Here is a 72,089-nt window from a genome sequence, read left to right on the forward strand (position 1 = left end):
AATTAGAACAACAAAAGGAAGAAATAGAAGAAATAAGGACGGAGAATAAAAAATTACGATTAAATACTAATGAAGAATGGTTAAAAAAATATAAAAAATATAAAAATAAATATAAAGAAACTAAAAAGGAACTAAAAGATGTAAAAAGAGATTTAAGACAAACAAAAAAGGAATTAAATGAAAAAACAGAAGAAAATAAAAAAGAAATAGAAATATTGAAAAGGCAATTAAATAAGTTAAAAGGAAAAAAAAAGATACAAGTGAAGTTTCTAGTACTGTATCTACAAATAATAATACAAGTACTAGTGAATTGGAACAAGATAATTTAGGAAAAACGGTGAATATAATAGAAGAATATAACAGTAGTTATGAGGAAAATTCTGAAATGGAAATAGAAAATAAAAATATAATAGAAGCTTTAGAAAGAATGAAAAATATAAATGCAGTAATAAAACAAGAATCGAATAGTGACCAAGAAGATACAAATAATTATACTGATATAGAAACTGAAGGAATAAAAAATGAGGAGATGGATAACTACCCAGAAGAAGAAGTAACCGACCATAATATGGAAGTTATAACAAGATATAGGAACACGATACCAAAACACATACCAATTGGACAACATAATGAATTTAAAGAATTTATAGGATCAATGTCACAAGGCGTAAACTTGAATGGATACTTTTTAGACTTAGATAATGTATATGAAGAACAAGAAATTAGCAGGAGAATTACTGATTGGAATTTAGGAATGTATATAGCATTAATGAATTCTACTCATACAGATGAGTTAGAATATACTTATAACTTGATCTCAAAAACGTTAATCGGAAAGGTAGCATATTGGATAGAATCCATAGAATATCAGTTAAAAACTGAAGTACTAAGGTATGCAACGGATTGGAAATCAATGTTACAAATATTTGATATGATATTAAAAAGAGAATTCTTAGGAGAACCTTGGATAGTAGCTAGAGACCAAATTTTAATAGAAAGAAAAATAGAAATAATAATGAATCTAAATAACATGAAATGCTGTAAAATTAACAAGTTACCAGAATATACTATAAGTTTTACTAAATTCTTTTATGAAGCTAGATTCTTACCCGAAGAAGGACATATATATCAACAATTATATTATGATCATTTACCAGAACCTTATAATACTGAGATAACTAAGGAATATAATAAGTTAGAACCTCGTGAGAACACTCTGGGTGAAAGAATAAGAGTACTAAGAGGATATCTAATGAGAAAATGTGAAGAATATAGGGTACAACAGAAGGTTAAAAAGGATAAAAATCTAGGATTAAGAGAAATATGTGGATTCACTGAAAGAAGATTAGTATTTGGATGTGAAGATAAAAAACCCTATAGGAACTATAAGAAGAGGTATAATAAGAAAAAATCATATGATAAGTACAGAAGCAAACAAAATAGAAATAATTATCCTTATAAATACAACAGATATAAGAGAAAAAGATTTAGGAAATTTAGAAATACACCAGAAAATAGGAGAAGATATACAAATAAGAGAAAGTTCAGAAGAAAACCTTTTAAAAAAAAAGATATAAGTGAATGTAAATATTGGAATTGTAATGAAAAAGGACATTATGCTAATAAATGTCCTAAACTGAAAGAAAAGAAAGTAAAATATATAAATACATCACAATTCATAATGGAAATAGAACAAATTAAAGAAGATGACAATAGATGGTATGAATATGAAGAGTTTTATATTAGTGAAACTGATAATGAAATAAACTTTATAAATTATAAATCATCTAGTGAAAGCAATTGGGAGGAATGGTAGCAATATACATAGAAGCAGATGTAGAATATAAAAAATATAAATTCCTAAAACAAAAAATATTTATAAATAGTGGAGCAGATCTATGTCTAGTAAAAAAGGAAGTTTTAGCTTCATATAGATGGGAAAAATCTAATGCACATAGAACTAGGGTATCAGGATTTAATGAACAAAAGAAGGAATTATATGTAATAGCAAAAAACATGAGAATAAAGCTAAATAAAACATTATTCAGTTTACCTATTGTATATCAGAATAAGATGAAGCAATCTATATTATTAGGAAATAACTTTTTAGATTATTTTAAAACACATATAGTAACTTCAAATACCCTATCATTACAAACTCCGTGTAATAAGTGGATAGTATTAAAAAGAATTATGCCAATAAGTACTATAAATACTATAAGAATAAACAATCTAAAAATAGAAAGAAATAATAATCTACAAGAATTAACTGAAAAATATAATAATTTATTAAAATCCAACTTCGGAGAAAATCCTATGAGGTTATGGGATAAGGAAAAGATATATGCTGAAATAAAATTATTAAACCCTAATGATATAATAAGATCTAAACCTATAAGGTATAGCCCTTCAGACCAAAAAGAATTTGATAATCAAATCAATGAATTATTAAAACTAAATTTATACAAGAAAGTAAAAGTCCACATAGTAGCCCGGCTTTCCTTGTAAGAAAACATAATGAACAGAAAAGGGGAAAAGCCCGTATGGTAATAGACTATAGAGAATTAAATAAGAAAACTATATTTGATGGATATTTCTTACCATACAAAAGAAATCTTATAAATAGACTAGGAAATAAGAAATGGTTTAGTAAATTTGATTGTAAAAGTGGATTTTGGCAAATAAAATTAACCAAAGAATCAAGGCCTTTAACAGCCTTTAGTGCTCCGCAAGGACATTATGAATGGATAGTATTACCCTTTGGATTAAAAAATGCGCCACAAATATTTCAACGAAGAATGGACCAAATCTTTAGGAAATTAAAAGATTTCTGTATAGTATATGTAGACGATATATTAATATATAGTGAAACTCTAGAAGAGCATATAAAACATTTAGAGCAATTTATAAAAACAATAGACCAGCATGGAATATTACTGTCTGAAAAGAAATCTGAAATATTTAAGAATAAGATAGAATATTTAGGATACAAAATAGATAAAGAAGGTATACAATTACAAGATCATATAGTAACAAAGATTGTAAATTTTAAGGACAAATTAGAAAATAAAAAAGAGGTACAACAATTTTTAGGAATAATAAATTATGCCTCAGATCATATTAAAGACTTACCTAAATTAAGAAAACCATTACAGGAACTAACAAAAAATAAACCTTTTGGATGGACAAAAGAACATGAAAACTGTATAAAAATTCTTAAGGAAAAGGTGAAAGATTTACCAAAACATAGAATACCCATAGAAACAGATCATTTAGAATTATATACTGATGCTAGTGATATAGGATGGGGAGCAGTCCTAATAGCATATGAGAAGGATGACATAGATAAAGAAAATACACATATATGTGGATATGCAGGAGGAACTTGGAAACCTAATGAATCAAACTACCACATAAATGAAAAAGAACTATTAGCTGTAAAATATGGGATTAAAAAGTTTCATTATCATTTATTACCTGTTAAATTTGTAGTAAGAACAGATAATACTCAAGTAAAAGCCTTTATTACTAATAAAATAGAATTATTACCAGAATTAAATAAAAGAAGAAAATGACAATCTTTTTTCTGTTGTTATGATTTTGTAATAAAAAATATATCAGGAACAAAAAATGTGTTACCTGACTATCTTAGCAGAGAAAATAAACAATGAAAATAGAATATACAAGAAGACAAGCTCAACCATGGAAAATCATATCGGGATCTTTAATAATATGGACTACTACTTCAGAAGCTGTAGAATTTATAAAAAATTTTTCTCTCGAAGGATTAGACGAAAATAATACAGAAAAACTAGAAGAAGCATACAAAGGATTTCTAGAAATAGAAAAACACATTGGTTATTATTTCACTCCTAATAGAAGGTATATTGATGAATTATTAATATCAATTATTAGAAAATTAAATGCCATTGAATGTCATGCATTTTGTTTTTGTAAAGGGAAAATTTAATTGTTTGTTGCTCTTAGCAGGATATGGAAAATTTTGAGAAATATATCACTGATGTCACTTCTCATATCTCAACCAATAATGAGAAAATCACCAAACTCCAAAAGGAGATAGAAACCCTGGTTCAGGAGAACCAACATTTTCTGAAACAAATTATGGAAGCTATAAAAGACAAAACAACTCTACAAGCTTCAGTTGCAATCCCTGCAATAAAACCTATAATATTTTCATCAAAGCTTGTAACCATGCCATCACCTTCAACCAACATATCAACTACTCTGTCAAATTTATCAATGAGTGATAGGCTGAAATACTCACCTGAGATAGTGAAAACATATGAGCAAATGATGAAATATTATGATTATAAATCTAACCCTGATGTTTGCAGACTGACAAAATCTACAAAATATCCCAGATATATTTGTTGTGAAAATGCAAAACCTGACATAGTCTATAACCTGTTTATACATGGTTTTGTTGACAAGATCTTAACAAATGAAACCATGTATTGTATATCAAAGCTACCAAGTATAATTGTCAAATCCGTGGAAGCTATGATACGGGAAATGGGAGCAGGCTCATATGGAATACAAGTTTTTGATGCATCAACCGATCTAGTTGGAAAACCCATAATAATATGTCAACTATTTAAATTGGGAAGGAATATGGCAGATATTGTGGGAGAAACCAAAAGCTTGAAATTGCCAAATCCCTGTGATATTAACAAATTCCAGGAATGGTTATGTGAAAAACGAGCCATTGGACTAGCTACCCTCAGGTCCAAAATACAAGATATACTACGAGCTCGGAAAGCTATAATTATTTCTGAAAGCCATGGTGGAGGTTTCACCGAAAGTATAATAACCTTATATTATGATAATATTATACAAAATTCAGGAACTATGGCATTAGAGATAATGCTTGATAAAATAGAAAACCTGAAATATAATCATGCAAAACATACTACTGAATATTATCAAAGAATAACAGGTCCTCGAAAGAGACCTATTATCAGTCTAAAAGATGATGACAAAGGGATGAATTCTGATCCCTTTGCATAATACAAAAATGGTGTAAAACACCATAACACTGCAAATTGAATGGTGAAAACCAAAAAGTTATATTACCAGGAGATTCCAAAAATATCATGGCAGACAAAGATGGAGAAAGAAGAAAAGAAAAAGCAGATTCCCTGGAAAAAGATGACAGATCCTGTAAGATATCATGGCAGACACAAAAGATAAAGATGAAGAAAATATGAAGAGACGACAAAAGAAGAAATGACAGACAAAGAAAAGAAAAGATTCCTGAATTATTAGTAATTATGTAAAAGAAACCGGTTATCCCGGTAATCTGTAACCATATAGAAAGACTACTATAAATAAGTCCATACATGAAATGGAAAAGATATCTGAAAAATTTCTGAAGTTCAATTCTCTCTCTCTCTGAATATGTCTGGCTAAACTTCTTCACTCTCTATAAACTCTACTAGGAATATATCATAATAATAGAAACAGATTATTTTATTAGTATTATATACAATCAGAATTGGTTCAGAAAAATAATATCTTGAAGAATAGCGATATGGAAGAGACCGTGTGAGGACTCCTGCATCCAGCCAAAGAATATCCAAAGGAGCTTGGAGAGCGTTATGGATAATAGGGCAAGGGTGAGTTGAGACTTCCGGTGACCAGAAAGCTATTGTAAGAGGTAAAAAATTCTGATTTAAATCTGATTGTGTATGATAGCATTATAAAATAATATTTTCTGAGATTATGATGTATAATTAGTATGAGGTTATAGAGATGATTTCATTTAAAATAATGAATTTGATTTTGTCTATTGCTTACTACATGCAAAAAATAACCATATTAATTAATACGAAAATGCATGCACCTTCCCTCGCCTTCCCTCTTTAGGGTTATATAAACGATCCATAATAATAACCCCCAGAAATTGGAACCCCCAGAAATTGGTATCAGAGCTAGTAATAGGCGGGAAATGAACAGGAATCTTACCTCATGGTCTCCTTTGCATGTATTTAGTGCACCTTGTCGATATATATAGATGGACTTTGTTTTAGACTTGTGTGTGAATTTAAAGAGAAGGTGATTTGCTTCGTGTGGTTGTAGGCAGCTAATTAATATGGGAAACTAATAATTGAGTTGTTAAAAAAAACTAGTCGGTAACCCGTGCTAAGCACGGGCCCTAAATTAAAAATAATATGTAGTTAAAAAAATTGAAGTTAAGTGTAAGTTTAAAATTTCTCCTTATAATTCACCTAATTATTTACTTATATAAATCTGACATGTTAACTTACTAATATGATTATTTTAAAATAAACCGACACTTGAATGTTCAGCAACAAATAAAAATTGAAGGAAAATAAAATTTACAGAGAGTAGAAGTTAATTTTTGTCGGTTGAGATTTTATTACATAAAATTTTAAAAATAGTTGTATAATTTATTAGTGAGCACCAAGATTTAGGACCTAAACATGTTTCCTTATTAGTATAGATAGTTGATAACCCGTGCGACACACATGCCCGAGTCTAAAAATATCGAATTAATATTTGTAGAAAATTATTTATAATCCGTGCGAAACACGAATTAAAATTAATATATTAATATCAATATTAAATTGGTACTTGTAAGAAATAGTTATGTGGTTAAAAAGAATCGAATCAATTATGAAATTTACCACTGTAATTCTAGTTTTGCATTGTTTTACTTGATATAGAAATCTAATATATTAGTTTTATTATTGTGAAACGAATTGTATCTCTATCTTATGAACCAAATATCTGTTCTTTAGATAATTTAATATTAATTAATATAATTTGATAATTATCCTATAATTATCCTTTTCAATATAGTTTATTTAATATTACTTAAATATCGATAAAAATTAATTTACAAATTAAAAGTAAATAGATGTTATTAAACTTAATTTAATATTACTTAATATAATCTAATTTACAAAGAATATAAGTTGATTTGTGTTAAAAATAAAGTTTATTGAGAATAGAAGTCAACTTAAGTAAGGTAAGTACCAAAATTTGGTACTTTGCTACTTTTGGCACCAAATTATTCATGGTTTCGATTATTAATAAAGAGTATAAATACGTAGTAGTTTGTAGTTTTTCTAAAATTAAAAATAAATATAAGTTATTTTACTTAAATTAACGTAACTTAATAACTTTTTAATATAATTTACAAATCGTTTAATTTTTTTTATAAAGTAAATAGTCAGGTTAATACCAAAATTTGATACTTTGGTACTTTTAGCACCAAATTATATATTGTTTCGCTTATTAATAAAGAGTATAGATTAGAATTCACAAATATCCACCGACGGAGGTAGACCTGGCAATTCATGTCGTGTCGTGTCGTGTACTTTCGTGTGATGTACTTTCATTTTTCGTCTATGAACGAAACGAAAATATTTCGTGTACCCAAGTTATGAAACGAAACACGAAATGAACATTTTATGTTAAAACGAAATGAAACGAAAAGTACACGAAATATTTCGTGTACTACACGAAAACGAAAACGTAATGATACATGAATAGTACACGAAAATAAAAAAAATAGTTTGCCAAATAATTAAAGCTAAAGTTTACATCAGAATGAACCTTAAAAATGGATTAAATATCTAGAAATCCAGAGGAACTATAATAGCTATTAATCTCAGCATACATAACATATTAAAATACTTAGAAAGTTATCAAAGTCTAAACTATGTAGACTCCCAAATGGCAGAATATACATCACAAAACACATTTGATATTTTTCAAAGGTTAAAGCCAGGAACTTCATTCAGGACCAGGAGTGAGGTTGCTCTGCCATTCTGCAATGCCCTCCGGATATTTTTAAAGCTTGTCCTCTCAACCACGTCAATACTATGGATGACATTCCTGCATAATTTTATAGAATTTATGAAACTGTTGGTCTAGGATATGCTGGCATACATGTAAATAAAATAAAGAATACTAGTAAACATTGTTTACTAAACACAGTGAAGAATACCTTATGTGGCAGGGCCTAAATCATCCTTAATCGACAAGTTTATAATATCTTGAGTAAGTTCTTCCAAAGAATAATGGGGAAAAACTGAAAAAGAAAAGAGCAACATAAGTATTTAAATAAAAATTCTATTAGAAATATGTACAATTATAGTACCACAGCTCCCTGAGAATCATTATAAGTTATAAATTATAATAACAATCAAGCACCAACAACTAAGAATGAAACATAAATTTCAACCAGAGCAAAAAAAACAAATATTAGAATATTTTGGAAAAAGTCCACAAGTCAGACTTTCTTAATGAAACCTGGATCAGTAAAACTCGAAACCTGGATTCTCTACTTACCTTCAAGTTCAAAACAGAAAATTAGTAATCTATTTTTGTTATCTACAAAGACACCATGAATAGCAGTCCCTATCAGAATAATCTATGCCACACTTTCTGTTTTCGTAGTCTGCTTTTGTTAATAGTAAAACATGACATATTCTGTATAGCTAAAACAACCAATTGTGAAACAGAAACTCAGTGTACAGTTGCAGAAAGGATACATAACAGATACTTAAAAGGAGTAACAAAATTGCTAGGTACAACAGAACAGAAAAACAAACCATATAAAAATAATATACCACATGTTTTATTACCTTCTTTTTCATTAAATCTCCAATCTCATGTGCAAATCAAGCTCTCAACAACAACATGTGCTAAACAACTTTGATATTGGTCCAATATTCTTCCACCGGTACTAAACGCTGATTCAGAGGCAACAGTTGAAATGGGAATCGATAAGATATCTCGAGCCATAAGAGCGAGATTAGGAAATCTGAATTGGTTTGAGTTCCAATATTCCTGAATATCAATATCAAGGCTCCTGTTTAATCTTTTTTCTTCCAAATACTTCTCCAACTCTATTTTTTCCACTAGATTCAGATCTCTGTCCAGGGCATCAAATTCCTGAAATAAATTACAAACCAAGGCAGGTTATAAAATAGGCAGATTAGCAATAAAAAGATATGATTGAACATATAATTCAGGTATAAAAATTACCTTCATTACATCTGATCCAGCCATCTGGAGTGAAGTGCCAGCATCAGGTTCACACACAACAGTGTACGTGGGAATTCTATCTTTGTAAAGATCAAATAATTGCTTTAAAGTGTCATGAAGCAATGATATTTGTTCACAGTTTTCTCCATACAACATTTTGTAGGAAAACTCCACAAATGAGTCTTATATCGTGGATCAAAGACAACGGCAATCGCAAGAATGGTATTATAATATGCCCAATACTTATCGAATTTGGGTTTCATTTTTGTAGCCAAAGACCTTGCTACATAATTCCTATCCTCAATCGCCTTAATCAATGTAAGTTGGACCAAAAAAAACATTTGGAAAGTACAAATTTGCTATGGGATATTTCGATCCGGAAAACCGTTGGGAGGAGTGCTTATTTTACCTTTTGCGTACATCAGTGATGCGGATAATTCTTATACAATGTGAATCCTCGAGCAGGTGAAACATAAAGACAAATATAAATAATCTCCCACATTATGTACTATCCCGTAATTTATTGAACTAGATTAATAATATAATAATAAAATAAAAAAATTAAAATTAGATAAGGACTAGAATTTAAAAAATTTGGATTAGACTTTAATATGGATAACTTGTAGGTTAAGAAATAGGGTTTTATGACATTATAAATAAATAATATTCGTTTTCCTTACTTTTTATATTAAAATTTGCAGGGTAAAAAGCCACAAAAATCAACAGTCGTGTAAAATTTGTAAAAATTCTTCATAACTCGGAATTCGATGATTTTGGACTTTTTGGAAAGATCTTTTCTATTTCTACAACTTTCGTGTTTTCTAAAAAAGTGTTGTTTAGAGGGTCAAAAAGGCTTAATTCAGATCTGGTCAGAATTGGAGGTAAGTTTTTGATCGATATTACTAGTGTTCTTAAAATTGTAAGTTATGCGTTTATATTTGATTATTAAAACATGTGCTAAGTGATGACATATTTGAAAGTATAGAATAAAGAATCTGAGGTAGACCTTATGAATTTTTTCCCGAGGTAGTGATAAATTTGTGTGTAGTACATTCAGCAGATAATTTTGTACTTTTCTAATTTTAAAATTAAAAATAAAGATGGTAAGTAAATATTTTCTAATAAATATTCATATTTATAATTTTACTTATGTTTCTCATGATCTCTGGAAAATTATCCTAAAATTAATCTTAGCATCCTTATTCTCTTGAAAGTATTATGCGTTATAGTATACGTATTGTTGTATTGTTGTATTGTTGTATCTCTGTGGTGTGTAGACGATAATTTGGGATCTCTGATTTATGTCATGGTTTGTGAAAATATCGAATAAGAACTTAGGACCGCAGTCACCTAATTGTAGTGACAGTTTTTAGAACATTTAGGACGTGGCATGGATTATGGGTTTTGAATTTTTTTTATTTATATGTTATGTGTATTGTGTGTATCGAATAAGAATATGTATAGAAAGTGTTTATTTCGTATATCACATCGTATAGATTATCGTATTTATTATATGTGCACATGTTACTTGGCCTACTATTTGGATCGATTATTTTCTCATTACTTACAATTTCAGGTTTCGTCTACGATTCGAGTTGGATAACAATGGAGATCAAGAACTTAGAATTTGAGTAAATTGACTTTTGGACTTCCGTTAACTACAGTTTTGTAATGGATACCTTTATAATAAAATTTTGAATTAATAAATTATATTTTGTACTAGTTTCAATTTAGATTTAATAGTCCAAAAAATTAGGCTGTTACACACTAGAATATCTGATAATTTCAACGTATAAAATAATCTGAAACCTTAAGCAGGTGAAAAACACAAAAAGCAAATATGAATACTTTCCCATACTATAATGTATGATACTTGCAATGTATAGAGGTGTTGTTCTCAAGGTGGCTCTGATAGGGTAACAATATCAACACACGCGAATATAAATTGATGTAAAAAGGCCACACAAGAAGATAATGCGTATTCAGAAATTCACAATATCATAATGCATATACAGGTTCACTAGACGCAATATAGTAATGCAGATTTAGATGAATTAACTATAAATAAAAAATCCAATGAATGCGCATATGTTCAATGCGTATACTCTCTACGCATGTTGATAATGTATGTTGAGTGGGTAGTTTGGACCGTGTCTCGTGATTATGGATATTTTGATATCTATTTTTAAAAATTAAGGTAAAAAGGATATTTAGTGTCTTTTCTCTTCATAACTGATATAGTTTAGAAATCGAGGTGTCTTTTCTCTTCTATATATAATAGAAGAACATGGTGATGTCTTTTTTCTTCATAACTGATATAGTTTAGAAATCGAGGTGTCTTTTGAGGGAATCGAACTCGAGATATTTCATTTACCTACACAAACTCATACCACTACACCATATTGTCACATGTGTTTTTCATCATACACATAATATGAAAGTGTGTTAAGTGAATATTTTACTTAACTTTAAAGATAGTTACTTGAATTTCGTAAAAAGAAAGATAGTTACTTGATTATTTGTACAGTTAATTTTAAAGAATTGACTTGATATAAAGTTATGCATAGTCCATAAATGGATTATTATCTTATTAATTAATCATTTTTTAGTTTGAAAATATATCTCATATATTTTAAGATATTTTTTATAATAAAAAGTAATTAAAATGTACATATATAATTTTTAAAGAAAATATTGAAAATGAAATCACATATATATAAATAATCTATATTGGTACTACATATTTAGATAAGTTTGAATTATATAGAGTTAATGCATTTAAGATTGCGTTTGTAAACGTGAATTTCATTGCAAATAGTAAAATTCAATTCTAGGAATTGAATTCAGGCATTTCAAATTCAAATATCTTGTTTGGTAAGTATAATAATTTCAAATTCTAAATTTCAAATTCCAACAATGTTTGGTAACAACTAGAATTTCATTTGAAAATTAAATTTAACAATTCAACAAAATCACTTGAAATACATTTTGAATTCATAATCTTTAGAGATGTATGATTTTTGTTAACCACTCATCCAAGACATAATGCTATCTATCACTACAAGAAACAGGACAAAAGACATCACACTTTTAACAACGGTTCGAAAAGCCGCAGATGTTAAAAGTATTTTGAACATCAGTCGAGTTCTAAACGATGTTAAAGCCTTTTTAGACATTGATTTATACTGTAACCATTGTTTAATCTTTATTAAAAAAATAAAAAATTGGGCACATCAGTTTACTGAGTAACCGTTGTCTTATCTCTATTTATTAAAAAAAACAAAAAAATGGCTTATTACACACATACTATTGTCCGCTTTTATTACAACCTTCAGTTTCAGTTTACCCCTACCCCAAAATTCTAATTAGTATGGATGCCCGCTTCGCGTGGCGTTAGTTTTTTAATAAATTGAGAGGACAATCAAGTGATTACACGGAACTACTTTTCCAAAATTAGGAGCTTGGATGCGTATTATTATTTTTTTTATGAGGGTGCCCAGAAAATGGAAGAAGGTAAAATGAATGGGATTACATATTTGAAAAACCGTTTAGAAAGGATTGGGTGGGACGAATTTTTTTTTTCCGAATTACTTCCTCTTCTTTGTTATTTTCAGTCCGTAGTAGAAGCTGATATCGAAATAAGTTGAAGATTTTAACATTACGTTGACGGTTTTTTCAGCTATAGAAACTGTACGTTTAACAGTTATAGAGTAGTAGTGGTAAACATAATACGGTAATGTCATAATGTGTTCCTTAGTACATGAATAATGCAAAATGTAATTTAAGAGTCAAAGATCCGTACTTGAGAGGGTGCGTTCTTTACTCGGAACTATCAACTCATTCCTGTACAACAGGTAGTTTCTGCAAATAATAAATACATTTTCAAATTCAACTAAATGAAATATAAGTGTATATATTGAAAGTGTTGAATAAATTTATTTCAATTTTAGTAATACGTAAAATGAATTGTTCCATAAGTCTATATATTGAAAGTGTTGAATAATTTTATTTCAATTTTAGTAATACGTAAAATGAATTGTTCCATAACTTCAACTTTTGCTTTAATAATATTGGACATATCATTTGCGGGAGATATAATCTATAATTAAACTTTTTTGCAAAAAAAAAATAGTTCAAAATTAATTTACTTTGTATAGTTTAAGTTTATTTATTCAAAACAATTGACTCAGTTAATTGTAAACTATGTACGTAGCTTGAAAAAATTTATTAAGTCATCGATATGTTTTTCACCTCCAAATTCCTAAAATTACATAACAATATCGTGTACTCATCATGTTAAGCAAATTGTAATTTACAAATTTACTATGTTTAACTTGTCTAACTTTCTTAAGAGCAAAATACCAATTTTAATATTCGAATGTCATTACCAATTGTAGTATTTGTTGTTACAATATTTTTTAGGCTAGTGCTTAATATAAATTAATTTGAATAATAAAGTTTGAAAAACCTTTTGTAAGGAGTTAATATGTAGATGTCAGTAAATAGTGCATTTTTAATCTGTTTCATTTAAGTGAATAAATACACATCTTAAATTTTAAATATAATGGACGTAGGTGCAAATAATAATTGTTTATTACTATACGTAGTTCTTGAACAATGTATTGGTTTAGAAAAAAATTGAAAATTTTATTTTGAAGATAATTGTTTAATAGCACTTTTTTTTATTGTTATAGGAATAATGTGATTCTTTTGTAAAAAGTCTTCAGAATTTACATGATGTACTTACGTTACACTAACCAAACTACATGATTATAGTGTCGAAATAATTCTCCTTTTATGTATCTAGTATATACGTAATGAAGTACAATTAATGTTTTATTTTAAAAAATCTGTATAAAATTTTAATTGTATATTGATTGATATACTATTTTTTTTGACATAACTGGAGCCATCATTTGTAGTTTAAAAATAATGTAATCTATGTTTTTTGTAAAAATCAGATTTTTAATTTTTTATTCAATTAAAGTCACAATTATGTATTTCAATCAAAGTTATTATTATGTATTTAATTATTTATTATAATTAATACTGATTGGTTGAAGCGTTTTCATCTGCTACCTAACCATTCATCAAAGAAACACGCCCGGTTAGATACCGTGTCTTGGTGAACACACAAACAGACCATTGCATGTGATACACCTGAACTATTCATCTCCCCAAGACCTCTATTAAAGCAAACTGCATCTGATTAGAAATGGTTCATTTATCATCAACTCTCACTCATATTACTATTTCTCTTCCGCTTCATTCAAGTTCAGATCAATCACAGCAATGGCCTCCACTTCAAAGAACATGTGATTCTCTTAACTGATGCATCTAGATACTTATGTGAATACTCCCATTTCTTTGAATTTGTACTCCCTTTATATGCTTTTTTTGCGTTTGCTTACTGTTATATGCTTTTCATATTATGCATGTCTTCTTCTTACTCACTTGCATATCTTCTACAACCTTTATCCTCTTCTCACTTTCATGTGCTGTATAATAGGATGTCCACACCCATATTTGATATCCTCACCTTATGCCTCATCTTGTGTAGATTAATGGTTCATACCTTGTGTCGAATGTAGATTAACTTAGGCCTCTTATAAAAATTTATATTCATGTGTTGTATGTGCTAAATCGGGGGGTAAAAGTTTGTAGTTTTCCAGGGTTGGGTTCATTCCTCATACTTGTCATATGATTTCTTTCCCTATTATTTCAACTGACTTATAACGTTCTCATCATTTCATTTCCTATTATTACATTATTGGTGAACTTAGATTTGAATTTTTTTATTTTACTCCTATGATATGGCCTTTTTAATGTGTCCTAACAGTGGTAGCATTTCCGATGAGTGTAAAAGTGCCAGATATGAGAATCAGAGATTCATCAGATCAGAGAATATGGAAAAGAGCATGACTAATCTCAATGTTAACCTGACAGCTGTGTCGAGGATGGTAGAGGAGCTGGGGGAGAGCCACATGCAGTTCACTGGGCACATGACGATGCAGCATGAAGAGTTCAATAATAGGTTCAAGGCGCAACAACACCTTCTGCTTGAGGAGATTATGCTTCTGAAGATTGAGCATGGTGAGATCCGCATGAAGATGAATAAGTGGTTTTGAAGGCTTAAGATTGTGGCTGGTTTTATGTTTGTTTCTATTTAATTACGTTTTAATTATATTTTAATGTTTTGATGAACAATGCCGTTTTATTTTGGATGATCAGATTCAAATGTAAACATATTTATTGGTTTACGCTAATGTTTTATGAATGTGGTTTGTTTTTAAATGTTGTCATTCATTTTCATTTTATTTGAAAACTAATTTTATTGTGTATTACCATGGAAAGGTAATGCTTCATTACCTATCTTTAAAGTAGACATTACTTAGAGTAGGACTACTTGGCAAAATAGTGTTTAGAGGCATCTATAAGTAACTATTACTAGGAGAAAGGCCTACAGACTGACGTAATTAGTAAGGCTGGTTGGTAGGTAAATATACTGAAGGTTCTGTATACTGAAGGTTCTGTAATTTGGCAGAACTATTACTTCACTTAAACTTACTACTCCTCCTAAATATAGATCCTGTCAGTAGCCAATTAGTATTATGCAGCATCGAGCCGCTCAAAAGGAGTATGCCTGATGTCCTGCCAGATCAAGTTCATAATACAACTCCTCTTCAGTAACTTTTACTTCAGTTTCCTTCTACTTTTGTCAAAACTGTTATCTTATATTGCAACGTTCAAGCTCCTGTATATATATATATATATATATTCTTTATTACATGTATTTCTATACATAATTTAGTTAATCAAATATATTGGGAGATTGAAATGAAATAGTAAGGTCTGATTACAACTAACAAATGAGTACTCTTACCTATTCAGTTCTATATCAGTTTGTGCCAATATTGCTTCTCGTATTAATTTGTAACATTAAATTGTAATTTTTAAGAAGAAGAATATAATTTCTGGCATTAATTTTCTTTATTTTTTTAAATTTATATTTCGATTCTGAAATTTAGTTTTATAATTTGGGTTCAGATATGAATGTACCTTTAAACGTATGATGTAATATAATTGTATTTGAAAATTATTTATTTCAGTCAAAGTTATTAAAGCGAGCAAAGTTAATCAATTTATTGAGAAAACAAATGTAAAAATTGGAGGAAGGAACATGTATTTTATATAACACTATATTTAAAAACTGACAAAATGTTGACATGATTATGAAAGAAGAGACAATTTTGTTTATCTTTATATTATAATATATTACAGCCATAACAATTTGTATGGTTACATTTAATTTTAATTAAGATCTTCATAACTGTGAAATAAAATGGGTGGGTTTGTCAAGTTAGTTGTCGTACCAAATGCGTAAAATCAGAATCCTAGAAATTAGGTAATAAATTTTTTCAGCATAATCATAAGTTAATTTGGTCAAATAGAAAGGTGTGATAAATTTTACAATTATTTATGCCATTACACATACTGTTATATTATTATTATACGTATACATGGTCACACTTGTCAAATATAACAGTTTAGGGTGATTACGCTTGAAAACCATAAAATTCATTACATAATAGTTTAACCTCCTGACTTTGAAGGTTGGAGGGAAAAGTAGAAGCATGGGGACATAGAGTTTCACATTGTACAGGATGCAAAATGCAAGCAAAATAGATTGTGGAAATCATTAGAATATGATTCTTTCTCCTCTACTGGTTTCATGGATTGGGTTTCTATTTTGTTGTTGGAGACCGAAAGGTAAGATTTGACATCATGTCCAGGTGGTAGCTGCTGCTTGATTCCTGTAAAAGGCAGTCAAGTAAAGAATGGTATTGAGAATATACGTTGTTTAATACTGACGTGGGAAGGATGGGGTGTAATGCGTTACCGTTGTTGTCTGTTGCTGCATAGAGGCTGTGGCCTCTGTTAGATATTGGTTTGGATCGATGAAGGCTGTGCAAATGTTTGTTGGGAAGTATGTTTTGGCCTTGTCCAATACATTGAATTCCTGTATGATAAGTTTGATGGTGTATTTCTTGTTAACCAATGCTTTAAACTCTGAAGGGAATGACTTATCTTCTCCCATATGAAAGTATAGTAAGAAGTTAGCGGTCTTTGGAATGAGACATGAAATCATAGGTAAAAGTATTAGATGTTACCTGTTTGAGGAGGTGCACAGCTCTTTTTCCAATGACAGCTCTTACCTGCTGGTCATTCAGTATGATGTCAATGCAACCCGTGTTATCTGATACCTTTACAGCTAACTTGAATCCATGTATATTGAAGAGGTCGAAGAAGGTATTAATTTGCTGTGAAATGTAGACATAAAATTATGTGGTGGAGAATTTTGTAATCTGTCACTTACATCTTGTCGGGGCAAGGCAGGATACGATTGCAATACATACAATACCATTAATCTTCCTCAAATTTTATTTCTCCAAAGCATTGTGTGCAAATTGTCTTGTACCATGGATCGGTCTCTTCGACCGCAGTGATAATGAGGTGTGCATAAATTTGTCTCTGCACGTACATAAACTGTAATATTGAATGAAGAAAGAACTGGAACATGTTTAGGTTTGCATTACCATGATGTATTCCTTCCCCACACTTATAATCCTTGCAACATTAAGCATTTCCACCGCTGCATGTTTGTCCATTGCATACAATTCTTGTTGGAAAGTAGGTTATTTTAATCTAATGATATTTGGCAAATGTTGAAATTGTTAGATGCATGACATTAGTGTAAGGATTATGTCAATGTAATTTCTTTACTTACTTCTGTCTTAGCTGCATGACACTGTAATGATTGTAGTTGATATAACATTGAGTCCCCCCTACACTTGAAAGATCGACTTGATCTTGGAAGGGAAACATTTATTTACACATGCACAATGTATATAGAGAAGTGTCAAAAAACGTAAAGAGGTTATGGATTCATCAATACACGAAATAACTTACTACTTTCATACCATTACACAATCCTACTCGGCTACTTGCAATAATCAGTATAGTATGTTTTTCATGAACTTGTTTCATTTGTTCATCAAACATTTCAGCAAATGTATCCCAGAAAGTGACATTAATTGAGGACCTACGCATTATTTCGGGGATATTTGACGATTAATGACGAAAATAACCTAAAAATATGGAAATAAAACATAGAAGGAAAATGTAACCTTCCATCGGTGAGTATTAGCTTAACTTGCTTCTAAGCATCATTGAATTTGTTAACCAAATGTGTGAGTGGCTGATAAAATTTCACAATTCCAATTACATCTGTGGATACAGTTATTTGAAATTGTTAGTTTCAGTTCAAGGTTTACATGTTAAAAACATTTATTTATTGATTTCACCTGCCAAGTGAGTTGTTTGTTTTGTAAGCTCCATCAGCCACCTATGATCATAGAAATCAAAAGCATTATTTTTAATAGTACATGTACTTTCCTGAATCTCTTTAATTTGAGTGTCTTTTGAGAAAACCAACTGCACATCATTTGCGAGGCATAAGAACTTGTCATCGGGTTTGTATGCCTGAACAACAAACTTCCTAATGATATAGCACTTGCCCACATGAACTTCTCTCTTAGCGTGTCATCTGCATTTCCAGGGATGAAAGCGTGCATCCTGCTATTCTGGGGGGTTTGCAGGAAATATACATTATATTCTGCAGCTGTATGTATAATAGTAAAAGTTCATAATATACTTTACCTTGTCATCTAAGAGAATGATGTTGAAACTTTTGAAAATCTCGCCTTTTCTTGTAGCTCCTCTCCAGAACCTTGTAACTCTTACTCTGATTTTCCAATCAAACTTCCCAACTTTGAGGCTACTTAGGTCGTCATACTTTGCTTCGGACATGTTGCTCTTCACAGGGTAGGTACAATGCTCAATTATTTGGTGGTTGAAAGTTCTCTACTGTAAATAACTTTCATTATAGTCAGAGAACCATAATGTGTTATGTTTAACACCTACCACAATTTACACTTATGTTTGTTTTGATAACATCATTTACTTACCCACAACTGTAAATGATGAAGGAACATTTTATTTATTTTCCTTTATATTTGATTGTGGTGTGCTTTTAAATTACCTATTTGTTTTTTCCAAATGGCAAAAATGAACAATTGTTCTCTCACACTTTATCTTTTATAGCTTGTACCCGTAGGTGGACAATTTTGCAAATCTTGTATTCTTCTAAGGTGATTGTAATGTATGCTAATTTCTTTGTAATTACTTGTTGTTTGGCGTCCTAATTCTTTCATATCTTATCATAATTAAATGCATTCAATTACAACTGATGTTGCTAACTAAATAGATAATGACATTGTTTGAATAGTTACAACTGCACACATTGGCTTTACGTAGACAAAATTCCCAATATATAAATCAATCTCCTGAGTCTCTTCACTTAGCCTTCTTTTTCTGGAGAAAGTTTATGGATGGTCAGATAACAAAATTAGGGATATTATAACATGCTGTCAAATGTAAAATTCAGGTTACATACTTTGTCTAATTTAGGCTCCTTCTTAATCTGACCTTCTTCATCAAATGGCACTGGTGCGTGAAGTTTCCTTGCTCGAACCTTCTTGCTTGTAGATTTGACAGTGTTCAGGGCTTGTATTAATGTATCTTCATTCAGTGATACCTACATACAAGAAGGTAGTCATACATTACACATTTTTTAAACCAATATTGTACTTTTCATGCTAGTCCCACCAGATTCATTTTTTGCTACCAATTCCAGTAGCTTCGTACACTTTTGAAGCTTTCGTGACATTTTCCTCTTTAATGATGACCATCATTTTGTATTTCTGTTTCTCAAACATTCTCAAAAATGGCGGGAATTATTGTTCTCCCAGTTCCTACACGTGTAAATGACTGGTTTCAGTAAAATGTATGTATTAGTTTACAAAATTATTACAGCACAATGTTGGAGGTTAACCTCTTTGTCTGGAGAGTATAAATCTTCAACAGTTTTCTGTGAAATTTGAGCAATGGCTGCGTAAGGTAAAACTATTGTCAATGATCCAGTGTCATCCGAGCATTTTCTTTCCAACCGAAAACTATATTACAAAGAAACTGATTATGCATGCAAAAAATGGTCAATGTTCATAGTATTGTAAGTTAATTACTTATCATATTACCTTCTTCTGAGATGTGGTATGATCCTCTTACAATTTTGACATTTGAATATGTGAACTATGAATGGAACTTCAAGGAGACATCTTGTGCATTTTGTTAGGTACCAATTACCATCCTCATTAACCTTGTCAATCACAACTTCGCACACAACTTCCCTCTGAAGAGGAATATCATAAGTTAGTTCCTCTCCAATGACAATGACAATACCACCTAAATAATTACAGTACCTGAATATGTGTTTCAGTTAACAGAGTAATATCTCTCACAGTTAGTGTCTGTTTGGTGTCTTGTTCATCATCATCAGACATTTCAGTCATTTCATCGCATCTGAACGCATTGCATAGCATAAATAGAAAGGTATATTATATTTTCTAAATTTTCTTAAGTAAAAAATTAACCTGTTTATGAGGTCATGAACACTGTAATGATCGGGATTGATAAAAATCCTTGTTGCAGGGTAGTTTGTAAGGTGTGCTCTGCCTATATCCGTAACACATATTATTACTCAATATTTTAACTTAATTACGTAATACAAATCATTATGAGGGTGCCATTACCCATATCTTCATACGAACTCACTCTGGCACAGCTGATAATAATTAATAGGTTCTTCCTCCTCAAGTTGTTGCAGAGCTTTGTCAATTATAATTCCAAATTCGTCAAACAAAGTGACAGACACGAAACACCTACGTAACGAAAAGCTGCTTAAGTAAGTAGCCCAGTATGTAATTATAAAGAACACTAACACATTGTCGAATTAGAAGACAAACCTCCCATCTACCAAATCAAATTTCAGCCTTTGTTTTTCCTGACTATTTTTAGTTGAAGTAATGAGGGGTCTTCGGTTCTTCAAGTAACCAACCATGTCTAAAATTGAAAACATTTTAGTAGTAATAGGTGTTGTTATCAATTACAAAAATAGTATAGCATCCATACCTACTAAGAACCTATTGTCTGTTGCAAGTTTCTCAATTTCAGTCATGTGGAAAAGATCAAAAGCATATTTTTCAATTACTAATCCCGGCTCAGTTGCTCTGCTTAATTTTGTGTCCTTGGTGAATAATACGTGTTTTTTGTTTCTCACAGGGCGATATGTTTCGTCACCTAAAAAGTCCTTCACTTTAAAGTTATCAACTATGTAAATGCCTCCTTCAACCAAAGGGCAAGTCAACTCCGCACAATATTTTGCATTTACAAAAGTGTGAATTCGATGGTTCTGCATATTGTGAATCATCATCATATTAAAAGGTGTTGTGGAAGTGAGACATGTAGTCCCCACTTGTAATTATGATGTGCTACTTACCATATCATCGATGAGCAGCATATTAAAACCCCAAAATTCTTGTGTTTCTCTGCTCATTCCTTTCCACAACGCCTGCACTCTTACTCTACATTTCCAGTCATAACTTGAGCTATCTACATCACTTAAATTGTCGTAGTTGTGTAGATCCATTTGTACGCAACTTATTGCTTCAGTATTAGGTACCTGCAGATGCGTTCAATAAATGTGTTCAGAGGTCACTCAAGTAAGACTATTGAATGCAGAGTGTAAGTGCCAGATTTAAAGATTCATACCTGATATGCTGCGAACTGGAGGCGGAGCTTCACTAAGTCTTCACCTAACTTCTTAACGGTATGTATATTTCAGGCTTCTTAATGGTAACTAAAGAGGTATGTAACCGAAAGCTAATCATGCTCTAGTTAGTGCCTAAGTTCGTACAGTAACACCACATGTTACTTGGTTGATGACTGGTTGAAGATGTGGCACGTAATGGCAGGGTAGATTGTCCAACTTCAGCTTAACTGATATAGGGAGAGGTTTATACATAGATTTCAATAATATGGTATGACCTCATGGAAGTAAAAAATGGTAAACACCTAGCTTCCAAATTATTCTAATATATTTTCAAAATAACCTATATCTCGTATAAGTATAATATATTCAAAGTGTTGATAATTTTCTAATTTAAATATAGTAATACGTAAATTTATTTATTTCATAATTTTGGTTGTTTTTATAGTAGTGGACATATTATTTGATCGAAGTTATATTCTATAAATAATTCTTTCTCACATTATCAAAAAAATTTCAAATTTAATTTACGCCGTACACACTTGGTTTATTTATTTGAAACCAACGGTCAAATTAATTTTTAATATTTGTAAGTTACTTCATTCAGTTCATTACGTGATTGATATTTTTTGAAATCCAAACGCCATTAATTACATAAGTAAATCGTGTGTTAATGATGTTTAGGAAATTGTAATTTACATTTTTTTTATTTTTAACTTTTTGATGAACACAATACCAATTTTAAAATTTGAAAGCTAAGAAATGATTGTACTGTTTGTAATTACAAATTTTTTTTAATTGCATAATAAAATTATTGAGAAATAATATTTATATTTATAGCTGTTTTATTAAACTTATTAATTCCAAACCTGGGATATCTTAATTTATTGAAGGAATCTAAAAGTACAATTTCACATTAATCTTTAGTTTCGTATGCACGTAGCCACGTATTATTATATGTAGTATATAAAATATTTGCCAAATAAGGCATGTTGTAGTTGTACTACTTACGAAATGTAGTCAAATTATGGTTGATACACGCTAAATAAATTCATTGAGCAAAGGTTTTTTCAATAGGATGTTTTGAAAATTAAATCGTGTGAGATAATACCGTTAGCAACTACATAAAATCTGTGACTTTGAATTGGACCAAGTAAATATTTCATACTGTAAGTTACGGGCCTGTGGAATCTTGGTTCCAACAAATTGCTCGTGCCATTAGTTCAAAATGTAATAACAGCTTATGTAAAGGGAAGTGCAAAAAGTTTATTGCTTTTGAATATACATAGTTCATAAAAAACGTATCGGTTGGACAACATAATTAAATTTCCCAGGTTAAACCATATTCTGAAAAGAATAGGATTTATGCTTTTCTTTTAAATTACATCTTCGACATGTACACAATGATTTACCACCAAGTGCGTAGCCAAAGTATTGCGGCTTTGGGTTAACTACGAAAAAAAACTAAAAAGCCCAATGTACATACGTTACATTAACCAAACTATATGATTACGGTGAGTTAATAATATTTATTCTGTAAATAAATTATGTTTTTTTTAAAATTATGACATTAAATAAATATGTTTTCATTTAGAATTATGTACATACTTAAATTAATAAAATAATATATTAGGTCGTATTTTTATCGTACTCGCATATAAAGTTTTCAATATTTCTACATTTGTATTTGAATAAGGGTACAACATTACATGAAATAAAAATTACTATTATTTTAAACACTATTTTATTGACATTAATGTCGCATTTATTGTACTTTTAAAATAAGGTATTTTATGTTTTTAAAAAAATTTCAAAATCAGTAAGTAATATTTGTAATTAGTCAAATACATTGATAAATTAATAAAGTTTATTATTTTTAATTAAAAATATCCAAATTAAAATAACAACTACTATTAAGTATTTCATTATTTATTATATGAATTTGTAAGTTTTGTTTATTTTTGCATTTTTAAAAAATGTGGGCGTCAAATTTGGCCAACCAAAAAAATGTGTTTGTCCTCTCACCATTCATGTTTTATGATTGCATGTGTTAGAGACTATTCATCTCCCCTAATACCTCTATTAAAGCCCACTGCATCAGACTCATAACCGTTCATTCATCATCTCCTCTACATCAAATTTCTTCTTCTCTTACGCCACATCAATCAACAGAGCAATCAGAGCAATGACATCCCCTTCCAACAACAGGTGAATATCATGACTTGTACGTGTATATACATATATAAATAAACCTGTTTCTTTGAACTGTTAATCTATTTTTATGATTATTTAGCATTTGCAATAGGTTTTATGATTTGCTTTCTATGTCTTCTTCTACCTTCTTTGCATGTGTTGTACACCCTTTGCCATCCTCTTCACTTATGCATGTATATACATATATAAATTGTCCAATTCCTGTGAACTTTTAGTCCATTTGTATGGTTATTTAGTGTCTCCTTCATGTTTTATGATTTGGTTGCCAGGTCTTCTTCTTACTTACATACCTCTCTTCTAAACCGTTTCTCCTCATTTCACTTCCTTTTGGTATATTAACATGTCCACACCAATATTACTTGTCATAACTTTAGGCACTTTTGTACTTTAATGTTTCATAGTTTGTGTAACAGATAGATTAAGTTACCGCTGTTATTAAAAATTTGATTCATGTCTTGTAAGTGCTCAATAGAATGGTAAAAGTCCGTAGTTTTACATTGTTCGGTTCACTTCCAATACATGTGTCATATGCTTCCTTGCCCTATTCTTTGAAATGACTTTTCACCTTCTAATCGTTTCATTTCCCGGTGTGACATTATTGTTGCACTTATTTTTTTTTACTTTTACTCCTATGATATTGCCTAACCTAATTTCTCCTCTAGTGGTAGCAGTTCGGATGAGTGCGAAAGTGCAAGATGTGAGAACCGCAGATTCCTGAGATCGGAGAATATGGAAAAGAGCATGACCATTCTCAATGTCAACCTGGCTGCTGTATCGAGGATGGTTGAGGCACTGGGGAGAGCCACATGCAGTTCAGTGGGTACATGACAGTGAAGCAGGAAGAGTTCAACAAAAGCTTCAAGGCGCAGCAACAGCTTCTGCTTGAGGAGATTAGGCTACTGAGGATTGAGCATGGTGAGATTCGCAGGAAGATAAATGAGGAATTCTGAATGGCTGGCAGTTGGGCTGATTTAAAGTCTGTTTATTTTTAATTATGTTTTAATTATGTTTTAATATATTCATGAATAATGGGGGTTTTTTTGGATGTTAACAACATTTGGCCTAATATAAGGAAGTTTCATGGTTATTATGCTGCTTACATTTCTGTGTTTTGCATGTCAAAATTGTTTTTTATTTTCAATTTGTCTGCTAAGTAATCCAATCGTCTATTAGCTCCATAAAAGTCATGCTTACGTGGTTTGTACAACCGTGTGTATGTAACTATCAGTACGGGGAAGTCCAACAGACTGACATAAGAGGTAATTGTACTTGGCAGGTAAAGATACTCAAGGATCTGTTCTCCGCATGATCTATTTATTCATTAAAACTTGCTACTTGTGAGTTGTACTAAACATAATTGTGTCATAAGGCAATTAATATTCTGCAGCATCGAGCCACTCAAAGGAATGATGGCTGATGTACTGCCATAGGTGTTTGACGTCTGCAATACTCTTGTGCAACTCCTACATCTGAAACAGCGGTTGTCTTCTACTCCAAACTGTAACCTTCATTATGATGTATATATTTATTATGTTATACATGTACTTGTATACAGATATTTGTTAAATACTTAGTTTGGGAGTTTAAAAAGCAAATTATTTTGAAATGAAATAGTAAGGTCATATTACAACTAACATTTCACTACTCTTATTCCTCTCTATTTAGTTTCCTTGAAATATTATTTATCAAGTACAATTGTAACATTAAATTGTAACTTTTTAAAATAAAATTGAAAGTTGTGGCATAATTGGGCGAAAATTTTCTTTTCCTTTAAAATTTCATTCTAAATTGTATTTGATTTTCTTTTTTGGTTGAACTTTTAATATTTAGCAAACTTACACAATTTATTTAGTAAATAAAAATTTAAAAATTTGAGGAAGGAACATGTATTTTATAGTGCACTATATTTAAAAAGTGACCTACTTTTGACATTGTTATTACAAAATAAACATTTTAGTTTATCCATGATGAATATTACATGAACAAATTAGTGGTTCTGTCACTTTAGATAACAATATATTACACCCACAACAATTTATATGGTTCAATTTTTTTAAATTTTATATCTTAATATATTTAAAATGAAAGGGCTGGGTTACCGAACTAAGTTGTAGGACCAAATGCACAATATCCTATTTCGATAACTTATTACATATATGTCATCATCATAAAACAATAACTTCTCAGTAAATATATATTCTTTACTTTCATGGCTAAATGTTATTATGTATATGATATTTTTTGTAAAAATTCAAATTTAGTTTTCACGTATATATGAAACAGTTCTTTAAGAAAATTATTTTATAAATTGAAATGAATAATATGTTTGGCTAAAGATTAACATATGATCTGACTGCTCAAGCTGAAGAGCTGGTCAATTGCTCAAATTCCAAATTTGATAAATTAATAGATATATTTAATCATAATAAAAAATTAATTTCTTAGTACATTTATATTCTTTACATATTCTGTAATTAATCAAATTTAGTTTTCACCTCAATATTAAACAGTTTTTTAAAACAACTATTTTCTGAGTTCAAATGAATAACATGTTCGTTTCTTTTTTAACATATGTGAATGCTTAAATTGAAGAGGTGGTGAAAATTCGAAATGCAATTTTTTTTTAAAAAACTTAACCTTTATTTTTGAATGTATTTAAAATAAAAGGGGTGGGTTACTGAACTAAGTTGTATGAGCAATTGACCAAAATCAAATTTGATAACTTAATAAATATTTGTAATCATCATCAAATAATATCTTCTCTTTTAATAAATATTCTTTACATTTTTTGCTGAATGTTAGTATATATATGACATATTTTGTAAGAATTGAAATTTAATTTTCACCTAAATATGAAACAGTTCTTTAAGAAAATTATTTGCTAAATCCAAATGAATAATATGTCTGCCTAAATGTTAACATAAGTGAATTAGTATCAACAAATTAAATTAACTTTTTATTAATTATCGAAAGAATAAAAAATTGATATATGATATATGATTTGGGAAGTAGATTTAGACCAAATGGTTGTAATAGGTAATCTTAGACAATGTATAGTGCCTCCCTTAATTATGGCCGTCAGTCTTCACCGGCCTAAATCTTGTTTATAAACAAACTTCATATATATATATATATATTTTGATATAAAGATTACTTTCGCAAAATTAATATTTAACGTTTAAGAGAAAAATCTATTACAAATCGTGATTTGTTTTAATTATAATTAATTATATGGTTGGTTGAAGATGCATTTGATTTAAATGCTAAATATTAAGAGACTATGGAAATTCATATATATTATATTAATAAAAATTATTTTTTTTCCTTTTTTCCTATAATGGTGTGCAATATTATAATAATATAATCTTTTAATCTAGTATTTTGGTTAAAAAATTGTATACTCCTTCAAATCGATATAATAAAGAATTGATATAATGTTTGAGCGAATATATGGGTTAGTTAAATTCAATAAATACATAACATAATTTATAGTTATAAAAGATCTCTACATTTTAATTAAAAAGAGTTGAACTGAACCACATACAACCCACTTGTAGTTGCAAGTTGCAGTTATTGAACATGTAGGGGGAGAGCCGAGGAAAGGGGTTGTCCAGTAACTTCAACAAACTGAGAAAGGGGTTTCTTAGGTTATGAGCGGCTCATTGCGCATTGTTAAAGGTAAGAAGTTCTTTTCTTCAATCTTTACTATTTGTTCATGTGTGCAATATATATGATCACTTAAACTATTAGACATATATGTACTGACGCAGGAATGAAATGAATGCAATTTCTATGTACTGTTTTTGTAGAAGCATATAACAAAGGAGAGCTGGTATGTTGTTTCCTACTTTGTGATGACAAATCCTTATTTTAAGGCTTGTACTTGTACTTCAGTTCTATTTGAATTTGCTTAGTTAGTACAAATAATCTATTTATATTTTCCCGATTCAGCCTTTGCCTGAGGAGTTTGAAAAAATTGTGGGAAATGAATTAACCGGAACAGTGTATCTCCGGGTTAGAAATGGTGATGCATGGCAATGTTTGTTGGATAGTGCCAATGCATGTATAGGAAATGTTTGAAAAATTATGGATTTCTATGCAATCAAACCATACAGTGTCTTCCTTCTTGATTACAAAGACCATGGACGTTTTCATGTTCAAATATTTGATGGTAACACGGTGGAGATTGATTACCCACTAAGGCCTATTCAATATCATAAAGTGTGCGATACAGGACGTGATCGGAAATTTTTTAGTCCGACCGAAATTGAGAAACTAGAAGCAAGGTTCTTCTACAATGCAATGGGTGACAGCCGCCTAAGTGACAGAGTTTACATTGAGGGAGAACACCTTTAAAAAAATGCTTACACTCAGGTTACATTTTTCTCAATCGAATGTCAGTTCCGCTTGCTATTTCTACTATTAAGTTCAATTTTAATTCTATATTGGTTAGGTGCTGCCCAATGATGTAATCGCCCGATTAAATGTACATGAACAAATGACCTGGGTTCAGTTATGCCTGAACAAAAGTACTTGGATTATAAACTTGAAATGGGAGAATGGGAATTTGCTCTTTAACAAAGTGTGGACAAAATTCTGTGAATATGTGAACTTGAAAGAAGGGGATGTTTGTGTGTTTTCGCGTATAGAGCATTCGCAGAGGTTGAAAATAAGTATCATTGATAATGATAATGACAATGAATTAAAAACTGAAGGTATATTTGCAGATCTTGATCAGACCTAAAAAAACTTTAACTATATATGACAAAATTGTTAACCATGTTGTATTCTTCCTGGGCAGTTCATGGAAGTGGAATTTCAGCCAAAAAATGTTTCAAAATGGTTAGTCATGACATGCTGCATGACGGGAATCTGGTAACGTAATTGCATAACTTACATTTATTGTAACAATTTTAGGGAGTGGCTAATATATTTATGTTCTTCACATCTATATTTGTACTATATAGGAATTACCATCAAAGTTTATAGACACTTATGGTTCAATGCTGGGTGACAAAGTTAGGCTGTCATTTGGTGATGGGTGGCGGTACATTGCTAAGTTCTCTAAGCACAATAAAAGTTTGTTCGATTTGGATGAAGTTTTCAACAATTATTCTGTGAGGGAGAGTTTTTGGATTTTCTTCAATTGTGTTGGTCCATCAAGTCTATACTTAACAATATTTAGCATAAATGGTATGGATATTCTTCATTCTGCACCCGCTAAAGTGTCTTTGAAAGAGCTGGGGAAAAGACCGTGTTTTGAGGTTACTGATATGTCTACGTCAGATTCAGATTCTTCAGGTACTTTTCATTTCAGTATGAAGTATATTACCAAAGAACCATACAGAATAACCAATTTTGTTTGCTTTATAACAAATGCTCATTTGGAGAGATCGCCAAACCAAACAACAGGTACAACAATACTCTGTCCATTTAGGTAGGATGTCTGTTGGCCTTTATGCATAATTAATAATAATTATTTTTATTCCAGGATTGGTTAATCATATTTCATTAGGAGGAAGTCAATTACCTGTGATTTTGCATGATACGGCTGAGGCAAATGTCGAGGAATGTACCTTTGAATTGATGCCTTAATGACTTCTTATAGTTTCATACGTATGTGTATATTTTGTGCGGGTGATCACTGGGATGTATGCAATATTATAACTAATTATTTGTATTCCAGGATTGGTTAATGAGATATCATCAGGAGGAAATCAAATACCTGGGATTTTGCATGATGCGGCTCAGGCAACTGTGGACGAATGTACATTTTAATTGATGGGTTAATGACTTGTTATAGTTACATAAGTAATTGTAAAATTTCATGCCGCTTAAGGAGCCACCCAAGCAAATCCAGAAGTATATTTTGGTCAAGAAGATGTTAGGTATGAATACAACACAGAGGGGGGGGGGTGAATGTGTTTTGGCTTAAATGTTTGATTTTCGATCGACTTAGGCTTTAGCAGTTGGTTGTTGTTAATGATTTAGTAGAATGGATGTTAAACATAAATAGCTGAGCAAATATGTAAAACAAAGATCTTCAAAAATCACTTAATTTTATATTAAAAATCAAGTAGTGTTTTGCTACAAAATCTCTAAGTTCTTGTTTTAGAACTTAGCTTCTTTCTTGAGAGAGAACACACACTTTTTCTAATCTGATTGTTCTCTTTTTTTAACTAGAGGACCAGTGTTAACTTTATAACTCAGTTAACTGCTGGTTTACACGGTGGATAATAAACATGCTATTAGCTTTTCTAAACTGTCACTTGTCATTTCTATTTATAGAAAAGCAAATCTTCCATTTCTGGATTAGCATATCTTTAGCTTCCCGTGATTACTTTAATCTCCTCTGTCAGTTAATCTTTGTCATTGATCTTGCACATCTCTCAAGCTGCTTTTTGTAGACTTGTCAATCCAGCTGTGTGAATTGTTTGTTGATTTGCAACCTTGGATATTGAACTGTTCTGCAATTCTGTAATTAGAGAAATTTCTTCACTTCGAGATCTCCAATTAAGCCGTAGAGAACTCGACATCTCGATAGGCATGTTGGCTTGACGATATCTCTGAAACTTCATTATTGCCTAGACTTATCTATAACTCTAAGTTCTCTAGTGAATTTTGGTTTATCGATAACTCAGAGTTCTCTAATGGACTTTGGCTTATCGATAACTCAGAGTTCTCTAATGGATGTATACTTCTCGATATCTCTGAGTTCTCGACAGACAATTCCTGAATTCTCTACACCCGGTGGATGTTGCTTATCCATCGAGTAGTGATGGTTTATCCGTCAAGTAGACATTCCTCATCCATCGAGTAGATATTGCTCATCCGTCGGGTAGATGTTACTCATCCGTCGGTACTCTCTGGAGTTTAAATGACTTCTCGATAAGTCATTCTGGAGTTCTCGAATGATTTCTCTATAACACTAATTCTGTGACTTGTAGAGATCTTGACTTAGAATGTTTTACACCAAACAGATTTATTCAACTCCAAGCTTCTTCATAATTCTTCTGAGGCATGATCTTCTTGATCTTCTTCCAGATAGAATTCTTAGGCTTGACACTGTTCAGAGAAAAATGCTCCAGTCTGCTCCATTTATATTTTACAGATGTTAAGTGGTACAAGTATGAATTACAGATTAAGGTTACAATACAACTAATCTTAGGGTTGTCAGTATGACTTAGTCTTGTTATGATACAGGCATGTCTTGCACAACAATCTCCCCCAATTTGTGAGAAGATTGCTTATCACAAATTCATGCCTGTTAATAAGACTAACCCCAAGTTAAAGAATGAAAATAAAATGATACAAAAGCTGATACAACACTTGTACATTGGACAGTTTACAATAATTAAGTAAAGACTGAGCTGTCTGATTCTTTCTCAATTATGTTCTTAATTTGCACAAGTATTTCCAATTCTTCTAGGATGGGGGTGTCAGCTAGAGCCTCTATTAGTTTCAGCAAATCTGGCTTAGGATATCTAGCTAACATCCCTATCCTATAACTTGACAAAGAGCCAACTTTTATATTCAGAAATCTTCCATCCTTTGATATTCTGCTCTTGCCTACTGTTGATGATATTATTACCTCCAGTAATCTTTGACATTCTTCTGAGGCATAATTCTTTGACATCATCTATTATATATTACAGAAGAAAATACCCTTTCCTTCACAGTAACTCTGTTGCCGTCACATGTTGATCAAAGAGGACACGGAGTGGTAAGATTACCTGTACCCAATCCTTGTAAAAATGTGATCATGCTTAATCCGTACTTGTCCCCTTAACTTTTTTTTATCTTCCATATAGTATTTCCCAAGACACATGCTCCAAGTATTTCGACCATGGACCAAATCTACTCTCATCAGACTTCTATTTGGAGATGGTACTTGGTATGTCGCTGTTCAGCGAAAGAGGAAAACATGCCAATTTGGATTGTGCTGGAACGATTTCACCTATGACAATAACTTTGTTGCAGGGAATAAACTACGATTCATTTACCAAAATAACTACACAGTTAGAGTTGTAATCCTTACTTAATTGCACTTCCAATATGGCATGAAGGTTATTTGTACTTTAATTCGGTACTTATTTGTACTTTTGAAGTTTGTTACGTTTGATCAACTATTCACATTTTAATTATACACCCTTTCTTTACCTATTTCTACAGTCATAGGCGTAATTCTTCTTTATTATGTTACATGTAAGATGAAACAATTCAAAATTCATTTGTAGAAGAATAAACTACTACCAATCCGTAACGTAATTTACAATATATAATGGTTAAGAGCAAAGTATTTGACACGGTAAAACATTTTCCCATAATCAGATTTACATAATTACTTAATAACAATAATGCTTTCCTACACATTTATAAATTCAAACAAACTAAGCTTCTGGAAGGCCGTAAAAAACTTCTTTGTAAACAACATTCTGGGTGATATTTGTAGCTGCACCAGACTCATCATCAACAAATATAGTGAGGCCAGTGGATGAGGTTACTCGACTAATAGCAACATAGTACTGTCCATGACTGAACACTGACTTAGGTAAGTATAGCCCAACTGTCTTCAGGGATTGACCTTGAGATTTGTTGATTGTCATGGCATAGCAAATCTGTAAAGGCATTTGTTTCCGTACCAATTTGAATGACATCTTTGTATCTGAGGGAGAAAGCTCCATACGTGGAATAAAATGCTTCGAACCAACAAATGTACCACATATTACTTCACACTCCACACAGAATCTCAGGCATTTGGTCACAATCATCCTTGTACCATTACGCATTAGCATAACAACAACCCCAACCTTCAGTTTCAAATCATGAGGTGGCATCCCAGCTACATTTAAGGAGTTCAAATACTCTATTGGGAAGGCTTCATTCAGATCCTCATCTATCCCACCAAATTCCTCTACATCATCAACACTAAAATAGGACACAGATTCTCCGGGGAGCTTGTCTACAATAAGCGAAATGGGGTGGCCCACAGTCTGGTTGGTAGGGGTCAAAATAGCTCTCTCGCTTAAGTACTGTGTACTCTGCCCTTTGTGAGCAAAATTAGGATACGTGCTATGAATCATGTTATCAACTGTGTTTTCAGTTTGTACGTCACAGAACTGAGACATAATCAAAATTTGATTTTCAGTGACTGGGAAATTACAGACTCGAGGTGGACTGACCTGGCCATTACCAATGTCAATACCCATTTTGCAAACTTTTTAAGCTCTTCACTTTCACTATCACTCTCACCTTGTTTCATGCGCATGTTTTCTGTCAGCAAGAATACTTGGAAAATGGACCACAGCCTTGACCTAGTGATACATGCAGCTACAATATCAGCACGATCTCCATACATTCTGGATCAACAACTTTCATGATATCCTTCAACGATCGGTCTAGGCATTCAAATGCGTACCTGTGCTGCATAGGCGCCTCGTCCCATATTATTAGTTGTGTCTACTTTATGAGTTACGTAACATCTGAATCATGGGCAATATTATATGTTGAACATTCATCAAGAACTGTTGGAATTTTAAACTGGAGTGCGCAGTCCGACCACCGGGCATTAATGTGGCAGCAATCCCTGAAGAAGTAACTGGAAGCATAATTTTACCTTGTGAATGTAACTTACATATAAGAGTTCTCCATAAGAATGTCTTTCCACAACCCCTACTACCATAAACGAAGAAAATCCCTCCAACGTTAGTGTCAATAGATTGTATTACTGCATCATATATTTTCCTCTGGTCCTCTGTACAGTCCTGTAGTAGCTTGGCAGTTTCATACTCCATCTTCCTGGTGTCATAACTTGTCTCTTCAATTATCAAATTGTTTGTTCCATTGTTCAAATAGTTGCGAGGAGGTTGAGGCAACTGATCAAATTTCTTCAAGGATTTACCAACTGACCGGATCAACTCATCTATCTCTGCAATATTTGATATCTAAAACTATTTAACAGCATTCACCCAATTATATAACAAATTAAGAACAATTAATGGACTGCATTTCCAGCCCACAAAAATTTTAAAATTTGTCCTACACTGTAATGTAAAAAGGTGTCATACCTCCTAAAGCATAGAACTGCAGTTGCATGTCATTAAAAGTGAATAAGGTATTTGGACAACTTTGACATCGTCTGAGTAAAATGTCATCAACCATGCTCTTCCAATGTGTACTCCTTAAAGTCTTCAAATCAGTGACTTTACAATTGACAATAATATGGACAAAAAGCTGTCGAACCTGGGGAGGTAATCCACCTGCAGAAGCTTGAGTCAACACTTCATGCCATTCTTTATCATCATCAAGTAAACCATACTCTTTACAGGCATCGCAAAATGTACTGTAACATACTCCATTAACGGTATATAAAGACTCAAAGGAGGTGGCACCACGTACCTTTGTAAGCAATAAACGAAGAAACCAAGGCTCACCCGTACTGTGATGTACATAACATAATCTACCTATTTGAAAACCACGCTTCCTCATGGTCCATTTTCTCTCACCATCATTCCACATATAAAACCGTGGGATTTTATCATAAGTGTACTTCCGTGCATTAACATCAACAGAGTTTAAATAAAAAAAGACTTCCAGTTTACTGAACTTGTTCTTCTCCCTAGCAGCAAATTTCCCTAGCGCTTCATTGGCACGGAAGGTGCAGTTTTTGTCACCTGGTAAGTGAAATTGAAGTCTCTCAACAGATATACTTCTATGATGGATAGGGAAGCCAAAAATCCTATAGGCTGATTCAGCACCGCATAAATATCTCCCATCAAAATATGCATTTATCTCATCTATTCCCCCCTCATCTGTGTCATTCGCTTGCCTTTTTCTCTTTCTCTGGACATGAACGGTAGCACGATCATGGCCTTTCAAATAATATTTAAATAAATACTTAAGACTGCATGCATGATAATATATTTCCACATTCATATGGCATTGATACTTGACTAAAAGATCCCGGTTGTATGGTACTACCACTACTACAGATTTTAACTTGCATAACATTTAATTTTGAACTTGCATAGCATTTTAAAGTGCTATGTAAGCCAGTGCTATGCAAGTTCATTTCACTTGCTTAGCACTTTTTGATATGCTATACAAGTTCAATACTTACATAGCACTTTTAGAAGTGCTATCTAAGAAAATGTTTTCCAAGTAGAGACATGCTTATATAGCATTTTTATAAACACTATCCAAGTTGCACACATTTTTAAAATTCATAATTCAAATATTTTTGCACCATTTTTTTACCTTTAATATTCTTAAAGAATAAATTCAAAAATAAATAAATAAATAATAGTGATCTAATTTCAACAAAAACTAGATTAAGAAACTCAATTATTATGTATAATCAAAATTAATTTCAAGTATTAACAACTTCCAACAAACTTAAATAGCTAGATCACCATGTAGAAGTCAAATCTTCTTCATGGATTTATACAATTCATAATAAACCTAAAGTATACAAATGATCATACAATAAAATATATAACTGCAACTGCTACGGCTGAATGAGAAATTCTTGAGCTAAAGTATCAAAAGAATCTGGAACACACCCGATGAAGCTGAAATTTTCCAACACTTGTACTTTTATTGCTCCTGGATATTTAAGTTTACCTATTCAAAATGATATTTGATATTTAAGTACAAAACAGAATCAAGATAATAACAAAAACAAGTGGAAAACAGAACAAAGACAATAAGATATCCAATATCCGAAAAAACTGATTATTGAGGTAAAAATGACATGATAAAATAAAACCAAATTAAAATAAGATATCGAATCTTCAGAAAAACTAATGCAGAATATTAGTGCGTAAATTAGAATAGTAGTATGTAAGCTTAGGAAAGGCATCTGCGGGTAGATCATGGTAATGTAATGTTTAAATCTGTCAACAGAATATTGTCCCGCTGAAGCTATTTCCAAGTTCAATTTTTACGATGAAAATTACCTTAAAATGCAAGATATTTAAAGCTAACAAGTCCTTATTCTCAAATTTTGCTATACCAACACACAATTATTTATCAACAAATGATCAAACAAAATTTATTTCATTTGCAGAAGAGAATTCATAACCATCAATGTGTTCATTTCTTTGCCTTTAAGGAAAACAAAGTAACAAGGAAAAAACAGTCATATGCAACAACAACAAATCTAATTTTAGAAAAAACAATAAGCATGAAATATATACTAAACACTTAATGATGGTGTATTCTTACTAACAAGTTTGAAACATGTGTTACTTACCAGTCATTGCGCCTCATCACTCTCTCAAGAAGCCCACATAGCTCGTGTCAAACTTCTTTTTCATATTTAGCACCTATCACAAATAGAGGGAAATGGCAAGTGACCAGCGACAACTTCTGTTTATACTAGATATTAGTAGGCTGCGGTCTATGCAAGTAAAATCATTTAGCACTAACAGCTTCAATCTACTTTAGCACTAACAGCTTCAATCTTTGTAGCTAGAATCGTTTAGCACTAACAACTTATTTTTAAAAAGTTTTGCAATCTAATCAGATTACTTTATTTTAAAGACTTTATTGAAGCCCAATTATAATTGTGGTAGTTACTTTTTCAGGTCTTTTCACCCATAATCAAAATAATAGGATTGTGGAATTATTTAGTAATCAGTAAAGCACTAACAACCTTTGTATAGCCCAACTGTTTAAGGCCAGAAGGAAGCAATAAAAGAAAGAAGATCTGTACATATACAAAAGCATTTACTGTCCTGTTTCAGAATCCAAAATCGTACATTGGCATGCACGTTAGCTACATTAGAAAACAAGATGGATCTACAATAGTCATGTAGTCAACAAGGCACCAGTTATTACACTTCTAGACTAAGAGGCTGACTACATGAACTATGCTAGTTTTAAGAAACCCAAGATAATGTACGCCTAACAAACTTCAAAATATGTAGAAAGTAAAACAGAACAAACCCAATAATCAATAAACAAAAATGAGATGCTCCTAGAAGAAACTATATACAGAGTGCATTTTTGAAGTTAAAATAAATGGTACCACTATGAAATCATTAAATGCACCCTGCAATAATAAGTTTGTAACATGAGACAAGGCGAAGAACTATAATCATTACAAATTAAGAACTTAATGTATCATACCTATCAGTGTTTGATGTCCTGAACAGTACACGCTTTACTCCTTTGGGGATAGCCAGAGAATCCAAAACTTGAGCTGAGAAACATAAATTTTCTAAAGTATTGTTATCATAGAGGCAGATTGAAAAATAGCATAGGCTAACCACCTCTTGATGAAGAACCGGCGCAGACCTGTTTGATGTATTTGAAAAAATTAGTTTTATGTAAAAAAATAAGAACATTAATCTAGCACAAAACAGGGCATACAATCACACTAGTAGATGCTAAAAACAAAGGAACATATGTGGATTTACATATAAAGTTTTAGGACTAAATAAGAATAAACTATTGAAATAAAGATAATACTTTAAATTCAGGCATCTAATGAGAACCAGTATAGGAAACTATCACTAGCAATGCGACTTTTTAAGTAAATCACGAGAGCACCTATACAATTATGTAGAGTTACATATATTCTTTTTATTTGTTCATTCTTTCTAAAATTCAAAGTAAATTTTTTTAGCAATTAATTTAAGATTCTTGTTTTATATGTGAAAAAATAGAAACAAAGACCCTATATCAAATTTAAGAATTTCTTCGAGAAAATGTATTTGTAGTATGTAGTATCAATCAATTAACAGAAAAAAGTTATTCCAGTAGTAGTGTTGGAAAACAAAGGTAGTTTTTTAAGTAATTTTCCCGGAGTCTCCTCAAGAGTTTCTTTCATCTACTAGCTTACCAGCAGAAACTTATATATAAATACAAGATGATCCATAACACAAGACTTTAATTACCAATAATTAAATTAGTTGCCCAGACAAACAAATAATACCCAATTTATAGTTTCATATGATAGAAATCAATGGCAATATTACCTAATTTTGTAGTCTCAGAAACTCAAGACCTAAATTGAATACCTGATTCGGACCAAGATTAGGTGAAGACCCAGGAAGAAAAAGTTCCATGATTTGAAATTTGGAGAAATAGGTAAATATGATGTGAATAGCTTCATCAAATCGATAGGAAAAATGATAACCGATGAAATTGCTCAACGAAAACCGCTGTGAGAAGAGTGAAGAGAGGAGTTTGTTAAGCTTCAGAGAACGACCAAGTTAAAAGGAAGAAAAGGAGATAAACCTAATAAAAACTATTTTTATGATACAGTAACTTAAGCAATGTTTACACTAGCGCTATGGAAGTATTTTTGAAATTATTAAAAAAAATCAAAATTACTTAAAATACGTAAACTTACATAGCCTTTTAATAACAATGCTATACAAGTTTTATCTTACATAGCACTTCATACAGAAACGCTGTCGTAGTCTTTTTTTCTATATTTTCTTTAATTTTTTCAACTTTATAAAATTAACTTATATAGCGTGTTGTGTAAAAACACTATGCAACTATGTCACTTGCATAGCACATCCAAAAAAGTGTATCTAAGTAGTATATTCTAAGTTAAAATTTGTAGTAGTGTACCCACTGGTTGTCTAGCTCAGCCTTCCTTATTTCAACAGTAATGTTTGTCCTGCGTCGCATATACATCGGGAAACCACTGTCATCAAAAGTAGTTCGCACAGTACCTGAAACCATTCAATTATTACAAAGTTTAGGAATTAGGGTAACTTACTAGATTCTGAAATGACACAAAAAAGGGTATGCCTATATCTTACTTTTTCGGAAAATGACGTATGCAACGTAAATCTTTCATGCATGGAGACTTTACATTTTGCAAACCACATGGACCGTGGATCATAAATTCCTTCACGGCTGCATAACCAACCAGATCTAATAAAGGATCTGGGATTTCTGCGGATACAAAATTATCCACATTCTGCTTGAGGTTTTTTTTGGAATCAGCATCTAGCCATATTAACATATGTACATGTGGAAGGCCTCTTTTCTGAAACTCGACGACATACATAACTACAAAACGGGAAAATTTAGATTATATTGGCAATATGCAAACAAAAATGTAATTAGAAATTAAATTGAGAAAGTCCTGGTAAACAATCTTACCTCCAATACAAACACCAAAGTGTTTTTTGTCCTTAATATCTACCATTAACTGATCAAGTTTTAGCCTAAACACCCTTGATATGATGTCAGGACAGTTTGGAGCAATGCAACCAGGCACATACTCCATTATCTTCTGAATTTAATCCCAAAGAGAATTACAGGTCATAGTCAGGAATATGTCAGGATGTCCGATGTAACGGTATACGGCTAGCACATCTTGAAAATTTTGTTACATGTATCGCTTCGAACCAACGTAGCTAGCTGGCAGCACTATACCTTTACCGGTATTTGAACTGTCCACATCACCTCTGCTAATAGATCTACAAATATTACTGTATAGTTCATTCCCTAAAGTAGTTTGGTGAGTACGGATCCACCATAGTCGTGTCTGTTCAATGGTAGAAAAAGCATCTACCATATACAGTTGAAATAGTCTTCCACCTAGCCGAGGAATCAATGACCTAGCCGCGTCTGTTCATGACAAGCACAATATTTTTCTATGGATTAGTTTATGTTGTTAAAATTACTTTTTTTGTATTAGGTTATTGTTTATTGCATTTTGCTATGGTGATTTTTCTAGTAATTTGTTTTTCGTGATGTGTTAGTCAAGATCTAAGGCATGCATTTTCAGTTTCTTAATTTGTGCATTATCTATTGGCTTCGTAATCAAAGGTATTAATTTAATTAGGTTTAATTTCTTTTATTTGTCATTGATTATTTTCGGTTACGTATCTTCATGGTCAAGATTGAATTTTAATTTTTAAAAGGATATTTGATTTTATTTTTGTAGAAATAATGAATAATTATTGTCTTTTCTTTCTATATCAAATATTTGCATCTAGCTGTGCTAAATTTTGATTAGAGTTTTGATAATTTAGTTATGCTCCGTAACTGAGTTTTTAATGCTACATATATTGGTGTCCTAATTGTTGCATTTATACTAGAAAGTTACATAACTTAAAATATTTCTTTGATGTAATTTCTAAGGTAGGGATTCTTTGAATTTTGAATCGAAATTAGTATATTAATTAATTATTTTTATTTTCGTATTAATTAATTAGTCAATTATGACTTATTTAATTAGTGGAGTTACAATAATCTTGCCAATTGATTGGATTGATTTTTGACATGATAATTTCATTCAGTACCTTGATTAAAGGCTATTTTTGTACACATTTAAATAGTTTCTATTTTAGATCAATATGGTAGATTAATTTGTGTTTATCTATCTTTAATTGTATTTTTGTAACTGCCTTTTTAGTTAAGCGGATATTAATCGCTTCTAATTTTGGAGGTTGGGTTTGAAATTTATTTTGAGATTTAATGCATTAATTTCTTTTAATCTGACTTTATTGTGTTTACTTTTAATTAGGCTTTATTATTATATTTTAATTACTAAATTTTTAGTATTTAAAACTTTTGCTAGTTTTTTTTGTATTTTTGTGTTAATTCATTGTATTTGTGTTTTGAGTCATATATACATATTTAATTTATTGTCTTGTGCCTATTAAGAGGTAAAGTCGTGCCAAATTGGATTTGATGGTGTATATCAGTGTCTTGTGCATTTTAAGAGGTAATATTGTACCAAATTGGGTTTGGTGGTGTATATCATTGTCTTGTGGCTTATGAGAGGTATTATTGTACCAAATTGGGTTTGCTGGTGTATACCATTGTCTGGTGCCTTTCGAAGGGTTTATTGTACAAAATTGGGTTTGATGGCATATACCATTGTATATTATGGTAGTGAACATATCGAACTTATAATTTAAAAATGTTTTGTTTTATAATAAACATTTTATAGGTTAAACATATGTCAGTATTTAATAATGTCTGATGGTCACGAAAGTTGAAATATATCAATATTTGAAACATATTCAAATATTTTCATGTATCTAACCAAAGGAATCCCTTTTGGTTAGATTTTTACATACTGTTAATACTTCTACCTATCTTATAATTATGTTATCAAATTGAATTTCTATATTAATTGAATCTACATCTCTGACCGAAATTATTTAAGTGACTAAATTTGTTTGTTATCTTATTCATGTATGGTCTTTGAATATGATGTTAGCTGGACTAGTTTCGAAAGTCGAAGATTTGGATTAATCTACAAGTAGTCTTCTTGAGCATATATTTCAGATACGTGTTCATACTTTTCTTTTATTTATCCGGGTGTTCTCTCTTCATGACTTAAGGCGTTATTGTCTAAACTTCCGGGGCCATCATGCATGACCTTCAGTTAGATGATAAACTTTATTGTATGAAGGAAACTCCTTTCTTTATTTTGTATCTCAGTATTATCGATATTTCGAGATTTTATATCTCTCCAACAAAAAAAACTGGATTTTCACAAATTTTAAAGTTTTTACTTACCTTTTATATAAAAAATAAACATTAAGTTTAGGTTTTGAATACACCTCTCACAAATATATTTATCTATAAATTAAAAAATACAAGTGCTAACTATCAAATTAAAATTTTATTATATATGAGTTCTTTTAATTTATATGTATATTTGATATATTAAAAAAAGAATTATAACAATGTAGATTTGATTAATTAATTAATTAATTATCACTATATTAGGTAAAAAAGCTAGGACCAAGTAGTGAATATATTTCAAAATTATATCGGATCTGTAAACATAAAATTCCATGTTTATCATCATCTTTATATTTATTAATAGGAAGAAATGCCATTCAATCTTTTTTATGGTTCATATTTTAGGGCATTTTAGGTTCATATTTGAACTAATAGCATTAATATTAATTAGTGACTTAAAAAATAGTTTTCTTTTTACCCTAAAGTTAGAGGTAGAATCTTATATTGTTGATCTAAATAAGATCTTGCAAGTACTTCTATATTATTTATTGTAAGAGTCCATTTTCATGTTGGATGTTGTTTTGGTGTCATTATGTACCTCATTTTCAGGTTATCGCGACCAGCTTAACACTCAACTCATTTTGGATGGTAGACGTCACGACTCACTTTGTGATGTGGACGTCATGACCTACTCTACTCGTCATTACTAACATTGGGTCGTGGCCACTAGGTCGTGGTGGTCATGACCTAATTGGGCCACGATCGCCACAACCAACTTTGATCGTGGTATTTACTGGTTTTGACTATGGTCCTTTTCGACATAGTTAATTCAGAATTATTTATATTTTTACGAATTACATTTTATTCATATTATGAGGTTTACATGTTTGGTAATTTTATAGCTTATATCCGACATATAAATAGCTGCGGTGCGGCTCCTCCAACATGGAGTTTGTCAACATGGTTTTAATGTGATAAAATCAATAATGATAAAGTCAATTATGATATTGATGTAGTGTGGATAGTTTGAGATGTCTTCAATTTTTTTAGCTTTAAAGAATTTTTTAATTTTATGTGTTAAATGATCCAGAAATAAATCAGTTAATTATTTATTACATAGTTCTCTGTTAGGTTCAATTTAATGAAAAAGATTTTTTTTGTAAGCTAACAAATTCTTTAAATTTATAACTTTTTGTTTGATTTTGGAATGTACAAAAATCATGAAAATCCATCACAAATTAATAATACTTTTTATATGTAAACATATTTTCAAAATTATATTGAGTGTTAAATAATAACGGTGAGATTTTAAGTATTATTTAATTTTTTGATTGATTATCCTATAATTTTTATTATATTTTTAATTCCTTTTATAAATATTGAATTTAAGATTTTACAAGTCCTTTTATACACCTAATTTTTAAATTCTAATAATTGCTAAAAACATAATTAATTATAATTAAATGTAAAAGAATACAAAAATTTTGATAATTAAAATAGAACGTAAAACTCTTTTAGTAGGTGAGAAAAAAAATTTGACGAATCTATGAATGAGGTAAATTTGATATGCTTTTCTTTGTTGGATTGGTTATTCTCATTTATGACCGTCAGATATTTTTAATCGAATGATCAAGACCATTAGATTTAAATACTAAAAGAATATACACTAAATAAACTCGCACGTTCGAATCCCACCGACATCAAATATTTAGATTACTATTTATACAGTACTAAAACTCCTAGGTTCGAATCCCACCAACATCAAATATTTTTTTATTATATATACACTACCAAGATATAGGTTCGAATCCCACCAACAATAAATATTTATATTATTATTTATAAATATACTAATAAGGTATTAATTCAAACAAAATTTATTATAATTTTAAATAATATAAAAATATTAATGAATGGTAACATTTAAAAGGTATAAACGGACCCACCAGTAAATATTATTTTGAAATATTTAGAACAAGTATAGGCTATTAAATGATTTATGTTTTGATTTGAGGCTAATATAAATATCCGTTTCTTTTGACCTCTTTCATTTTCAACTTTGTTTGTAACACCTTCACTTTGTGCCCAGTAATACTTGTATATATTGGGATCAAATACATTATACATCCCGTTCTTTTAGCACAATCCTCCTCTACTTAGTTTGTGTCTCACTGTCCACCCAGCTTCACAGAGGACGATGTTTCACATATTTGTTTCTCTTTTTATTTCCATCTTGTTTTAGCGGAACTACTTGATCCTTAACACGATTAGACAATTGCAAAATATGATAACTCTTTTATACATCTGTTTTTATTTAATTGTTTTTATTGTAAATTTTTGTATTACTAAATGAAAAAGATTAAGGAAGTATCAACTATAAGATTTGAAGTTTTATGCTCAAATTATAATTTTCAATTATCTGTAGGTTGATTAATATTGTTTTTTTTTTATCTTTTTTGTTGATTACTTGTTATTAAATCGTAGATCCAAATATATTTTTTTTAAAATATTATAAATTTACCTATTTTATGTGATAAGCAAACCTTAGATTTTTGGTTACAATGTATAAGTTGAATTAGCTAGATAAATTTGAGCCTAAGTTTATTAGGATGATTAAAGTTTACTAAGATAATTCTTAAACTCTCTTCCTCTTCTTCTTTAAGTATAATATGTTTTTTTGAAAGAGTATTTATTAATTTTTCATTAACACTCATCCCCCAATTTTGAAAGGTGCATATATATAAAACATTGCTCCATAAGTTTTATTCTAAATAAATATTAGAACACAAATTTTTATTTTGAAAAAATAATTGAAATTTTTATCTATATTTCATTTAACATTAAAATGCCTGTCAGAAAAAGTGTATGGCCAATATTAGCAGGAGTATCCATCTTCCCTATGGATCACCTCCAATATTAACGGTTAGTTGCCAATCAAAAGACGTGACTCAGGCATTGAACCTCTGGCACAAGAATGTAATTCCATTCCACAGCTAAGGTCTTATATGTTACTGGGTATTCTTCTTCGAGTATCATAGTTCTTTATATAATAATACATTTTGGTTGCCCTAGAATTTTACTCTAGGTCCATTCTCTCATTTTCCCTCCATTTACTTTAAGGTAGACAAAAATATATATGAATGACTTTCCATTCACGTAACTTCTGTACTTCCCTTTAAACCTTCAATCATCTTGTTTTCTGATATTGATTATTAATGTAAAAAATTAACTTTTATAATGGAATTGATCTATGCATCCTGATGTTTTTAGATACAGGGATTGGTGAACAGCCTATTGGAAGAGTGTTATACACTATTCCAAGAAGATGGTGAAAGCTCAACCTTTGCTGAATTTCTTAGGATTTTTTATGAAAGTTCAAGCAGTCATATGGAGATGATGGAGTCTATCTTGTGGGCATTAATCTCTTGGTTTTATTTTATGTTTAATGTACATATTCCTGTTTACATATGTGATGGTATGTGATTGTTTGAATATGTAGGAACCAAGATGATGCTGACTTTGGAGTTTTATTTCAAGTTTGCTCTAATCTTAAAGAAAAGTTTCTAGGGTAATATATTATATATATTCCCCCTATATAAAATTTGCATGCTATAAATTGATTTGTCTAGTTCCATCCTACCATTCTCACTTTTTAGCATTTATTTTTCTTTCTCCTAGGACAACAACACACTCTTCTCATTTCTCTTATTTTATTGCACAATGTACACACCCTAGCTAGATCAATTTGACAAGGATAAGGCTCACAAAACATACAAGTGTATCAGCTATTCATAAATATTTTGTTTTTTTTAAAAATATAATATTTTATAATTTTATTTTTGATTTTATATAAATTAATTTTACAAGAGATTTAATTTTCAAGTTTTATTTTCATAAATACTGCTTGCAATATTACAACCTAGAATGCACCTTTTTTTTCAAAAGTTGATTCTATAATTGATTAGGGTTGTACCACACATTCCCTTATGAAGTAGTAATAAATATCAATGTGTTTAAACCTTCTATGCACTACAACAAAAAATCACTAAAATCCATCGCCAAAAAATAGTGGAATTTAGCTTTAATCAATCACATTCAGTGGATTTTATATAAAATCGATCGGAACAAGTTGGTGGCTTCTAAGAGGGTGAAATTTTTTGTTTTTCTGGGGAATTAATTTAAAAACAACCGCATCTTCAGTTGCTTTTATCAATTTTTTAAATTTTAACTTTTTAAATTGAAATATTTATACAAAATTGAATCTCCCACCCCAAAATAAATTACACCAAAATCAGTGGATTTTAATATAACACGTTTAAAAAAATAATAAAAACCTCACAAAGGTCTGGATTGCCCTAACAGTTAACTCAGTTTGAGTTCAACATATATTCTTCAAATTACAGCATAAACAAGTTTTATAACATAATATATATGGCTACGAGATACAAGTCAATTAAGATCCGTAAAATTTAGCTCATAATGTCAAGTAAGAAATTACAACCTTCACTACAAAAAAACGGGTAAATCGGACCGTCCAAAAACCGGTCGAATTCGGTCGAGTCATATTTAGTAAACGGTCGAATTTAGTATACGGAGCGGCTAAATTTGACCGAAAGCGGTCAAATTTATTTTTCACCTAAAAACTTGAAAATCCCGCCCAAAATTTTAAATTTTTGAAAATTTTTGAAAAGTCCGCCTAAAATATAAATTCGACCGTATATGATTGAAAACATTGTTTTAAATTCGACTGTATGTGGTCGAATTAACGAGCACCAGATTTAAAAAATAAAATCTCGCTGGAAAATTTTCAAATTCCGACAAGCTTCAAAAAATTCGGCAACCATTCCGTTAACCCCGATGTTGCCAAAAATTGGATTTTTCGGTTTAATTTTACACATCAAATTAGTCTACATCGTTCCCATAATCTAAAAATGAACCCAACAATAATATATCAATGATATAATTTATTTTCCGAATAAAATTGTAACTTTTCCGGCCAAATTGAAAATCAAATAAATCTTTATGAAATTCGACGCTTATTATTACAAAATAAAGCTAATAACGTATACAATTGATTATCAATAATTATATTAACATAAAATAATTATCAAGAACAAAACAATGAATCAAAAATCATACCAAATATAATTTTACCTCTCATTTATGATCCATGTATTGAAACATTCACTCATATTGTTCTCTACATTATCATCTTTTGAATGAGTAAAGAAGAAAGCCTTACTCCACAGTTTTGGATCCAACTTGGAGAGTTGATCATGAGCTGCCTTTGAAGTTTTTTGAAGGTCTTTCATAGCTCTTTGATGTGCAACAGGGTGTGTTGCACAACAAGCATTCCAAAAAGGTCTTTTCACTGCAAGTGATGGGAACCTACATACAATATCATGTTTACTATCAGTGAAGGCATATACATGAATGAAATATATAAGTGCATTCAAATTTATTTAAATACTGTACCTTTTCCTCAAATTGCTGTAAATGTGTCTTGTACATAACCGGTGTTTCACCCATGGAAGCACATCTTTTAGGGCATTGTCAAGGCCCTTCTGTTGGTCACTGATGACTGTATAGCCATCTCCATCTCCAAGATTTAGATCAACACTCTAGAGGTCAGTAAACAACTTCCAGGACTCAATATTTTCATTCTCCACCACAGCATATGCAATTGGGAACATTTGAATGTCGCTATCCCTTCCAACTGCAGACAATTATTGGCCTCCACAAACAGTTTTCAAGAAGCACCCAAACCCTATCACTGGTCTACATCTAGCCTTCCATCCCTTATTCAAAGTATCATAGTATATGTAAATCCTCTTGAACTTATTTGCATTAGTTTCATTCAGTCTTGTTATCCTTATCTGAATTGTATTGTTGGACTAAGTCTTCAATATCTCATGTGCAAAATCACTAAGTCTAGAGTAATACTCGTTCAGTGCTTCTTGAACCCCTTCCAGTACAGCTTTTTTAACTCTAAGAATCTTATTCTTGTCACCTCAATTTCCAACTCTTTTTTTATTGTCTCAGCCATTTTTTTGACTTTCCATTGTGGATTCTTCCTGATCCTCTCTCCGAATTTTGAAAGGTGCATATATATAAAACATTTAATCCGGGTTTACTTGAGTAGATTATCAAGTCAAATCATTATTTGAGCATGGCCATGCTTTTTATAATCTTACTCAATCAAGAGGGCAATAATATCTCTCCTAATTATAGGAGGGTTAAATCCTTTATCTATCATTCATATTTCTCATACGACTCATGATATACCCAATGTCCACTTTTATCATCACCCGATCAAAAATAACTTTTAATGTAGTCAAAGTATATTAATCCTCGTATAGTAATATAATGATTTCAACTCAAAGGATTGTTACACCATTATCAGTGTGAGTCTTTCTTATGACTTTATTAAACATGAAGAATCTCACTGTGGGTCTGTCCAGTATCATGTACTCATACATGTACCTATGTATTGACTTTAGTATCCCCATACTTATAACCAATGAGATGTGGTTATCTTGTCAAACAACATACTAGTCTATCTATGTATTATTATTGTCCTATATAATAATACTCGACTAGGGACCTTTAAGAATATGATATATTATATAATCACAAGTTCAAGTCATGTACTTAAACTATACAATGTGTATTATGATTCTAAGGACATTTATTATGCTAACAAAATATTGCAGTAATTAAGGTCATAATAAATACATTTATTGAATGATCAACTGATATAAAGATTTAAAAGAATAATGTATTGCCTCTCGGGCACCTACACTAACAATCACCCACTAGATCCAATCACCCATATATCTAATACCCATGGAACTAGTGTGACCATCGTGCTTCTGCTGTGACAAGCCTTTGGTCAGTGGGTCTGCAATGTTATCATTTATGTGCACTTTACATATGTGTAGATCACCCCTTTCATTAATCTCTCGAATAAGGTGAAATATCCTGAGTATATGTTTGGCCCGGGAGTGTGATCTAGGTTCTTTAGCCTGTGCAATGGCTCCATTATTATCACAGTATATATCAACGGGATCTGCGATCGATGGAACCACTCCCAAATCAGAAATGAACTTTCGAATCCAAACGGCCTCCTTAGCTGCTTCACAAGCTGCAATGTACTCGGCCTCCATTGTAGAATCAGCTACTGTTTCTTGCTTTGAACTCTTCCAGCATATAGCACCTCCATTTAGACAAAATACAAAACCAGATTGTGATACAATATTATCTCTGTCTCTTTGGAAACTTGCATCGGTGTAACCTTTTACAACGAGTTTCTCTTCTCCTCCATACACCAAAAATGAATCTTTAGTTCTTTTTAGGTACTTAAGAATACTCTTGACTGCTGTCCAGTGACCTTCACCCGGATTAGACCGGTATCTGCTCGTCATGCTCAAAGCATACGAGACATTTGGGCGAGTACATACCATTACATACATGATAGATCCAATTGCTGAAGCATATGGAACTTTATTCATGTGGTCCTTCTCATCCAATAATTTCGGACACTGTTCCTTAGAGATCGTTATCCCTTGAGACACATGAACATATCCCCTTTTCGCATTTTGCATTCCAAAGCGATGCAAATCCTTATCAATGTATGTGCTCTGACTTAGACCGATCATCCTTCTAGATCTTTCTCTATAGATCCTCATTCCTAGAATATAGGATGCCACTCCTAAGTCTTTCATGGAGAAATTACTCCCTAACCAAGTCTTAACAGCCTTTAGAGAAGGTATGTCATTCCCCATTAGTAGTATATCATCAACATATAGTACTATAAATGCCACATAGCTCCCGCTAACCTTCTTATAAACACACGGTTCATCTTTGTTTTGAACAAAGCCATACTCTGTGACTATTTCATCAAAACCGATATTCCATCTCCTAGATGATTCCTTCAATCCATAAATGGATCAACGCAATTTACATACCTTGTCAGCATTCCTTGGATCGACAAAACCCTCAGGTTGTGTCATCTACACATCCTCTTCAAGGCTTCCATTAAGGAAGGCTGTTTTGACATCCATTTGCCATATTTCATAATCATGGAATACTGGAATGGCAAGTAAAATCCTTATAGACTTGACCATAGCCACTGGTGAGAAAGTTTCATCATAGTCAATACCATGAATTTGTTTGAAACCTTTTGCAACCATCCTAGCTTTATAGGTCTGAACATTTCCATCCATGCCTTTTTTCTTCTTAAAACCCATTTGCACCCTATGGGTTTTACCCCTTCAGGTGGATCAACCAATGTCCATACTTGGTTTTCGTACATGGAATATATCTCAGATTTCATTGCTTCAAGCCATCTCTTAGAGTCTGGACTGTTCATAGCATCTTGGTATGTGAGAGGCTCATCTTCATCTATGAGCATCAAATCACCACACTGTGTCAAGAAAAATCCATATCTCTCTGGCTCATGGCGAATTCTACCAGATCTATGAACAACCTGTGTTTATTGAGCATTATCATTATTCTGCTCTTGTTCCACTTCAGGTTCAATGCTATTTTGTGGTTCTCAATCTTCATCGAGATCTATAGTTCTCCCACTATTTCTTTTGGAAACAAAATCTCTTTCCATGAAGACAGCAGCTCGAGCAATAAACACTTTCCGCTTAGAAGGGCTATAAAAATAATACGCCTTTGTTTCATTAGGGTATCCGACAAAAATGCACTCTTCGGATTTAGGTCCAAGCTTGTCAGATTCTTGACGTTTCACAAACGCCTTAGATCCCCAAACTTTCATAAAGTTCATTCCTGACCCCATATATATTTCTTCACCTTTTTTAGGATTTGGTGGACCTATGTAACCTATTTTAGAGTTCTCATCTTCACTTGAAGAGTAATCTGACCTAAGTTCTTGAGAACCAAAATCTGACTCATCACTGCCAATTGGACATATAGGGAAAGACTATAAACCAGCCTTAGGCACATTATTCACTCTAATAGTCATCTCATGTTGAACCTTTTTTGAATGTTTTCTATACTCTGCAAACTCCTTATCACTATCCACAAATAAGTCATCATCACTTCCACTCTCTGAACCTTCACTCTCAGTTTCCTTGTCATAATCTGGATCACTACAATCCTCATCCTCCCCCTCCCAATCCTTATCCCCACCTAGTGCCACATCTTTAGTTTCATTTGGGTTTTCCTCAAACGATAAGTTAATCACTTTATCCATGGAGTAGTGGTCTACATATAAATCAATCCTACCAAAGGGTTTGTGAATATCTACCATCTTTCTAACACTGTTATCATCATACAATAATTTCACACCATCAGTAATACACATGCTAGTCTGAAAATTCACCAAATCAGAGGGATCATACACATAGTCCCTCGTAAAATCATCTAAATCCCAAATAAATAACACATCAGTGTCAACCCCAGGAACTACATCAACTTTCCCCCCTTTGTATTCAATTATAGGAAGGTGTACCAAATCACCGTGATGATGAACAAACACACTAACAAATGATTCCATACTGTTTCATGAAAGTAACACATATATCAAAACATATACATCAAATATAAGGCATGATTATAACAATTTATATGAATTATAAATTTATACGACATAATCGAATATGCAATTTATACAAATTATAACAATCAAACCCTAAACTAACAAACACATATTGCATTCGAAACACACATAAAAGTACTTTAATACGCAAAGATGAGAGTACCCGTTACCATACAAGAATCCCTGAAGTAATCGCACAAGAATCGCACCCGAATCGTTTCGAATGAGCCGCATATTGTTTTAGAGTTTTTATCACCAAATGACGATTGAGTTGTGATAATAATAATAATAATAATATTTACCTTTTATTTTCTAATATTTTTAATATTATCGCGTATACTACACCTGTCATACCACGTCTACCTCCATGTCAGCACCGTTACATTTTTCGTTTGGTCAACTAGTCAAACTAACGTCCGGGTCATTATCCATTACTATAGTGGTGTAATTGAGATCACGTTCACATTAATGAAATATTTGATATACGGGTCTCACTTCAGTGAATACTTTGATATATAACCCCTTTCATATTTATACCAATCAAAGATTAAGTGTGATAGAGGCACCCACTTATTATAGTTTGAATTGCAGTAAAAGATTAAGTCTTAATTGTTTCCAAATCACTACTTCCTTGAAGTGAACGTATGACTAGTTTTTGTATTTCGGAGACTAGATTTGTAACCGGAGCTATAACTCATGATAAATGAAAGTTGGTCTTATCTTCAGGTCAAGTGTTCTATTGCAAACTTATTCAATAAAATTCTTTGTCGATAATGAAATGAAACAAACAAGAAGTTAACAAGCTAGGGAGCTTTTACAGTAGAACTATCTGCTTAATTTCTTTAAAATTTTATATTTTAGGTGTGTCGGGGCACTGCATGAAATTAGAGGGGAGTATCTCAATCTCAAGCAACATTTAGATGAGATTCGTACAAATTTTGTGTATATAATGTGTGGTTCAAGCTTTATTTACATGCTGTTTCTTGTAGTAATGAATGCTATGTTAAACAAGCTTTTCTGTTCATTTCATTCCTTTTTCCATGTCCATCTTAATTTAATATTTTATGTGTTTTTGACAGATGGATGTTAAGTATAGAGGATTGTTCATTTCATTCCTTTTCGGGGAACTTGTTAACATTACGAGTTAATCTCCTTTAAATTATTACAAATGCATACCTTTAAGCAATTAAATATTTTATTTGAGCTAAGAGAGAGAAAGTTTTTAGAATTTATTCATTTTCTTTAGATTTAGTTATATTCAGATTTAGTTAGAATTTATTCATTTTCTTCTGCTTAGCTCATCTGAAAGGCACCTCCAACCTCCGATCTTGTCCATATATATTCTCAACAAATTAAGTTAAGGATTGAAGAACAATTTATTTACAATATATTAAGGTCAGTCTTTTTCTTTAACTTCAAGATTAAACTGTGTTTTGCATTATGTTTTTTGAGTAGCCGATTTACAAATTTTATTAATGTTGCTTTATGTGCATTGTAATTATTAGCTTGTAAATCTCTTTCAAATCTCTGGACAAAGTTTACACCAATGTCTAGTAGCAATTCTGTGATCATTCTGTTACTAATATGTTTTACCAACCGAATTTTAACTCGCCAACGGAATATATTGTTGGCAATAATGAAATGAAGTATGATGAATTATACTGTATATGTCGATTAGCCTGCTCATTTAGGAATTTCTTATTTTCTTATTAGGGTAAATTATAATTTTTATTCTGATATTACATTTTTATCTTGCTAATTACCGACACATTAAGTTTGTTTGTTGAAATATGGTATGCTATGTTTTTCTTAAAATTACGTATAATTATTTGCTATTTTTTTGCAGGTTACTATAATATTTAATATGAATAATAATCGGGCCTGGATGTCTCAAAGAAAATATAGTCGGGGATTTTTAACTCGAGATTTTATAAATGGATTAGAAAATTTTATGCAATATGTTATATCTCGAGAACAGTCCCTGAATGGGACAAATATTCAGTATCCATGTTTCAAGTGTGAGAATCGCAAATTCTGGAATACGGAGACGGTGAAATTACACTTATTGAAGAAAGGGTTTGTAAGAGATTATTATGTGTGGGATCGACATGGAGAGCCATATGTTGCTAGACAAAGTGGAGAACAATAATCCACACATTACTCCAATACCCAAGGTCGAGGAGATGACAACCTAATGTACAACATGGTGATGGATGCTGCGGGCCCAAGTTTTGATCCGGAGATTCCAAATGCAGAGGCATAAAAATTATATTAAAAGTCATCTGAGAGAGAGTTATATGAAGGTTGTGAAACTTATCAGTTGTCTTCCATGGCTCAAATATTGAGTTTGAAATCTGATCATCATTGGTCAGAGACATGTTATGATCAGACATCACAATTCTTCAAAGGTATCTTGCCTCAAGATAATACGTTTCTTGATAGCTTTTATAGCACGAAGAAGTATATGGAAGAATTGGGGCTTTCTTCTGAGCAGATTGATTATTGTGTTAATGGATGCATGATATACTGGGGTGAAGATGTCAACATGGAGTCGTATAAATTTTGTTCACAGGCGAGATACAAAACAAGACATAACAAATCTAAGAAGGAGAGAAAGAAAATGACTATTAGAAGGATGATCTATTTTACATTAGCACCGAGATTGCAAAGGTTGTATGCCTCGTCTATGACAGCAACCCATATGAGATGACATGCTGAACATGATCAAGAAGAAGGTGTGATGCGTCATTGTTCAGACTCGGAGGAGTGGAAATAGTTTGATAGAGCACATCCCTTATTTTCCTTAGAGATGAGAAATGTTAGACCGGGACTTTCTGCTGATGGGTTTCAACCATTTGGTGCAACGAGTAAATCATATTCTTCTTGGCCAATTATAGTGACTCCATATAATTTGCCTCCATGGATGTGTTTAAAAGAACAATACTTATTTCTGTCTGTATTTGTGCCTGGCCCAAAAAATCCAAAGAAAAAGATAGATATTTTTCTTCAACCATTGATTGCTGAGTTGAAAATGTTGTGGGATGTTGGCGTGGAGACATGGGATAATTCTTTAAAACAAAATTCTGTATGCGAGCTGCATTGATGTGGACTGTAAGTGACTTCCCTGCTTATTCAATGTTGTCTGGATGGAAAACTGCTGGCCATTTAGCTTGTCCTCATTGTGCTCATGATCGTGATTCATATAATTTTTCCCATGGTGGAAATACTACATGGTTTGATAATCATCGAAAGTTTTTACCTGCTAATCATCCATTTCGAAAGAATAAAAAATGGTTTACAAAGGGAAAGACAATGACCGAATCTGCCCCACCAGTCCGAACAGGTGAAGATGTGTTTCAAGAAATTGAGTCACTTGGTTTGATGAAAGTTACTGAATTGGGAAGTGAGGAGCACAATGCTAAAGTCATTAAAACTTACAATTATGGATGAAAAAAATGAAGTATCTTTTGGGATTTACCATATTGGAGGATATTGTCTATTAGACATAATCTTGACGTTATGCATGTTGAGAAAAATGTCTTTGAAAATATTTTCAACACCATCATGGCCATTGAAGGTAAAAACAAAGATAATTCCAAGGAAAGAAATGATATTGCAATGATTTATCGGAGACCTGAGTTAGCATTTAATCAATTGACACGAAAGTATCCAAAAGCATGTTATAGCTTGGATAAAAAGGAAAAACCAAAAAGTATGTGAATGGCTGAAAGATCTTAAATTTCCAGATGGATATGTGTCAAATATGGGGCGTTGCATTAACATGAATAAATACAAGTTTTTTGGAATGAAGAGTCATGATTGTCACGTGTTTATGCAATGACTTCTTCCGATTGATTTTCGAGAATTTCTTCCCAATAATGTTTGGGAGGCCGTGACAGAGTTAAGCCTTTTCTTCAGAGATCTCACTTCATCTACTTTGAGGGTAAGTGATATGCGTAGACTTGAAGAACAAATTCCTATCATACTTTGCAAGTTAGAGCGCATATTTCCACCGGTATTATTCGACTCAATGGAACATCTTTTAATGCACTTGCCTTATGAAGAACGTATTACAGGTCCCATACAGTATCGTTGGATGTATCCATTTGAAATATTTTTATGCCACTTGAAGAATAATGTGAAAAATAAAGCACGGGTTGAAGGATCAATATGCAATGCTTTTTTGGTAGAGGAAGCTTCCACTTTTTGCTCGCACTATTTTAAGCAACATGTTCAAACAAAACATAGAATAGTTCCCAGAAACGATCCTAGTGGAGGTGAGGAGAGTTTTGGGGGAAACATTTCTATATTTTCTCATCCTGGACGTGCACATGGTAGTGTAAATACATGTTATCTTGATGATCGAGAATACATGACAGCTCACAATTATATCTTATTTAATTGTCCTGAGGTTGCACCATATACCGAGTAAGTTAATTGAAATTATTACGTACTTGTATGTCCACGCCATTAAAAAAAATATGTCATGTGATCTAATTACTTTATTTTTGTTTAATCAGGATATTCATAAATCAACTTCGGGAACATAATCCACATCTAAGTAGTGTTGAAGTTGATCGGTGCTTAGAAAGTGATTTTGCAATGTAGTTCAAAAATTATGTAAGTTAGTTGATACTTTCATAACTAATATTACATAACTGTGAAATATTTTCTATATTCTAATAGTCACCACTAACAATTTCAGGCTCAAGATCTATCATTGGTTTCAAATGAATATATTCTGGATATTTCATTTGGACCTCTTCGTTCGGTAAAGTCAGTACCAATTTACTACGTGAATGGGTACAAATTTCACACACGGGAATATAGGGCTGATAGGTCAACATTCAAAAGTGGAGTATGTATCAAATGATCAAATTATAGCGAGACTTTTAATGATTACTTTGGAATAGTTGAAGAGATTTTGATTGTCGAGTATCCACGGTTTCCAGCAAAGAAAACAGTTTTATTTAAGTGTGAATGGTTCGATCCTACACCTAATGTTGGAACAAGAATTCATTCACGGTATAACATTGTTGAGGTTAATAAAAAAAGACACTGCGTGTGTACGAATCATTTGTACTAGCAATGCAGGCCATACAAGTCTACTTTTGTAATTATCCAAGTCTTAAATGAGACAGAATGGATTGGGTAGTTGCATGCAAAGTAAAGGCTCGATCACTTGTTGAACTTCCTCAAATCCCAACATCAAATCAAGAACCGTTTCAAGATAATATTCCTACGCATCTAAATCATATTAGTACAAATGATATTCCCACACATCTAAATGATGAAAGCGGAATCGGAGTAGATTTAGATGATGGTGATGAAACTCCGGAAGAAGAAATGGAACATGAATCCGAAGATGATGGATCTTCAAAAACCGAAGATAGTGATAATTGTGAAGATGAATATATTAAATCCTCCGAATAATTTTTTTAGCTATCAAAGTATGCACTTTTTTTAGATAAATGTATTTAATTATTTTTAAATATATATATACATATATACTATATATATATTTAAAAGATAGATATAAATTAATTTTAGAAGAGATTTAATTTTCAAGTTTTATTTTCATAAATACTGCTTGCAATATTACAACCTAGAATGCACCTTTTTTTTCAAAAGTTGATTCTATAATTGATTGGGGTTGTACCACACATTCCCTTATGAAGTAGTAATAAATATCAATGTGTTTAAACCTTCTATGCACTACAACAAAAATCACTAAAATCCATCGCCAAAAAATAGTGGAATTTAGCTTTAATCAACCACATTCAGTGAATTTTATATAAAATCGATCGGAACAAGTTGGTGGCTTTTAAGAGGGTGAAATTTTTTGTTTTTCTGTGGAATTTATTTAAAAACAACCACATCTTCGGTTGCTTTTATCATAATTTTAAATTTTAACTTTTTAAATTGAAATATTTATACAAAATTGAATCTCCCACCCCAAAATAAATTACACCAAAATCAATGGGTTTTAATATAACACGTTTAAAAATATAATAAAAACCTCATAATTTAAATTAACTATTCCATTATATGCTCTATTTGTGCGACCCTATAGACTATTATTTAATTGGCAATAATTTTATTCTCTAATAAAATTATAAACAATGAGTGGTATCTAGTAATACATCATTGTTACCTAATTAAATAATAATGAAATCGTGATTAGATAAAACCTTTCGTGATTAATGTTTTTCGTGTAATATAATCCCTTTAACCATACATATTATAGATTAAACTCAAGGCAAGTTTTTAGTCATCCTCTTCAACATTTAATCCGGGTTTACTTGAGTAGACTATCAAGACAAATCATTATTTGAGCATGGCCATATTTTTTATAATCTTACTCAATCAAGAGGCCAATAATATCTCTCCTAATTATAGGAGGGTTAAATCCTTTATCTATCATTCATATTTCTCATATGACTCATGATATACCCAATGTCCACTTTTATCATCACCCGATCAAAAATAACTTTTAATGTAGTCAAAGTATATTAATCCTCGTATAGAAATATAATGATTTTAAGTCAAAGGATTGTTACACCATTATCAGTGTGAGTCTTTCTTATGATTTTATTAAACATGAAGAATCTCACTGTGGGTCTGTCCAGTATCATGTACTCATACATGTACCTATGTATTGACTTTAGTATCCCCATACTTATAACCAATGAGATGTGGTTATCTTGTCAAACAACATACTAGTCTATCTATGTATTATTATTGTCCTATATAATAATACTCGACTAGGGACCTTTAAGAATATGATATATTATATAATCACAAGTTCAAGTCATGTACTTAAACTATACAATGTGTATCATGATTCTAAGGACATTTATTATGCTAATAAAATATTGCAGTAATTAAGGTCATAATAAATACATTTATTGAATGATCAACTGACATAAAGATTTAAAAGAATAATGTATTGCCTCTCGGGCACCTACACTAACAATCTCCCACTAGATCCAATCACCCATATATCTAATACCCATGGAACTAGTGTGACCATCGTGCTTCTGCTGTGACAAGCCTTTGGTCAGTGGGTCTGCAATGTTATCATTTGTGTGTACTTTACATATGTGTATATCACCCCTTTCATTAATCTCTCGAATAAGGTGAAGTATCCTGAGTATATGTTTGGCCCGGAGTGTGATCTGGGTTCTTTAGCCTGTGCAATGGCTCCATTATTATCACAGTATATATCAACGGGATCTGCGATCGATGGAACCACTCCCAAATCAGAAATGAACTTTCGAATCCAAACGGCCTCCTTAGCTGCTTCACAAGCTGCAATGTACTCGGCCTCCATTGTAGAATCAGCTACTTTTCTTGCTTTGAACTCTTCCAGCTCATAGCACCTCCATTTAGACAAAACACAAAACCAGACTGTGATACAATATCATCTCTGTCTGTTTCGAAACTTGCATCAGTGTAACCTTTTACAACGAGTTTCTCTTCTCCTCCATACACCAAAAATGAATCTTTAGTTCTTTTCAGGTACTTAAGAATATTCTTGACTGCCGTCCAATGACCTTCACCCGGATTAGACTGGTATCTGATCGTCATGTTCAAAGCATACGAGACATCTGGGCGAGTACATACCATTGCATACATGATAGATCCAATTGCTGAAGCATGTGGAACTTTATTCATGTGGTCCTTCTCATCCAATAATTTCAGACACTGTTCCTTAGAGATCGTTATCCCTTGAGACACATGAACATATCCCCTTTTCGCATTTTGCATTCCAAAGCGATGCAAATCCTTATCAATTTATGTGCTCTGACTTAGACCGATCATCCTTCTAGATCTTTCTCTATAGATCCTCATTTCTAGAATATAGGATGCCTCTCCTAAGTCTTTCATGGAGAAATTGCTCCCTAACCAAGTCTTAACAGCCTTTAGAGAAGGTATGTCATTCCCCATTAGTAGTATATCATCAACATATAGTACTATAAATGCCACATAGCTCCCGCTAACCTTCTTATAAATACAGGGTTCATCTTTGTTTTGAACAAAGCCATACTCTGTGACTATTTCATGAAAACCGATATTCCATCTCCTAGATGATTGCTTCAATCCATAAATGGATCAACGCAATTTACATACCTTGCCAGCATTCCTTGGATCGACAAAACCCTCAGGTTGTGTCATCTACACATCCTCTTCAAGGCTTCCATTAAGGAAGGCTGTTTTGACATCCATTTGCCATATTTCATAATCATGGAATACTGGAATGGCAAGTAAAATCCTTATAGACTTGACCATAGCCACTGGTGAGAAAGTTTCATCATAGTCAATACCATGAATTTGTTTGAAACCTTTTGCAACCATCCTAGCTTTATAGGTCTGAACATTTCCATCCATGCCTTTTTTCTTCTTAAAACCCATTTGCACCCTATAGGTTTTACCCCTTCAGGTGGATCAACCAATGTCCATACTTGGTTTTCGTATATGGAATATATCTCGGATTTCATGGCTTCAAGCCATCTCTTAGAGTCTGGACTGTTCATAGCATCTTGGTATGTGAGAGGCTCATCTTCATCTATGAGCATCAAATCACCATACTGTATCAAGAGAAATCCATATCTCTCTGGCTCATGGTGAATTCTACCAGATCTATGAACAACCTGTGTTTATTGAGCATTATCATTATTCTGCTCTTGTTCCACTTCAGGTTCAATGCTATTTTGTGGTTCTCGATCTTCATCGAGATGTATAGTTCTCCCACTATTTCTTTTGGAAACAAAATCTCTTTCCATGAAGACAGCAGCTCGAGCAATAAACACTTTCCGCTTAGAAGGGCTATAAAAATAATACGCCTTTATTTCATTAGGGTATCCCACAAAAATGCACTCTTCGGATTTAGGTCCAAGCTTGTCAGATTCTTGACGTTTCACAAACGCCTTAGATCCCCAAACTTTCATAAAGTTCATTCCTGACCATTTCTCCTTCCATATCTCATATGGAGTCTTTTGAACCTTCTTAGTAGGAAAACGGTTAAGTGTGAAAGCCGCTATTTCTAGAGCGTAACCCCAGAAACTTAGTGGAAGATCTGCATGACTCATCATCGGTCGCACCCTGTCCAACAAGGTGCCATTTATCCTCTCTGAAATTCCATTCCATTGAGGTGTTCCTGGCGGAGTGAGTTGTAATGCAATACCACACTCTTTCAAATACTCTCTAAATTCGGTGCTTAAGTATTCAACCCCACGATCGGATTGTATGATCTTAATACTTGCACCTCCGCCAATTTGCTTCTCTACTTCAACCTTGTATTCTTTAAATTTTTCAAAAGAATCGGATTTGTTCTTCATAAGATATACATATCCATATCTACTGAAATCATCAGTAAAGGTTATGAAGTAGTAGTAGCCTCCTCTAGCCATCACACACATTAGGCCACATACATCACTATATACTAGCTCCAGACATTTAGTGGCCCTTTGACCCTTACCAGTGAAAGGGGCTTTAGTCATCTTACCAAGCAAACAAGATTCGCATTCTGGGTATGATTCAAAATCAAACTTATCCAAGTATCCATCCTTATATAATTTGGATATGCGTTTCTCATTTATGTGGCCTAGACGACAATGCCAGAGGTATGTTTGATTTGAGTCATTCATTTTAAGTCATTTGTTTTCTATATTACAAACATGATTATCTAAATCAAGAACATATAAACCATTAAATAAATGCGCAACACCATAGGTTAAATCATTCCAAGCAAAAGAGCAATTGTTGTTCTTTATTATAAACGGAAAACCTTTCTTGTCCAAACAAGAAACAGAAATAATGTTTCTGCGAATCGCATGTACGTAAAAACAGTCTTCTAGTTCTAAAACAAGCCCAGAGGGCATAGATAAATAATAAGTCCCTATAGCTAAAATAACAACTTTTGCTCCATTGCCTACTCTTAGGTCCACTTCTCCCTTAGCCAAAGTTCTACTTCTCTGCAGGCCCTGCACATTTATACAAATGTGAGAAGCACAACCAGTATCCAATACCCAAGATGTAGAAATAGACAAATTGACTTCTATAACATAAATACCTGATCAAGAAATCTGAACTGCTTTCTTTTTCTTCAGATCCTCCGAGTAAATTAGACAGTTTCTCTTCCAGTGACCATCTTTCTTACAGTAGTGACATTCACCCTTGGCCACACCACCTTTAGGCTTTAAAGCCTATTTGGGACCTGACTTTGGCTTGGGTGTAGAATCATATCCAATCTTTTTCTTACCCTTCCACTTTCCCTTCCCTTTGGCCTTACCTTTATTTCCCACCATCAGTATGGGAGCAGGTTCAGCTGTCTTCATGTTGGTCTCATATGTTCTCAACAGATACAACAATTCAGTAGGTGTTTTGTCAAATTCATTCATCAGTCCAATTTCTTGACTCAGTGACAAGCAAATACAGCCTTTTCTTTATCCTTGGACATATCAATGCTTCATTTTTCTGGACCTCATCTCTCTTTTCTCTCATTCTTGTCATTAAGTTAAAGTGTATCTCCTGTAACATTATTACAAGGGGCATGTACCTAATTCCAACAAACACAGTAGATATTAATAGACACATTATACTAACATTTTATTATTCTGAAACAGGTTTTTAGCATAACATTTTAGTAGCACAATATACTAACACAATTTATTATTCTAAATAAAACTGCAAATATAATTTTACCTTTCATTTATGATCCATGCATTGAAACATTCACTCATATTGTTCTCTACATTATCATCTTTTGAATGAGTAAAGAAGGAAGCCTTACTCCACAGTTTTGGATCCAACTTGGAGAGTTGATCATGAGCTGCCTTTGAAGGTTTTTGAAGGTCTTTCATAGCTCTTTGATGTGCAACATGGTGTGTTGCACAACAAGCATTCCAAAAAGGTCTTTTCACTGTAAGTGATGGGAACCTACATACAATATCATGTTTACTATCAGTGAAGGCATATGCATGAATGAAACATATAAGTGCATTCAAATTTATTTAAATATTGTACCTTTTCCTTAAATTGCTGTAAATGTGTCTTGTACAGAACCTGTGTTTCACCCATGGAAGCACATCTTTTAGGGCATTGTCAAGGCCCTTCTGTTGGTCATTGATGACTGTATAGCCATCTCCATCTCCAAGATTTAGATCAGCACTGTAGAGGTCAGTAAATAACTTCCAGGACTCAATATTTTCACTCTCCACCACAACATATGCAATTGGGAATATTTGAATGTTGCTATCCCTTCCAACTGCAGACAATTATTGGCCCCCATAAACAGTTTTCAAGAAGCACCCAAACCCTATCACTGGTCTACATCTAGCCTTCCATCCCTTCTTCAAAGTATCATAGCATATGTAAATCCTCTTGAACTTATTTGCATCAGTTTCATTCAGTCTTGTTATCCTTATCTGAATTGTATTGTTGGACTAAGTCTTCAATATCTCATGTGCAAAATCACTAAGTCTAGAGTAATGCTCTTTCAGTGCTTCTTGAACCCCTTCCAGTACAGCTTTTTTAACTCTAAGAATCTTATTCTTGGTCACCTCAATTTCCAACTCTTTTTTATTATCTCAGCCATCTCTTTGACTTTCCATTGTGGATTCTTCCTGATCCTCTCTCCGAACACCTCGGTAAGGTATTTCACACTGCAAAGCTTGTTTATATAGGGTTTAATGCAGTTGTGCTCAGGAAAGAAGATTTTTATTGTGCAGTTATCACTATCCTTGTCCTTACTACACCACATATAAAACCTACAATCAGCTTCACAACAAACTTGGCACCTTAGCGCATCATTAGTCACAAACTGAATCCCTCTTCTATCCTTAATGCCATACTCTCTAACAGCATCCCTAAACTCTTGCATACTAGCAAATTTCATTCCCACATGTCAATTCACAACATTGTCATTCTCACCTATTCTGACCCCATATATATTTCTTCACCTTTTTTTAGAATTTGGTGGACCTATGTAACCTATTTTAGAGTTCTCATCTTCACTTGAAGAGTAATCTGACCTAAGTTCTTGAGAACCAAAATCTGACTCATCACTGCCAATTGGACATATAGGGAAAGACTGTAAACCAGCCTTAGGCACATTATTCACTCTAATAGTCATCTCATGTTAAACCTTTTTTGAATGTTTTCTATACTCTGCAAACTCCTTATCACTATCCACAAATAAGTCATCATCACCACCACTCTCTGAACCTTCACTCTCAGTTTCCTTGTCATAATCTGGATCACTACAATCCTCATCCTCCCCCTCCCAATCCTTATCCCCACCTAGTTCCACATCTTTAGTTTCATTTGGTTTTCCCTCAAACGATAAGTTAATCACTTCATCCATGGAGTAGTGGTCTACATATAAATCAATCCTACCAAAGGGTTTGTGAATATCTACCATCTTTCTAACACTGTTATCATCATACAATAATTTCACACCATCAGTAATACACATGCCAGTCTGAAAATACACCAAATCAGAGAGATCATACACATAGTCCCTCGTAAAATCATCTAAATCCCAAATTGATAACACCTCAGTGTCAACCCCAGGAACTACATCAACTTTCCCCCCTTTGTATTCAATTATAGGAAGGTGTACCAAATCACCGTGATGATGAACAAACACACTAACAAATGATTCCATACCGTTTCATGAAAGTAACACATATATCAAAACATATACATCAAATATAAGGCATGATTATAACAATTTATATGAATTATAAATTTATACGACATAATCGAATATGCAATTTATACAAATTATAACAATCAAACCCTAAACTAACAAACACATATTGCATTCGAAACACACATAAAAGTACTTTAATACGCAAAGATGAGAGTACCCATTACCATACAAGAATCGCTGAAGTAATCACACAAGAATCGCACCCGAATCGTTTCGAATGAGCCGCATATTATTTTAGAGTTTTTATCACCAAATGACGATTGAGTTGTGATAATAATAATAATAATAATATTTACCTTTTATTTTCTAATATTTTTAATATTATCGCGTATACTACACCTGTCATACCACGTCTACCTCCATGTCAGCACCGTTACGTTTTTCGTTTGGTCAACTAGTCAAACTAACGTCCGGGTCATTATCCATTACTATAGTGGTGTAATTGAGATCACATTCACATTAATGAAATATTTGATATACGGGTCTCACTTCAGTGAATACTTTGATATATAACCCCTTTCATATTTATACCAATCAAAGATTAAGTGTGATAGAGGCACCCACTTATTATAGTTTGAATTGCAGTAAAAGATTAAGTCTTAATTGTTTCCAAATCACTACTTCCTTGAAGTGAACGTATGACTAGTTTTTGTATTTCGGAGACTAGATTTGTAACCGGAGCTATAACTCATGATAAATGAGAGTTGGTCTTATCTTCAGGTCAAGTGTTCTATTGCAAACTTATTCAATAAAATTCTTTGTCGATAATGAAATCAAACAAACAAGAAGTTAGCAAGCTAGGGAGCTTTTATAGTAGAACTATCTGCTTAATTTCTTTAAAATTTTATATTTTAGGTGTGTCGGGGCACTGCATAAAATTAGAGGGGAGTATCTCAACCTCAAGCAACATTTAGATGAGATTCGTACAAATTTTGTGTATATAATGTGTGGTTCAAGCTTTATTTACATGTTGTTTCTTGTAGTAATGAATGCCATGTTAAACAAGCTTTTCTGTTCATTTCATTCCTTTTTCCATGTCCATCTTAATTTAATATTTTATGTGTTTTTGACGGATGGATGTTAAGTATAGAGGATTGTTCATTTCATTCCTTTTCGGGGAACTTGTTAACATTACGAGTTAATCTCCTTTAAATTATTACAAATGCATACCTTTCAGCAATTAAATATTTTATTTGAGCTAAGAGAGAGAAAGTTTTTATATAACCTTCCATTACTTGTTCTTAAAAGTCATGCTGAATATTTATATATATGTGCACAGTTACAAGAAATTGAAAGGCCTAAATTTTATTCAATGATGGAAATTCAAAGTCCTCCCACCATGGAAATTCAAAGGACATCCATCATAATTTATTATATGGAACATTTCTCTTTGAATGTCCATTACATTTCTTGTATAGCGTTGCTTGAAAAGCAAGTGAAAAAATAATTACATTGTTTCATAACAGGCTCCTAATATTATCACTTTAAAAATCTATTACCAAAACTCAATGAAAAAAATCATAGTTAAGAGAAAAAGAGTGCAGGGCACATTTCCTCTCTCCTGATATTTTCATGTTAACGCCATAGTATAATATATAATTCTTCCATTTTGTTTTATATTTATCTAATGTAGTTGTAGGGGCTTTTCGAATAAAAGCACTAAAAAAAAATCCTCCTCTACATATATATATAGGGTAAGGTTATAGCGAGATAATTCTTATCAAGAGAGATAAGAGACTAGATTTTACCCATTCATTAATTAATATTTTAATATATTAAAAAAATTAGGAATTAATGACAATATGGTGACTACTGTATTGAAAAAGCAAAAAGTTTCTATTTTATAGTATAAATAGAGCAAAATACAAATGAAAAAAGGAATGGAACATTTAACATATATGATTTATTTGATTGAGATTGTTTTAATTTTGGAAATTAAAATCTGAACTAATTTCTTCTTTTCAGGTTTTCAAATTAGTTTTAGAAAACCACTATATATTAGCGCTTGCAGGCACTGTTAGGTCAGAAAAAAAATATTGCTTCCCACGATCATGGATAACAGCAAGTTTATATATAATGTATGTGTTAATTTTATTTTTTTGTGACAAAAGCTGCTGATTTTATTCAATATCAGACTCTAACAAAATACAATCTTGAAATTCAATAGGGATATTGTCCCTATCAAAGTTACGATCATGATATTTATATGATGCTCTTACAAAACAATGAGCCACCACATTTGCAGATCATTTAATAAATAACAAAGAAATATTGTTTGAATACCGAAGTTCCCTGCGACAATCTTCTATCACTAGACCAAAGCTCGATCTCATTTCCACTCGACTTCGAATGGCTTGTACAGCTGCCAAACAGTCGGATTCTATGATCACCACCTGCCACTCTGTGCTCTTGACCCATGAAAGAGCTTCTTTAATAGCTATTGCTTCTGCAAATTCTGGACATTTTATGCTAACCTGTACACGTTTCTGGGCCAACTGTGTTAGGGTTGGAAGACAACTCGTCAGAGCTCTCCAAACTACATTAAGAACTCAAGGGGGAGCCTTCAGCTTCCACAGTTTCATAAGCACCTTTGATCTCTCTTCCATATTGAACATTCCCTTCATTCTCTGAATTAATCTATAAGCACTTTTAACCGTATACATACCTGACTTTTCAAGATTCCAGATAATAGTATCTCCACTACCATTTTTTGATATAGGAGTGTCAAGGATACATTTTTGATCCCTACGGTTAAAAAGATCCAATATCACCTCTTTATCCCACTCTCTTTTGTCGATGCACATAAGACCCTGCACCTTATTATTCTGGATAGCTTCACATTCTGTTGAAATATAAGGGTTGCCAGTATTTGCAAGCCAAGGTTGACCTATAATATTAACATCTCCCCCAGACCTAATCTGCCAACAAGCACCTGCACTCACCACTTCCCTAGCTTCCCACACACTTCGCCAGGTGAAACTAGGATTCGCTCCTAGTTTAGCAACAAGAAAATTCCCCTCTCTGAAATATCTCGCCTTGTAGACTCTTGAAACCAAACTATCCGGATTAGACAAAAACCGCCAACCTTGTTTACCAAGCATGGCAAGATTGAAGCTTCTAAAATCTCTGAAATCTAACCCTCCGGTAGACTTATGTTTACAAAGTTTTTCCCAACTAGCCCAATGAATCTTCCTATTACCTCTTTGAGTCGAATTCCACCAGTATTTCGTGAGCATTTTCTCAATATTCTTGATCAAATCCATAGGCAAAAGAAAGACGCTCATCGCGTATGTAGGCAAAGCTTGACCCACCATTTTAATCAGAATTTCTTGTCCCGATTTAGAAACAGGTTTCCTCTCCCACGTACGAATTTTATTCTCTATCCCATCTTTCAGAAAACCCAACAAAACTGATTTCTTTTGACCCAACAGATTGGGCAATCCCAGGTATTTATTATGCCTGTCAACTTCATTCATCGAAAGCACCTAGCACACGTTAATACGGTTATAAGGAATGACGTTTGTACTAAAGAACACTGATGATTTCTCCACACTAATTTTCTGCCCTGACGCATGTTCAAACAACCTCAGAAGTTCCATCACTCTCCCTGCCTCCTCCGTATTCGCTTTACAATACATATAGCTGTCGTCAGCAAACAGCATATGAGAGATTGCAGGAGCATGGCGACAGACTTTAATTCCATGAATCCAGTTCCTAGATTCATAATGATTCAACAAAGCTGATAAACCCTCGGCACAAATTATGAATAAATAGGGGGACAAAGGGTCCCCTTGTCTAATCCCTCGAGAAGGAGTAATAGGACCCATTGTATGTTCACCATGAACGATTTTATACGAAACAGAAGTTATACATGCCATAATCAATTTAATCCAATGCTCACTGAATCCCATTCTTCTCAACATAGCCTTCACAAAATCCCACTCTAGTCTATCATAGGCCTTATTCATATCCAATTTGATTGCCATGTACCCTTCCTTACCATATCTCTTATTTTTCAAAGAGTGCATCACTTCATATGACACCAAAATGTTATCCGAGATCAACCTACCTGGGATGAATGCACTCTGAGATTCTGAAACAACCACATCTAACAACACTTTCAAGCGATTGGCCATCACTTTTGTTATGATCTTTACTAAAACATTGCACAACGAGATAGGCCTCAAATCACTAACACTGCTTGGGTTTTTCTTTTTTGGTATGAGAACCAGATTTGTATCATTCAATCCATCCAGCAACACCCCTTCAGTAAAGAACTTTTTGACCATCAACACTATATCATTCCGTACCAACGACCAATGTTTTTGGAAAAAACCAGGCGTCATACCATTCGGACCTAGCGACTTGTCCGGATGCATATGAAACAGAGCAGACCTTACTTCCTCTACAGAAACCTCCCTCAACAGTTCTTTATTTTGAACCTCTGTTATCGAGCTTGGCACCTTATTTACTATCTCTTCCCACTGAGTCTCCGTAGCAGTAAACATTTTGTCATAATAAGTGGTAATTAGCTCCGACAACCCTTCTTCCCAATTGATCCAGTCTCCATCAAAGTTCTGCAATTTATGGATATAGTTAGACCTCCTTCTTTCACTTGCTGTGTTATGGAAATACCGAGTGTTTTTATCTCCAGCCTGCAGCCATAATTATTTAGAACGTTGGCGCCAAAACAATTCTCTTTGATCTAAAATTAAAAAGAGCTTTTGTTTTACTTCCTTGAATCTCTCTAAAGACGCTTGATCTATTTTTCTTCTCAGCTTTTTTAACTCCACCTTGCATTCTTTGACCCTCCCACTAAAATTCCCTGTCACTTCTTTGCCCCAGACTTCCAGTTTCTGACAACAATGTAGTACTTTCCTCCGTATGTCTTCACCAGCGTTCTCTTCCCAACTATCTTCCACCAATTGGAAACACATTGGCTTAATAAGCCAAGCATTCTCAAATCTAAACCGTCTAACTGGCCTCTGAACACTAAACATGAATCTTGTATCCAAATAAATTGGATTATGGTCAGACGGACTGTCCTCTAAATTATACAACTTTGACATTGCAAAATTCTCTAGCCAGCTTTCATTCGTAAGCAACCTGTCCAGTCTCGTTTCTATCCAATTCTCCATCCCTCTACTCCTCTCCCAAGTGAATTGATGTCCTATAATGTTCATATCAATCAAACCTGAATCAGTTAATATCTCGTTAAATCCCTCTATTAGCCATTGTGGATAAGGATCCCCTCCTCTCTTCTCTCTTCGATCTACAATATTATTCAAATCCCCCATGACACACCATGAGAGGTTAGCATCTCTAGCAAGATTCTTTAGAAGCTCCCAAGTTTTCCTTCGATTAGCTCTATTCGGTTCACCATAGAAGCCCGTAAATCTCCAACTCCCCCTTCCTAAAGTTGTTGTTTCGATATCAATATGATTATTCGAGAAACTCCTCAGGTTTACCTTGTCCTCTTCTTTCCAGAGTAAAGCCATTCCACCACTCCTGCCTTGCGCCTCTACCACCACCATGCCTTCATAGTTTAACAACCTTTGAATCTTTTCCATTTTTACTTTACTACATAAAGTCTCGCACAGAAAAACAAACATAGGCTTATGTTGTTGGACAACATGTTTAAGGAACTGAACTTTCCGGGGATGCCCTAACCCCTGGCAGTTCCAACTAATTGCAATCATAATGCTAGGCGGGGCTGCTGCACAACACCCGCCACTAACAAGTTTTTTGACTCCTCTTGAAGCTCCATTATACTATCACCCTCCCGATCCTGTGATTCTTCCATAATATTATCATAAGTCTCATTCATTCTTCTCCTCTTTGGGTCCACCACAGATATTTCAGATTCGTCCACCTCAGCATTTAATATATCCACCTTGGAATTATTATTTTGAACATAATATTATTAAGATATCCCGCCTTAACAATATTCAAATTATTTCCTTGATTTTCTCCGTGACTTATCCCCTTATCATCGTTTGAAATATCAATCAACATCCCATCTTTTTCTCCCTTCTGGTATGCTATCCCGCTAATGTCGGTAACAACTTTCCCCGTAACTGAATCTTCCTTCTCCCCAGACTTTACTGCCGGAGAACCACCCCCTGGCCGGAGCCATTTTGCACCTATCGTATAATTTTTCCTTCTTGGTTCAGCTCTCATCCATGAACCAAACGGTTTCGCTATCATCTCTTCTGGCATCTCGAATAGCTTTTCACAAAACTTATCACTATGCCCAATTAACCCATATATAAAACAAAATGTAGGAGCTCCCTCGTATTTAAAATTCACCCATGACCATTCATCAGCATTCTTCCTTAACTTCATTCTTCTTTTTAATGGTAAATCCAGTGATATTGACACCCTAACTCTCAAGTATTCCCTCCACACTCCAGTAAAATTATTCACATCAGATTCTATGAACGTCCCAATATAGTTTCCTACATCCTTCACAACCCGCAACGACATGAACCCAGAATTCATATCATACAACTGCACCCAGATATCCATTGTATTGATTGGAACTGATCTAGGATTATCACCTTGCTTAATCGTATAAAGAACAGTTGAAATCTGCCGAAGGTCCAAGGACTACCTTCTATTACCCTCTTAATGTCAATCTCGTGATATAATTGAAAGATGAATCAATTTGCTTCCAACGGCTTCACATACATTCCACGTCCTGGCTTCCAAAGAGAGGCCATTTTGTGTTGCATGGCCTGAAAGTCGATTGCAGAATCCGTTAAAAACCTTCCTACCAGGCACCATCTCAAATCAATTTCAGATAACTCTGTATTCTCTTCATAACTAATCCCTCCTTGTTCCTCTTCTTCAATACTGAATCTTGAGAAACTCTCCTCCATTTCTTGCACATAATTCTGACGTCCAGCCATGATTAACTCAAATGATACTAACAATAATTGAAAATGAAAGGAAACGACACACACAACCCCAAACAAAACTTATCACAAACTAACCATGCCGGAGGGCAAGACGGTAGATGTTCATCCTCAGGGAACTTTCTCCAGGGTTTTTAAACATGAAATATATGTATCTGTTAATTTTAAATGAGAGAAAAACAAGGTGTAGATGGCCGATCTCATTCATACGGGAACAACAATACAACAATTATATCTAAGTAAAGAAAATTAGGAAACTACATATGCTAAAAATCAAGGAAAACACTCCTACACCAGCTCCACTACTACAACTGCAATACTGACTTATTCAAACTCCACTAAAAAACCTCACAAATGATTGCAACGCGCGAGACCGAATCAAACTACAACTTTAAGACATAAATAATTAAATAAATAAATAACCAATTTAAGTTTAGATTAATTCAAATAGACACACCCTTAATCTAGACAACTTCTTTATTAAGATCCTGTCTCATCCGCTCGAACTTGACTATTGACAGTGCCTTTGTGAGTATATCTGCACGATCCGATTCAGTCCTAATGTGCTTCACAATGATCTCACCTCGTTCCACACATTCCCTTATGAAGTAGTAATGAATATCAATGTGTTTCAAACCTTCTATGCAGTACAACAAAAATCAGTAAAATATATCGCCAAAAAATAGTGGAATTTAGCTATAATCAACCACATTTAGTGGATTTTATATAAAATCGATCGGAACAAGTTGGTGGCTTTTAAGAGGGTGAAATTTATGTTTTTCTGTGGAATTTATTTAAAAACAACTACATCTTCGGTTGCTTTTATCAATTTTTTAAATTTTAACTTTTTAAATTGAAATATTTATAAAAAATTGAATCTCCCACCCCAAAATAAATTACACCAAAATTAGCGGATTTTAATATAACACGTTTAAAAAAATAATAAAAACCTCACAAAGGTCTGGATTGCCCTTGCAGTCGACTGAGTTAACTCAATTTGAGTTCAACATATATTCTTCAAATTACACCATAAACAAGTTTTATAACACAACATATATGGCTACGAGATACAACTCAATTAAGATCTGTAAAATTTAGCTCATAATGTCAAGTAAGCAATTACAACCTTCACTACAAAAAAAACGGGTAAATACGACCGTCCAAAAATCGGTCGTATTTGCTCGAGTCATATTTAGTAACCAGTCAAATTTAGTATACGGAGCGGCTAAATTTGACCGAAAGCAGTCGAATTTGTTTTTCACCAAAAAACTTGAAAATCCCGCCCAAAATTTTGATTTTTTGAAAAATTTTGAAAAGTCCGCCTAAAATATAAATTCGACCGTATATGATTGAAAACATTGTTCTAAATTCGACTGTATGTGGTCGAATTAGTGAGCACCAGATTTAAAAAAAAACTCGCCGGAAAATTTTCAAATTCCGACAAGCTTCAAAAAA

General features: G+C 32.4%; 4 protein-coding genes and 1 pseudogene across 4 annotated transcripts; 2 read left to right on the forward strand and 3 right to left on the reverse strand.

The window, feature by feature from the left end:
• Window positions 1-24,804: 24,804 nt before the first annotated feature.
• Window positions 24,805-29,758, forward strand: LOC141696242 (uncharacterized). Its single transcript, XM_074500412.1, has 8 exons — window positions 24,805-24,895; window positions 27,790-27,812; window positions 27,932-28,014; window positions 28,096-28,309; window positions 28,434-28,695; window positions 28,782-28,855; window positions 28,948-29,281; window positions 29,667-29,758. The coding sequence occupies exons 1-8, from the start codon at window positions 24,805-24,807 to the stop codon at window positions 29,756-29,758; spliced, it is 1,173 nt and encodes a 390-aa protein (XP_074356513.1).
• A 2,612-nt stretch (window positions 29,759-32,370) lies between these two features.
• LOC141696244 (uncharacterized) lies at window positions 32,371-33,338 on the reverse strand. The gene is made up of 2 exons (XM_074500413.1): window positions 33,186-33,338; window positions 32,371-33,099 (listed from the first exon to the last, which is right to left on the reverse strand). Exons 1-2 carry the CDS (start codon window positions 33,336-33,338, stop codon window positions 32,371-32,373), a joined length of 882 nt encoding a protein of 293 aa, XP_074356514.1.
• A 106-nt stretch (window positions 33,339-33,444) lies between these two features.
• Window positions 33,445-47,477, reverse strand: LOC141696245 (uncharacterized). Its single transcript, XM_074500414.1, has 9 exons — window positions 47,442-47,477; window positions 46,907-47,052; window positions 46,586-46,819; window positions 39,360-39,426; window positions 39,107-39,239; window positions 38,825-39,013; window positions 38,567-38,670; window positions 34,048-34,822; window positions 33,445-33,908 (listed from the first exon to the last, which is right to left on the reverse strand). The coding sequence occupies exons 1-9, from the start codon at window positions 47,475-47,477 to the stop codon at window positions 33,445-33,447; spliced, it is 2,148 nt and encodes a 715-aa protein (XP_074356515.1).
• A 6,331-nt stretch (window positions 47,478-53,808) lies between these two features.
• On the forward strand, window positions 53,809-56,432 carry LOC141696246 (uncharacterized; annotated as a pseudogene).
• A 4,962-nt stretch (window positions 56,433-61,394) lies between these two features.
• LOC141696247 (uncharacterized) lies at window positions 61,395-63,135 on the reverse strand. Its single transcript, XM_074500415.1, has 5 exons — window positions 62,963-63,135; window positions 62,775-62,884; window positions 62,028-62,268; window positions 61,707-61,940; window positions 61,395-61,560 (listed from the first exon to the last, which is right to left on the reverse strand). Exons 1-5 carry the CDS (start codon window positions 63,133-63,135, stop codon window positions 61,395-61,397), a joined length of 924 nt encoding a protein of 307 aa, XP_074356516.1.
• Window positions 63,136-72,089: the final 8,954 nt, after the last annotated feature.

This window comes from Apium graveolens, chromosome 11 (assembly GCF_009905375.1).
Source record: "Apium graveolens cultivar Ventura chromosome 11, ASM990537v1, whole genome shotgun sequence".
Lineage (NCBI taxonomy): Eukaryota > Viridiplantae > Streptophyta > Magnoliopsida > Apiales > Apiaceae > Apium > Apium graveolens.

Excerpts from the sequence above, each read along its gene's own strand:
- LOC141696247 (XM_074500415.1), bottom strand. The coding sequence starts at position 63,135 with ATGACTATTAGAGTGAATAATGTGCCTAAGGCTGGTTTACAGTCTTTC. Across the intron at positions 62,885-62,962 it reads CCACCAAATTCTAAAAAAAG|TATGCAAGAGTTTAGGGATG; the intron begins GTGAAGAAATAT and ends GAAATTTGCTAG. Across the intron at positions 62,269-62,774 it reads AGTTTGTTGTGAAGCTGATT|TTGGAAGGGATAGCAACATT; the intron begins GTAGGTTTTATA and ends AATTGTCTGCAG.
- LOC141696242 (XM_074500412.1), top strand. The coding sequence starts at position 24,805 with ATGACAGTGAAGCAGGAAGAGTTCAACAAAAGCTTCAAGGCGCAGCAA. Across the intron at positions 28,015-28,095 it reads GTTAGAAATGGTGATGCATG|TGTCTTCCTTCTTGATTACA; the intron begins GCAATGTTTGTT and ends CAAACCATACAG. Across the intron at positions 28,856-28,947 it reads TGCTGCATGACGGGAATCTG|GAATTACCATCAAAGTTTAT; the intron begins GTAACGTAATTG and ends TGTACTATATAG.
- LOC141696244 (XM_074500413.1), bottom strand. The coding sequence starts at position 33,338 with ATGTATGGAGATCGTGCTGATATTGTAGCTGCATGTATCACTAGGTCA. Across the intron at positions 33,100-33,185 it reads TTAAAAAGTTTGCAAAATGG|TTCTGTGACGTACAAACTGA; the intron begins GTATTGACATTG and ends ATTATGTCTCAG.
- LOC141696245 (XM_074500414.1), bottom strand. The coding sequence starts at position 47,477 with ATGGCTGAGACAATAAAAAAAGAGTTGGAAATTGAG. Across the intron at positions 46,820-46,906 it reads TACAGCAATTTGAGGAAAAG|GTTCCCATCACTTGCAGTGA; the intron begins GTACAGTATTTA and ends TATTGTATGTAG. Across the intron at positions 39,427-46,585 it reads ACATGGATCATAAATGAGAG|ATCTATTAGCAGAGGTGATG; the intron begins GTAAAATTATAT and ends TAATATTTGTAG.